The sequence below is a fragment of the Coenobita brevimanus genome, chromosome 103 (assembly GCF_032717465.1).
Source record: "Coenobita brevimanus isolate Jiangsu-jjx chromosome 103, ASM3271746v2, whole genome shotgun sequence".
Taxonomy (NCBI): domain Eukaryota; kingdom Metazoa; phylum Arthropoda; class Malacostraca; order Decapoda; family Coenobitidae; genus Coenobita; species Coenobita brevimanus.
Window position 1 is genome coordinate 2,693,643 of NC_137056.1, and position 64,611 is coordinate 2,758,253.

The 64,611-nt window shown below is 42.7% G+C and overlaps 1 protein-coding gene across 1 annotated transcript; it reads right to left on the bottom strand.

Moving 5' to 3' along the window:
- Positions 1-34,613: 34,613 nt before the first annotated feature.
- On the bottom strand, positions 34,614-56,809 carry LOC145415563 (discoidin domain-containing receptor 2-like). The gene is made up of 8 exons (XM_080284785.1): positions 56,782-56,809; positions 50,999-51,101; positions 47,250-47,481; positions 41,826-41,973; positions 41,189-41,368; positions 37,392-37,522; positions 36,693-36,909; positions 34,614-36,295 (listed from the first exon to the last, which is right to left on the bottom strand). Exons 1-8 carry the CDS (start codon positions 56,807-56,809, stop codon positions 34,614-34,616), a joined length of 2,721 nt encoding a protein of 906 aa, XP_080140911.1.
- Between the last annotated feature and the right edge of the window lie 7,802 nt (positions 56,810-64,611).

Sequence of the window (64,611 nt, forward strand, 5' to 3'; positions counted from 1 at the left end):
TTAAAGTAGAATAAAGCGTAGATAAGGAAGTTGTGAATCAAGCAGCGTATCTTTCAACTACAGATAAGACTCAGGATATGGACGAGTCAATCATAGAAACATTTAGATAAGGAGGTCACGAAACAGGATCAATAAAGAACGCCCTGTCTTCATGCCTTCCCTTTTACGTCGGGCACATGACAGCACCCTTCAAATCGCACCCTCACCCCATTTCTGTTCATCTTTCTGATACAAATGGTACCCGGTATTGCCAATCCCCCCTGCACACAACCGGTCGACTCTGGGACTGTCTTGCTCCATTTACAGTACCTTTCTTCTATATACCATCTCTGTTTCTAATGCAATGTGTCTAGGAATGTGGAAATTAATGGAATTTGATTTTGGTTTTTCGTTTGAGTTGACTCAAAGGAACAATTACTCCTTGGTTTTGGCATTTTGTATTGATGTAATTGTGTGTGTGTGTGTGTGTGTGTGTGTGTGTGTGTGTGTGTGTGTGTGTGTGTGTGTGTGTGTGTGTGTGTGTTTATTCCTAGTCCCAAAAGCACAAGAAAACTAACTATAGGTAAAGAGTCTAGGAAGTTTGGCTGCAGTATTAAGAAAAGAGCAACTCGTTGATCAGAGTTAGTTTGCATGGATAGGTTGTTACGTGTCCACTGTACGCACGAGTGGCTCTGGCGGGAGGGGGTACTAGTAAAATAAAATATCATCCCAGCACACTGATGTAAGGCGAGGTGGTGGGGAAGGCGTCTGTCATACCGTCCTTTGGTGCATATTGACAACACTGGCCTCTGAAACTCATCCCAGGCAGAAAATAAAGCGTGAAAATGATAACTAACAAACACAGATTGCCTGCGTTCTGAAGGAAGTGCAAAATGGCCCCCACACACTTGTTTTACGCTGATATACTTCGGTGTAAATTACCATGATGAGCAGTCAGTAACGAGAACATAAGATCCAATATTTGTGTGCTTGGGTGACTAAAATTTTACCTCGTGAATCCCCCTAACAGGCCTATATATATAAGAAAAAAAAAAAAGGAAAGAAAAAAGTAATTCGCCGTTAGTTGTGTGAAGTTTCAACCAAATACGCGAAGAAAGGAGTGGCGCCAAACTGTTAAGAAAAAAAGTGTTTGGAAGAAGTAAAGTAGAAGCAGAAAGAAGCAGAGGAAATGCAGTAGGTCGTTATAGTATGATGTGGAGGCTTAATGATGTACCTACTGATATAGCCAATAATATACCGTAAACTGAAGAAGTAGGCTATAGTTGGGGAGGACTTGGGTAGGCGAAGGGGAGGAGGGTAGCGACGGGCAAATGGTAGCCAACGTGTCATTATGTGGTCAGTTGCCGAGAGAGAGAGAGAGGTTTTGTGTGTGTGTGTGTGTGTGTGTGTGTGTGTGTGTGTGTGTGTAGCCTAGCCTTGCCCTCCTACACCCCTCAGGCTACCACTCCCACTACCGTACCCACTACCGAGGCTACTGTTCCTGGGCTACCTTTCCTGCTACTGCTACTGTTTCTTTAGGACTTTTCCTGTTACTTTTATCGTGAATTTCGACGTCTGTTTCTCGAGTTCCTTCTTTCTACTGTTGTTGTTTCTTACTTTTCTGCTACTGTTTCCTACCGTTATTCCGTTCCTTTGTCGCTACTGCTCCTGCTACTACTGTTTATTCTCTTGTCATCACTCTCTCTGCTGTTACTGCTACTTTTTTCTGGTCTTCTACTGCTACTTTGACTGATTCTTTAATTCTTTCCTGCTATGTTTTCTTCAGTACCTTCATGTTAGTTTTGTTTTTAGCCTCATGCTGCTACTGCTACTGTTCCTTAAGCCTGTTCCTTCTACTGCTACTGTTCCTTAAGCCTGTTCCCGCTGCTGCTACTGTTCCTTAAGCCTGTTCCTGCTGTTCTTGATTTTCTTTAGCATTTCCTTGGCTAGTTTCTCATACTTTTTATTTTAGTTTATTTTATTTTTGGGTGCGACTCTTACTGTTTGTTTTATCTGTTAACGGCTACTGTTTATATAGCTCCTGTTTGTTACTGTTTGCAGATGTGATAGGCTTAAACAGTAGGAGGAGGATAGTGATGGGGTAATAGTAGTGGGAGGGAGATATATGGTATGCAAGGATATATCGCAGTATTGATGATGATGATAAATACAAGTAGACATATCGATCAAGACAGATAGAGAGAAAGATAGATAGATAGATATACGGCACTTGACAGGTAGATAGAGCTTGTTTGTTTTGTTGTTTGACTTGGCGTTGCAAATATTTAAATAGATTGTTTATTATTGTTTCGTGGGGCTTGGACAAGTGTTTGTAAATAATTGCTTGAGTGTGTAAGTGATCTCTATTTTGCTCTTTGGTGTGTGTGTGTGTGTGTGTGTGTGTGTGTGTGTGTGTAGGTAGGTAGGTAGGTGATGTTCTCCTTTTTATTCAGTGTGTTTACATTTGCTTATGTGGGTTTACTGATATATTTTTCACTTCATTTTGCTTACGTCAGTGTGTAGATTTTGGCCCAGTTTTTTTTTTATCTGTGCTAGTGTATGTAAGATTTTTTTATTCGTGCTTCTAGTGATTTTTTTTTTTCTAATTTCTCCATGGATACTGGTTAACATGAGCTTGCGTGAGTGTGCAGAGAATATCAATTTTCGTATCTGATTTGTATGCTTGTAGTTGAATTTGCCTGCCATGTCATTAAGAGGGTGTTCGTATGCTTGAGTTAATTTCTATTTTCTATTCTTTTTGCACGTTCGCTCTCGCCTTTATCTGAAATTGCGTGCGTGTTTATCATATGTATTTGTTAATTGGGTTGAGTTTGGTTAGTTCTGAATATCTATTTTTTTTTTTTTATTATCCTTTTCTTGCTTCCTGGACCCAACCTCACTCCATTGTTTACGTTGGAAAAGAGGTGTGGATGATGATGATGATGAAGAGTTATAGAAAGAAAGGGTTTGGGTGATGAAAAAGTTGTTGCAGAAAGTGTTTGGGTGATGATGATGATTATGATGATTTTATTCAGGCGTGGCTGTGTTGATATGCTTGTGTGACCTTGCATGTTATTTTTTGCCAGCGTCTCAAAATGCCAGGCTAACGAAATCAGTGCTTGTTCTTGTTCTTATTATTGGAGAACAGATTGAAGTAACACTCAAATGGTTTATCCTACAGCATTCATTTTAACAGGATATGTTCTTATGGGGTGTAGAGGTTTATCAGAGAGGGATGTGTAGGTTGGGGAGAGGGTAGTTTGTTGGCAAAAGACAGGGTGACATGGAGTTGCATTGTTTGTTGTCACTCTATTCGGGATTAAGGCATCTGGCTTTAGCTATATAGATAGATTGATGGATGGATGGATGGACTGATAGATAGATAGAAGATAGATAGATAGATAGATAGATAGACAGCCCCACCTACAGTTCCACTTTATTCCACCTTCATTTTCTTTATCCCTGACGCTCATTTCTCATCCCCTCCAGGCATCATCATTCTTGAAGGGTATTTTGAAATAAACCTCAGCTGCAATCAAGCCACAAATCCCAGAGCTCTCATTTTCACAGGGTATACTTCCCTTTCGTAGCCTCACCGCCCACCAGCGTCCCCGCCCATCCCGCCCACTCCTTCCCTCCCCACGCCCCTTTCTCTACTCACCCCCTTCACAGTTTAATACCGCGACACAGCTCAGACAATCGACCAACTCACATCGCACAGTATTCACAGTGATTTTATGTAAATTTTTTTGTGTGAGATTATAATGTCTGTAAGCCTGAGCGAATTTGCATGTGGTATGTATGCGCGTTCACTTTCCTTTGTCTTTAATTATGCAAGCCTGGTTCATGAGCTGCGTCTTTGTATGATTGCATTAATGTGGACGAGATTGGAATTAGGGTTGATGTGATTATGGATGGTAATTATGCTTCCTTTGATTAGTTTGTGCATGCAGTTATGAAGATTTGTATGCTTATGTGTTTATTGTTTTGCTTTCGTATTGAGTGGACGAGTAGATGTTTACCTGGTAGTTCAGCTGACCATATTTTTTTTAAATTTATTTATTGCGTGAGTGTGATTTTTCTTGTTTTTTTTTTTTTAGGATTTTATGTTTGTCTTTATTTCTTTGTTTTACACACACACACACACACACACACACACACACACACACACACACACACACACACACACACACACACACACAGAGCGCAAGGGGGTTGTGTTTGGTTGTCTTGGTTTGTCTCTCTCTCTTAGCAAGATTATGGAAAACGATGAGGTAAATTGCAACAAATTTTGAAAGAGGGTTGAGGACGGTCAGAAGAACAAATGATAAAATAATGACCCCGCAAAAGGTCATAGGTCATAGAACAAAGGCACAGTTTATTCAGGTTTGCTTCGATTTACACCAAACCATCTGGAAGGAATAAAGGTCTAGAAAAGCTGAGGTGATGAAGTTTAAAGAATAGTCAAAGATAAAGGCTAGTGAGTAAGGTCAAAGATGTGGCCCTTTAACTCAAACTATTTTTATTCTATTTAGACGATACTTTATGGAGTTTTAGGTTAGAAAAGGATGAAGGTAATATTTTGAGAGCACATCGAGGACTAGGAGGATCAACTTAAACACTTGTGATTTGATTTGGATCAGACTTGGTGGAAGGGTTGAGGGTCAGGCAAAGATGAAGTAATTTGAGTTTGAGAACAGTCGGTCGGAAGTAAAGATCACAGGGCAGAGTCTAAGATGATGCTTCAGACATATTGCAGGACGAGGGTGTTGCACTCTCTGCTTGCATGTTTGGCTGTGTTTTCATTTTGCTTTCAGTGTGGCTATGCACATCTGAAAAAAGTTTTATGTATTGTGTGTGTGTGTGTGTGTGTGTGTGTGCGTGTGTGTGTGTGCGTGTGTGTGTGTGTGTGTGTGTGTGTGTGTGTGTGTGTGTGTGTGTGTGTGTGGTCTCGTTTGTATTTGCATGGCAATTTGTTTGATTCTTCGTCCTGTGAGTGTGCTTGTTTGTTGTCTGTGTGTTGGTGAGAGTGTGTATGTCTGCTTTGTCACTGTATGTCTGTGTGCATGTCTGTGTGTTTGTTTTGTTTGTGTATGTGTCTGTGTGCATGTCTGTGTGGCTGCTTTGTGTTTTTGTGTATGTCTATGTCTGTGTCTGTTTTCTTTGTGTATGTGTGTGTGCATGTCCGTGCGTTTGTGTGCATGCCTGTTGTCTCCGTGGGTCGTGTATGCATGGCTGGTTCGTGCGTTCGTGCTGTGAGTGTGCTTGTCGAGGTTGTTAATGAGTAATGAATAGCCCTTTAAAATTCGTATGATATTGTTGACTTCTAATTTTTGAGCTTGTGGACATGATTTGCCTGGAGAGAGAGAGAGAGAGAGAGAGAGAGAGAGAGAGAGAGAGAGAGAGAGAGAGAGAGAGAGAGACTGTATGTCAGATGAGAGGTTTGTTTCGCTGTGTGTTATTGTAGGTGCTTAAGTGTGTGTGTGTGTGTGTATGTGTGTGTGTGTGTGTGTGTGTGTGTATGTGTGTCTTCATAAGAGGTTAAGCACGTGTGGGAAATGTCCTTCAAAACACACACACACACACACACACACACACACACACACACACACACACACACACACACACACACACACACACACACACACACACACACACACACACACACACACACACACACACACACACCTAAATAAAGTCGTGAGGAGATAGGAACATTATATAAAAAAAAGGACATGATTGGTAAAGGCGTAATATTGGCGTGGATTCCCTTTAATATATATATATTTCTTGACGCAAATCGAATCGTAGAAGTGAGGTCTGTAAGGTCTGTGTAACCTGCCTTTAATTATACAGTATATATATTTTTTCAGCTCAGTGAATCTTTGCTTGGATCATTTTTTTTTTTTTTTGGTTTATTTTGGTATGTTTTGGCCGTCAGTTTTTTTTTTTTTTTAATCGAGAAGCGGGACTTAACCTCTGTTTTTCTTTTCTTGTTTTGGTAGATGGTTTACTAAGCTGAAGGAAAAACACGGGTCTTCTGAGGGGTTGAAAGCTGTCTTGATATGTTTTGTTATGTAGCCTTAAACCGTAATGATTTTGACTGTCACAAAATTATGGATACAGACAGATAGACAGGTAGATAGACAAATAAACAGACAGATAGATAGATAGATAGATTGATAGATTTGCTCAAGTCGTAATGTTTTACCTAATGTCTGCCTGTGTTGGTGAGGGTCGGCTTGGTGGTGGTGGTAATGGTGGCGTTGGTTGTGGTGGCGGTGGTGGTGGTGGTGGCGATGGTGGTGGTGGTGGCGATGGTGGTGGTGGTAATTGTGGTGGTGGTGTGGTGGTGGTGTTGTGATGATGGTAATGGTGGTGGTTGTGGTATTGGTGGTGGTGGTTGTGGTGATGGTGATGGTGGTAGTACAAGGAGTCGTGTGGTGATAGTGCTGGTGCTGATAGTGGTGGTAGTGGAGCTGGAGTCGTGTAGTGGTAGTGCTGATGATGGTGGTGGAGTGTAGAGAGTCATGTAGTGGTGGTGGTAGTGGTGATGGAGAGAGTAAGGCTTCGTGTAGTGGTGGTGGTGGAGTGGTTAGAGCCTGCTGTGGTAGTGGTGGTGGTGGAGGTGGTAGTGGAGTGTAAGGAGTCGTGTGGTGGAGGCGGGGAGGGCAAGAGTCGTGAGCGTCCAGATTCATAGCTCAAAAATGGGTAATTCCCGCCGTCCGCCTCTCCATGGACAGGTTACCCCCTCTCCCTTCCCCCCATTCACGCCCCCTCACCCTCCTTCCCCCACTCACGCCCCCTCACCCTCCTTCCCCCACTCACGACCCCTGCCAGGCGCCATCACTCAGGCCAACCCCACTCATTTACCGCCAGGCATTAGTGCTCTCAACACCATTTTTTAAAGTACCCCCTACCTTCCTCCCCTCCTCCCGTTTTCTTTTTCAAGCGCGGAATCCCCAATGCCGATGCTGAGTCTTGAAACTACTCTCTCTCTCTCTCCCTCTCTCAAGCGCGGAACCGTCATTACAGATGCGGAGATAGAAATTAACCCCTGTATTTCTTAGCATTACTTATATCGTCCTTGAAGGTTTGTATCGTGAGGCACTAACTCAAAGCCAGTCCTGCTAAGTACCCCTCTCTCTCTCTCTCTCTCTCTCTCTCTCTCTCTGTCCACACGTAAGAAGCGAAATGAAGATACAGATGTTTTTCTTCAAGCCCTTGGTACTCGTCTTCACCAGCTCCTGAATCCCACTATTACTTACCTCTCTCGAGCTGAATAAAATCGTCTGACAGTGGCAAGAATGAAAGAAAAGCTGTCATAGTACTGAATGGGTTAAAGGTAGGAAAGCAAGTCGAAGAGGGTCACGCAAAACGCGTTCATCTTTCCTTCAAGCGTGTCTGCATGGACCTGTTATGCTTTTTAATTTTTTTATTATTATTTTTATTTTTTGTACTCTAACTTGATATGGAATTGCCCTCCCCTCAGGTTAAATGCAGAGCTGTAAAAGTAGACCAGGGTTAGAATATGATGCTAGTCACGAAGAGGTGCCATGGAAAGAATGTAGAACCACAGCATTGTTATATTTTTCCACTAAACTTTTTTTTTTTTTAATGCAAGGAAGAAGGAACCAAAGGCAACGTGAAAGAAGCTGCAAAAAGACGAAAATCTTGGCCAAGTTGGAGTGGAAAGGGTATAGTTGTCTTTGAGGAGCTGAAAAGATGATACATAGACGTTCTTGTCCATACGTCTAGATTCAAGATGGAGATTTTTTTTTTTTTTTTTTTTTTTTTTTTTTTGACCCTGGTGTTGCTGTCACTTCTTAAGGTTAATTTGTTCATGGTACTAAATGAGGAGATCGGGTGGGTCTCCTGTACAATATATTCAGGGTGGGAGATCGACCTGGCCTCCTCAGTCGTCACAGGGATATTGTAATGGTTTATTTTGGAGATGGGGGGGCCTGATGGCGAAGGGCAGGATGACGTGGAGGCGATTTTTTTGTGGGCACCCCTTCCTGAGTTAAGGCGTATGGCTCCAGATAGATAGGTAGAGATGGGCAATAGATAGATGGGTAGATGGAGGTATAAATATTCAGACATAGATATAGATGGATAGATAGATGGATAAATATGGATAGATAGATATATTGGATAGATAGATGGATATATCAATAGATAGGTAGATAGGTCGATAGATAAAGATAGATAGATAGGCAGACAGACAGGCAAACAGATAGATAGATAGACAGGTAGATAGATAAATAGATAGATATAAATTTTAGGCACACCACTTCCCAATTAAAGACACAAAACATCGTCCGTTCTTCACCTGTCGACAGTTTAATTAGACCACCTGTTGTTCACCTGTTGGCACTATTCTTGAACCATACTGTAAGTGCAAGGAAGCGATTTTGTCCCATACAGTTCATTATTGGGTGGGACGTACGTGCAGCGTCCCTTTACTTTATGTGTCCGTTGTCTTGTTTGCATGGGAGTTTTAGTGAATGTGTCTTGGCGATATTAATGTTTGTTATTTTTATATTTATATATTAATTTATTTATGTTAGAGTTTAGCCATATGTTTCTTCTTTTCATATTTTCCAATCGATTCTCTTCCCTTCCCATCCTTTCCTCCTCCTCCTGCTCCTCCTCCTCCTCCTCCTCCTCTTTTCTCTCTTCCTTTTTCTTCTCTCACCACAAAGCCAACCACTATTTACACTACTATATTTTTCGCCCCCCTCTCTGTCTCTCCTCCCTCTCTCTATTTTTCCCTCCTCTCTCTCTCTCTCTCTCTCTCTCTCTCTCTCTCTCAGATCTGCATGTCTCCAAAATCAGTGTCTGTCTGTGTGTCTCTGTCTGTCTGTGTGTCTCTGGTTGTCTGTCTGTGTGTCTCTGTCTGTCTGTCTGTGTGTCTCTGTCTGTCTGTCTGTGTGTCTCTGTCTGTCTGTCTGTCTGTCTGTCTGTCTGTCTCTCTCTCTCTCTCTCTCTCTCTCTCTCTCTCTCCCCCCTCCCCTTCCCTCCCCTTGGTATTTATCTGGCGTCTTCGGTACCAAGATATTGTTCGGGGCATTTTTCGTACCCAGGCCGAGATGTGGGGTGGGTAGGTGGGTAAGTAGGTACGTGGGTAGGTGGGTAGGTTGGTAAGTACTGTGGGTGTTTGAGGTAGGTATGTTCGTATTAATTGCACAGGTGTTATGTATATTGATATGTAAGCGGGTAGGAGGTGGGTAGGTATGAGGTCAGTTGGTGGGTAGGTAGGTAGGTAGGTGAGAGGGTAAGTAGGAGGGTAGGTGGATAGGTAAGTGGGTAGGTGGAGGGGATGATAAAAAGGTGGGACTGAGGTGGGCATATCCTCGTTAGATGGCAAGGTAGAAATGTTAAGATGGAGGAAGGTAGGTGGGCACGTAGATATTAGACAGGTAAGTGGGTAGGTGGCTTGCTGGGTAGATTGGTAGGTGAGGGTAGGTGCGCATATGGCTTGTTAGGTAGGTAATTGGATGGACAGATAGTTAGGTAGATGGGTAGTTGGGTTTTGCGTAGACTGTAGGTGAATATTAATTAAGGGGTTAGGTAGGTAGGTATGTAGGTAGGTAGGTAGGAAAGTAGGTAGGTAGATGTTAATTAGTTGAATATTAAGTGATGTTCAGTAGATGGCCCCTTATTCACGTAGGGTAAGGAGGCTCCTTAACACCTCTTCCTTAGCGATTTATTTTTGTACATTGTTTATCCATAGTACGGTGATGTTTGAAAAATTAATGTAACACAGGATAGCACAGTAAAGTGTACTAAGCAGAGTATATCGCTTAGGAAAAGGTGTTAGGGGAGTAGGTGGATAATTAGGTGAATATTAAGATAGGTGATATTAAGGGAAATATTTTAGGATAACACGGCAGGTAATTGGAGGTAAGGACAGGTGAGCAAGGAAGTGGAGGAACAGGAGAGCGAGCGATAAAGGAAGAGAGTATTATAGAAGTGAATATAGATGAAGAATATTTGGAAGAAGCGAATATTAAGTAGGAAATTAGTGAATATTTGGTCATCTTTGGGATCGCGAATGTTGGAGTACCTTATTTGATTAATTTTTTTTTTTTCTTAGTGTTTTCTTCGTTGTCTTTCTTCCTTTTCTTTCTTTCGTCCTTTCTTTTTGGTCCAGACCTCATGATTTCACGTCTAACCTACCCCCCCCTCACACACACACACACACACACACACACACACACACACACACACACACACACACACACACACACACACACACACACACACACACACACACACACACACACACACACACACACACACACACACACACATTTTTTGCACGACACCTGATTCTGTCGCTAGATGCTATCACAAACACATGCAACTTGATAGTCGAGTATGAGATTGGTAGAGATATATGACGGAGAGAGAGAGAGAGAGAGAGAGAGAGAGAGAGAGAGAGAGAGAGAGGCAAGTATGAAAATAATTAAAACTTAGGCAGATTTGAGATTCGTTTTTGGCGTACGGAAAACACGTGTAATGATAAGCAGACTTACACACAAAATTATTAGTAAATCGAAAAAAAAAAAAAGAGGAAAATATAATGATAGACTTAAGCAGATTTGAGATGCATTTCGTAGTAAAGAAAAACGCCCTTATAACGACGGACAAACTTAGGAAGATTTAGAAGATATTTTAGTAAAGAAAAAAGTATGTGTATTGATAGACGTGTACAACTTTTCAGACATTGTGGAATAGATATGGAAAAAAGTATATTGGTGAGCAGACGTACGCAGATTTTGGATATATATGAAGATCTGTAAAAGGGAAAATGGAGATGAAGGAAGAGGAGGGGGAAAGAATGGAGGAAAACTATGCAGTATAAGATGAGTGAAGAATGAGAGAGCTGAGAGGAAGGGCGGGAGGGGAGAAATAGGAAGCCAGGAGGAAGAAATGAAAGAGGAACAGGAAGCAGTTGAAGAAGGAGTGAAGAGAGGAAGACGACAGAGGAAGAGAGAAGCGGAGAAGAAAGGAAACAGAGGAATGAAAGAAATGGAAAAAGGAAAGTGGAAGAACAGAGCACAGAAAGGGAAGAAGAGGAGGAAGACAGGAGAAGGATGGGAGATTGAAGAAGAGGAAGGAAGGAAGGAAGGAAGGTTAAACGAGACCATTTTTAACCAAGTTTGCGGTGCGTTTACTCATAAAATCGTTTCGTCAGCCTGAATATAATGCAAGATTTGTACTTCGCCAGCAGAGGTTTACGCGTCATACCTCTCTCTCACTCTCGGTCTCCCTCTCCCCATTCATCAGCGTGACTAAGAGTGCTTCATTCTAGTTAAAACCCAGACGATTTTAGTGAGCTGAGTGTGAGTCGTGGCGAGCATGAGAGAATGAATGAGCGTGAGAGAATGAAATGTGTGACCGTCTGTATTTTTCCTGTCAACCCTTCCTTCGTGTCACTCCAGCTTTCGCCTCCCGCAGACCCCAGACGGTTTTATTCAGCTGAGTGAGTCAAAGGAGCCTGAGTGTGTTAATACCTTCTCGTGCAGTCAGTAGGTAGAAGTTTAAACCCTTATTTCTCCCTCGTTCTGGGTCTTCTTCTCCTCATTGATCAGGGTGGAAGGAGATAGTCTGGGCAACCTGACGGAGCCCGGGGGAATAAAATGTTAGTGGGTCAGGGGAGAGAGAGAGAGAGAGAGAGAGAGAGAGAGAGAGAGAGAGAGAGAGAGAGAGAGAGAGAGAAACTTTATCATGAGACAGCACTGAGAAAATGTGAGAGCTAAAAAAACGTGTTCAGTACAAGAGAGGAGTGGAGGAGGAGGAGGAGGAGGAGGAAGACTGAGGAGAAATGGAGGTGCAGAGTTGAGTGAATTTAATAGATAGACGGATAGATAAATAGACTTACTGAGACGTAGACGTATTTATTTATATATATGGGTAGAGAGAGGCTGCTGAGCTGATACTGGGACGACACATCACAAAAAAAATGTTGTGAACGAATGGAAAAGCAGATAGATAAATAGATAGATAGAGAGATGTAGATAGATAGATAGATATAGATAGACTGTCAGATTAATACTTAGATACATTAACAGAGAAAAAAAAATCGACAGAGGAATGGAGGACTGGTTGGGCACAGACAGATGGGCATAGAAGCAAAAAAAGACATAGTATTAACGTGAAGGAATGACTGGGAGAGGGACAAAGACAGTGTGCCCTACCCTGCGGCAAAGAGAGAGAGAGACAGCCCTTGCATTCTCGGGGAGCTGGGAGTCTCCTTTGCACCTTTCCCGTGGCGATTTAGGCGTGCCCATGTCACCTTGATATTCGCCTGGATTTTCCTCGAAGCTTTTGTTATCGATGTGCGTAAATGTTGTTGTTGTTGTTGTGGTTGTTTGTGGTGGTGGTGATTGTGGTGGTTGTGGTTGTAGTGGTGGTGGTGGTGGTGGTGGCTTATCTCAAGAACCCAGTGGACCTCAGGAAATCGTCGTCCTCGTGTGGTCGCTCCCAGTTGTCTTTTGTTGAGCTTATGGTAAAGGAGTGTCGTGTTGTGATAGTGTAAATGTAACAGTGCGTATCAGGTCCACGGCAGGATTGGATATAGTAGAAACCAGACTTAACTTTTCATGCTGGCGAGGTACGAATGTTGAATGGGTGTCTGTAGGGAAAGTGACGCATGTGAAAGTCGATTTATAGTGTGTGTGTGTGTGTGTGTGTGTGTGTGTGTGTGTGTGTGTGTGTGTGTGTGTGTGTGTGCTTGCTCTAATATTTTCTGCCTTTCTCCTCCTGTTTCTCATCCCACCCCCATATTCTTTTACCTCTTACACTTCTCCTCTTCTCTCCCTCCCTTCTCTTCTCCCCTTCTCTTATCTTCTCTCTTCCCCAATCCTCTCCACCTGACCTCTTCTCTCCACTTTTCATCCTCTTTTTTCCCCCCACTTCCTTATTCTCCTATCCCCTCCACCTCACTTCATCTCTCCTCTCCACCTCACTTCATCTCTCCCCTTCTTCTCTTTCGCCCCCACTCCCTTCCACCTCACCTCTTCTCTCCCCCCTCTCTCCTCCTCCTCCTCTCTCCTCAACTCCCCTATTCCCCTCTCCTCTCCCCTCCCCCTCCCTTCCGTGAGAGCACCTTCAGTCCGTGCGTAACCAAGCGCTAATATGACACCCATGACAGAACGTGTGTGTGTGTGTGTGTGTGTGTGTGTGTGTGTTGTGTGTGTGTGTGTGTGAGAGAGAGAGAGAGAGAGAGAGAGAGAGAGAGAGAGAGTGCGTATTTATGCCTGAAGGAGATTTTCGTGTGGGCTTTGCAGGCTCCCTCGCTACCGTCTCTCCCCCCCAAAAAAAAATCCTGAATAAAATTAATGAAAAATGGAAAGAGAGAGAGAGAGAGAGAGAGAGAGAGAGAGAGAGAGTCCTAAAATATCATAAGTAGCAGGAACAGAAGGAATGTCTTAAAGAAAAAATTAAAAACAACATTAATTTTCTTGAGACATGCGGTGAAAAACAAAAAAAAATCTGTAGAAAGACATAAAATATTGGAGGGAAATCGTAATTAAAGAGAAATTATTAGAAAAGAGAGAGAAAAGAGAGAAAATTAGAGAGCATTTTTCTTTTACGGTGCTGTGACAAAGTGAACAAGGCCTGGAACCTAGAGAGAGAGAGAGAGAGAGAGAGAGAGAGAAGATATCTTTCGTTTTCATGATAAGATTTCAGTGATAACCAACATTCTCCTAAAAAGAGAGGAAAAGAAGAATCGTGCTTAAAGGGAAATAGCTTTAAAAGGAAGCGAAACCATTGTTAAAGAGAGCATTTTTTTGTTCGAGAGAGAGAGAGAGAGAGAGAGAGAGAGAGAGAGAATCGGTTCATTAATTTAAGACTAAAACACGAAAAGAGAGAAAAAAAAAAGCCTATAAGGAAAGGCAAAAAAACTAATGATCTTTATAAAATGTAAATAAATGAAGGAAGAATAGGGAATACGAATAAAAATAAGACGCGAGAGAGAACAGTAATAAAGGAAAGGAACAGAAGAGAGCGAAGAAAATCCTTGTTAACTAGTTCTAGAAAAAACAAGAAGAGAAAAAGAAAAGAAAGACGTGGATTCATGGGCAGGTGAATTTTTGTTTTAGTTAGCATTAAAAACAAGTTCATTTTCCTGACATGTATTGTGCTGATGTTTTTATTCATATCACTTGCTGTTTTTGTATTATTATTATTATTATTATTGACATGTATTGTACTGATGTTTTTATTCATATCACCTGTTGTTTTTGTATTATTATTATTATTATTATTATTATCATTATCATTATCATTATTGTTATTATTATTATTATTATTGTAAGTGGGAGTAGTAGTTGTACTGTCGTTATTATTATTATTATTATTATTATTATTATTATTAGTTAGTAGTAGTAGCCCTAGGTCCATCATAAACGTGAACCCAGTGGACTGCAGGCTTAAGTTGTCTTTCTCCCATGCTCCTTTTGGGGGATAGGGAGTTGATGGACATATATACAACCAGGCAGTGGATCCGCCGTATTATATCCATGCCACCACGTGAAGGCGCCCTGGCAACACAGTGAAGGGTAACTGTTGTGTTTAATGTACCGGCTTACAACACGAAACGACCTGGGGGGGAAGGGAATAGGGGGTAGGAATGGGGGAGATGGGGAGGGGAGGTGGGGAAGAGTGGAGAGGAAAGAGGGGGAGGTGTGGGAGAGGAACAGAAGTATGGGAGAGAATGAAGGGATTTGGAAGATGAGGAAGATGTGGAGAGGTGGAGGAAGAATAGTAGGGAGAGTAGAGGCAGGGGAGGGAAAGAAGAGGCAGGGGAGGAGGGAGAGGCTGGGAGGGGGAGAGGAGAGGGAGAGGAAAGAGGAAGATAGGTAGAACACCTTTAGATTGAGGATGAACAAGGAGAGGGAGAGAGAAGTGAAGGGGAGAGAAGGAAAGGGAGAGAAGAGGTGGAGGAAGGTGATAGAGGGAGGAATAGGACAGAGAGAGAGAGAGAGAGAGAGAGAGAGACGGGAGGGGAGGTAAAAGCTGTTGAGGGAGGCAGAGAAGAGAGGAGTAAGTGGAGGGAGGAGGGAGAAAAGAAATAGGAGAGGGAGGGAAATAAAGACGGATGAAGGGAAAAAAATAAAGACGTTTGGTGTATTGAAGGTTCTTTCCACCCGACTAGTCACCATTGGACAGGTTCGACATCTTGGTTCCACTTTTATGAGCGATTGTCCACGATTCACAGGAGTAACTGGGATTTTTTTGAGTCAGTGGGATTAGTGGGATTATTTTGTGAGTCAGTGGGATTAGTGGGATTATTTTGTGATTGGGATTAATGGGATTATTTTGTGAGTCATGGATTAGTGGGATTATTTTGAGTCGGATTAGTGGGATTATTTTGTCAGTAGGATTAGTGGGATTATTTTGTCAGTAGGATTAGTGGGATTATTTTGTCAGTAGGATTAGTGGGATTATTTTGTGAGTCTGGGATTAGAGGGATTATAATGAGTCGGTGGGATTAGTGGGATTATTTTCAGTCAGGGGGATTAGTGGGATTATTTTGTCAGGGGGATTAGTGGGATTATTTGTGAGTCAGTGGGATTATTTTGTGAGTAACGGATTTTTTTTGAGTAACTGGGATTAGTGGGATTATTTGTGAGTAACTGGGATTTCATGAATGTGGATGTGTATTCGTTTGTGGGATTATTTTTGAGTCGTGCTAAATGTTTGGGCAAGTAGCTGGCTTTGTGTGTGTGTGTGTGTGTGTGTGTGTGACTGAGTTAACGTGAGCTTTATCTACAGAGAGAGAGAAAGATGTGCAAGAGAGTCACCTACGAGAATAGCGAAAAGAGAGAGAGAGAGAGAGAGAGAGAGAGAGAGAGAGAGAGAGAGAGAGAGAGACTGTTTTCCTTACAAAGTATAATTTTTCCCTCCGACCAAAGGAAGAGTGAAATGTTTTAGGAGTGTCTGTGGACCAGCCGGGTGGAAAGACCCCCTTGGTATGGGGCATGGCGGCCATTTTGGATACAAGTGGGGTATCTGATATTTCCCCTGTCCATTATTCAGTATTGTGTCAGTTCCTTCCTGGTCTGTTTGTCTGTTTGTTTTCCTTGTGTTTGTGTGTGTCTGTGTTTCTGTTTTTGTCTGTCTGTCTGTCTGTCTGTCTGTCTGTCTCTCTCTCTCTCTCTCTCTCTCTCTCTCTCTCTCTCTCTCTCTCTCTCTCTCTCTCTCTCTCACCACGCTTCAGTGCCCTCAGAAAGGTCATCTCACTGTCTGCCCGTGAGTCCCATGAAGAGCGGTGAATGGAGTGAAGGAGGGAGAGAGAGAGAGAGAGAGAGAGAGAGAGAGAATAATGATGATGATGATGATGAAGTGGGGAAAAAAGAGAAGAGTAGAAGTGGGCAAGACCTGGAAAGTGGTGATGAACTGAGAGAGAGAGAGAGAGAGAGAGAGAGAGAGAGAGAGAGAGGTAAGTGGAATAAAGGAGAAAGTTGAATGGAAAGAGAGAGAGAGAGAGAGAAAGAGAGAGGTAAGTTTAATAAAGGAGAAAGTTGAATGGAAAGAGAGAGAGATAGTGAGAGGAGTGACTGGGATGAGCAAAAAGAGAGTTATAAATGAATAGAGGTGGTATGACTGCATGAATATAACAATGGTAGTGAATGAATACATGAAGCAGAAATGGGTGGATGAATGGTGAGGGGCGGGGGTGATGAATGCATGAATGAAGGGGAGAGAGAGTGAATAAAGAAGGGAGTGGATGAAGAATTGGGGATGATGAATGAGGGAGGATGCGAGAATGAACGAGAGGAAGAGATAGTGAATGGATGTTGATGAATGTGGATGATGGATGAATGAAAAGAAAAGAGTAATTGAATGGGGGATGATGATGAAGAATGAGAGAGGTCGTGAGATTCAATGAGATGAAGAGGAGAGTGAATGTTATAGGAAGAGATGAGTAAATGAAAAAGACTGACTGAATGAATGATTGAGGGGAAAGAGGGAAGGTGAATGAATGTTGAAGGATAGAGGTGAATGAATGGTGAATTATGAGAGAGAGAGAGAGAGAGAGAGAGAGAGAGAGAGAGAGAGAGAGAGAGAGAGAAATAAGAAGGGCGTAAGCGATAAAAAAGATAATAAACTGTAAGAGACATAAAAAAAAGAATGAAAGAAGAGCGAAAATGCAAAAAAAAAAAAAAAAAAAAAAAATCCAGAAATAGAAAATTGGATCGAGAAAGAAAACGATGGGACGCTGAGAATGGGAGAGAGAGAGAGAGAGAGAGAGAGAGAGAGAGAGAGGGAGGGAGGTTGTAAACTGAAGTTCTTTCACCTTAACTTGGCCCAAATTTTCGTCATTTTGTTGCTGATTCCACCTTGCTCGGTAGAAGAAGACACTGTTTCGGTTCCTTATTCTTTTCATAGCACTTCTTCGTGACTAGTATCATATTCTAGCGTTGATTTATTCCTGCAAATCGGTATTCAAAGTGGCGAGATGGCAATTTTAGGCCAAGTTAGAGTAAAAAGACTATACCCTCGAATTAATATCTCTTTGTCTTTAATTCTGTCTTTATTGGGTCAAAAGGGGGAGAGAGAGTGTATCCAAGGAAATAAAGATGCATTCGCCTTTATTTCATTATTTTTTTCTGAAATAAAAGAATCATGCCACCATCGCTCGGGTCACTGACTTACGAGGGCAGTTGCAAAGGCGTGGAGGGGTATGGAGGGGAAGGAGGGGGCTAATGAGGGAGAGGGGAGTGTGTAATGGAGCTGGGAGGGGGTAGGGGGAAGAGGAGGAGAGGCGGTGCATAGAGAGTGGGGGTGGGGAACAGATGGTGGGGTGAGGGTAGGGGTGGACGGGAGAGGAAGTGCGAGAGCGAACAGAGAGGATGGGAGAGGGAACAGAAGGGGATAGGAGGAGGGGACTGGGAGTTGAGGGCTGGGGATAGGAGGTGATTAGTTGAAGGTGGGGGTGAGAGGAGGGGGTAGAGTAGGGTGAGAGGAGGAGAGGTTGGCTGGGGGCATGGGAGAGAGAGAGAGAGAGAGAGAGAGAGAGAGAGAGAGAGAGATTGTGTGGGTAGTAGATAATTGCAGGGAGACAGAACGGGCCAGGGTGGGCATGGAAATTCTGGGAGGAGAAAAAGAGTTGAGAAAATGATGAGAGGGGGGCGGCTGGCAGAGGAAGAATGGGGGAAATGAGAGGGGTTATGGAGGGGTAGGGGGGAGCGGATGTGGATGTAGAAGGGGGAAATAGGAAGGAGATGAGAAGGGGGAAGCAATGGGAAGAAGGGGGAGCTTACAGGGGAGGAGATGGAACTTAGATGGATTTGGGGGGAGTAATAGGAGGGGGGAGGGGAATAGCAGGGGTTTGTTGAGGGGGCAGTGGAAAGAGGAGAGATGGGAATGGATGAAAGGGAAAAAATGGATTGAGTAGAGGGGGAAGGGTCTAAGGGAAGGAGGGGCGGAGGGAGGGGTAGGGGGAGCTAGGAGGGGTTGTGGGGGAGAGATAAGGCAGAGGGGGAGGAGGATGGGATAGAAGAGGAGGGATAGGGAGAGTGGATGTGTAAGAGATGGCAAGGAAAAATAGGATGAGGGGTGGGAGGGGGTGAAGTGGGGAGGAGGAAGGCAAGGAGGGGTAGGGGAAGGAAGAGGGGGAACAGGGGGAGGGGGGTCGAGGAAGAAAGGGGGGGGGATCCTTAAAGACTGTGGCCGGACTGTTACTTCCTGGACTGTGCCTCAGGGAGTGTGTGACATTTCCCTTAACCACCATTTTTCCTTTTTCCGTCTTTTTCCCGTCTTTTTCCTCGTCTTTTCCCGTCTTTTTTCCGCCTTTTCCCCGTCTTTTTCCTCGTCTTTCCCCGTCTTTTTTTCCCTCTTTTTCCGCCTTTTTCCCGTCTTTTTTTGTTTTTCCTTCTTTTCCGTCATTTTTCCGTCTTTTTTTTTTTTCATTCTTCCCGTCCTTCGTCTTTTTCCTGTCTTTTTTGTCTTTTTTCTGTCTTCTATTTTCCTTAATATAAATCGTGCATTTTCCGTGATTGTTTTTTTGTCTTGAACACTTTTTTTTTTAAGTATTGCTGTATTTCTTACCCTTTTCTTAACTTTTTGCTTTCTGTACAACTTTTTTCTTCTCTTGTAATTTTTTTTTTAATACTCTATAACACTCCTAATATTTTGTCTTAAACTGCATTTCTTTTCTGGTCTTACTATTTTGCGTTATTATTATTATTATTATTATTATTATTATTATATGTTTTTCAGTAGTGTAGGAGGGAGTGATAGTTTCCTTTACGATTATTTTAAGTTTTTCATATTTCTTGTCTTTCATATTTTTTCCTAATCATCAGTACATTTAGCACACATTCCCTTTTGCATGTTTTCTGTTTTTTCTTATTCTTTTTTTTTATCATCATGGATATATATTTTTCCTTAACTATGTCTATTTTCTACTATATAAATATTTTCTCTCCTCTGAGCTTTTATCAGGATAATTTCCAAAGTTTATATCTTTTTTTTTTTTAATCTTCTATAATGGTACTGGATGGAAGTTAGGACATTTCTTTCCATCAAGTTTTTCCCTCTCTCTCTCTCTCTCTCTCTCTCTCTCTCTCTCTCTCTCTCTCTCTCTCTCTCTCTCTCTCTCTCTCTCTCTCTCTCTCTCTCTCTCTCTCTCTCTCTCTCTCTCTCTCTCTCTCATCTATCCCCTATTTTCAGTATTTTCTTCATTATCATTCATTCACAGAAGGCAGTCTTAAACCCAGTCCTTTTCCTTCATTCATGCCTCTTCATTTATCACTGTTCATCGTCACTTTTCACTTATTAACCTCTTTCTTCACGTAAAACAGCAACTAATTAGTCTTCAAGTTTTTTTTTTTTTTTTTTTGGATGTGATAAAGGCTTAACATTTCACGTAATAAATGATCAAAAATTTTCTTTCCATTTTTTTTTTATGAGAGGAAGTTCAAGTACTTCCTGTGACCCAAATTCTGCATTTCTCTGCCCTTTCTCTGCTTCCTGTGCTCTCTCTCTCTCTCTCTCTCACACACACACACACACACACACACACACACACACACACACACACACACACACACACACACACACACACACACACACACACACACACACACACACACACACACACACACACACACACACACACACACACACACACAGTATTCTTGTTTTAATTTCTGTTCGAATGTCAGGATTTCCTGTTAAGAAAGATTTTTGATTTGGCCAGAGGATTTTATTTATTATTATTTTTTTTACATTATTTTCGTCTGTAATTTATCTTCTTCTTTTTTTTTCGTCTTTCATTTTTCTCTGGTGGTCATTTTTCCCAGTCATTGTTGGCACATTTTAAAACTCGAATTTTTTCATATATATAGTGTAGTCCCAGCTTTCCTTGAAATTAATTTACCTTTTTTTTCCACTGCCATATTTATCGCTATCAATATTTTTTTTTTATTAGTGTTAGTTTAATTGGCTGTATGTTTTTATTCTTAATTTTGGCCCTTCTGTGTATTCAGTCTCTCTCTCTCTCTCTCTCTCTCTCTCTCTCTCTCTCTCTCTCTCTCTCTCGGTCTACCCTAAATATATTACCAACTGATTTTTTTTTTTCTTTATAGCCGGCTGCGTTAACCCGTCTGATGATTTACTCGTCATTTTTTCATATATATTTATTACCTCTATTTTTGCTTTTACTAAGTTTATTCTCATTTACTTTAGTCCTTTTTTTTTAATGTATGTTTATCTTTTTTAAAACATAATAATCATCGTAACATTTTTTTTTATTAAGCTTTTTACTTCTTTAAATTTGCTATTATCTCAAATTTTCAAGTAGTAGATAGCAAACTCATCAGTACGAGGATTTTCCATGGGTAGATAAAATCGTGAGAGTCACAGAATAAACAGGATAGATTTTTTTTTTTCCAATCCATTCGCTACTAAAGAACTCACCCAGGAAATAAAAAAATAAAAATAATGATAAGAGCAAACATTAATGCAGCGACATCTGATTGGATTAGTTAACATTCATTATATCTTTATTTTATTATTTTCTCTTTGAGGTGTTTTATGTATTATATTGGCATGTCCCTTTTTCGGGATTTCGATCGTGTTTAAAGTGAATCTGTTTTTCCGTTTTGTCAGAAGAGGGTCGGTTGTGTGTGTGTGTGTGTGTGTGTGTGTGTGTGTGTGTGAGAGAGAGAGAGAGAGAGAGAGAGAGAGAGAGAGAGAGAGAGAGAGAGAATAATGAGTGTTTTTTTATCCTACGCTAGAATTGTTTCCATCATATGCACGGGTGTTTTTCCTGTCGTGTCAAATTTATGTGAAAGGTGTGTGTGTGTGTGTGTGTGTGTGTGTGTGTGTGTGTGTGTGTGTGTGTGTGTGTGTGTGTGTGGTCATATTTTAGATCAGTTGCCTATACCTTTTTAATGCCATAAAGAAGGGAATTGGTGTGTGTGTGTGTGTGTGTGTGTGTGTGTGTGTGTGTGTGTGTGTGTGTGCGCGATAAATCATTTCACCTTACTATCATCTTAAGTTTTGTTTTCATATTTTTCTGGCCCTCAAGCTCGTAAAACTCCAGTCTTATTGGGACTCGATTGGTTCCAGTGTCTTCCCCTCAGTATCTACGTTCTCTCTCTCTCTCTCTCTCTCTCTCTCTCTCTCTCTCATAATATCCACAGGCGAGTTAATTCAGTTTTGGAGAGACTTTTGGCCTAGAGAAATTATATATAGTCATCAGTATCTCTCTCTCTCTCTCTCTCTCTCTCTCTCTCTCTCATGGCTATCTACAGTTAAATCACCTCGTTTTTCTCTCTAATCTTACTATCTTTAAATACCCTAATTAAGGTCTTTTAATTGCCTATATTTTTCCCATTGTGTTTTTTTTTTATAATTAGGGAAGCGTGTTTTTTTGTTTTTTTTAATGGATCGTATCATGTAATAGAATTTTCTTTTGTTTATCGCATAACAGAAGAGAGATTGGTGATGGTTGGGAATACTGTGTTAGAGAGAGAGAGAGAGAGAGAGAGAGGGAGAGGGGGGGGGTGTTTCTTTAGACGTTACGTGTATTCATTTTTATTTTCTTTAAGTATTTTTTTTCCTTTTGTCTGCTCTTCTAGGACGGTTGGATTCTCATTACCTGTACAATTGTTAATCTCTCTCTCTCTCTCTCTCTCTCTCTCTCTCTCTCTCTCTCTCTCTCTCTCTCTCTCTCACACACACACACACACACACACACACACACACACACACACACACACACACACACACACACACACACACACACACACACACACACACACACACACACACACACACACACACACACACACACACACACACACACACACACAATTAAGACGGGGTGATAAGGTTACAGAAATAATACATCCAGTGAAAGCACAATGCTCTCTCGCTCTTTTTTTTTTTTTTAATTCATTTTTTCTTTCACTTTAGCCTTTTGAAAAATACTTGTAAGATAATTAAAAGGGGGTTGGACCCATAAGTGAAGAATGGTTTGGCGTTGATAAGAGATTGTTTAATTATCTTCGTCATCATCATCATCATCATCATCATCATTACCCAGATTCCCACGTAAATTCCAATCATTACTTAGAACCCTGTCGAACTGTCTTTTGCGGAGGTCGTAGTCAGGGGGAAAAGCAGACTGAATATAGTAATTATATCCATTTGACTTGTGAAAGGAGAGGGGAATGAGAATTGTACTTGCGTCTCAGGAATGAAAGTATATGAAAGCAGCGTGTGTGTGTGTGTGTGTGTGTGTGTGTGTGTGTGTGTGTGTGTGTGTGTGTGTGTCTAGCCTGTCAAACACACTCCTCTCCATTCCTTCTTTATCCCACTCTTCTTGGAGAAAAGTTTGACTGTTACCCACCGCCGATAACATGCTACCCACAGTGACCATTTTAACAGGGTATACTTAACCTCCCTGCCGTGCCATTGCCTCAGCCCGTCCTGAACACTCTCCACCCAGCTCATCATTTTTTTTTTTCCTCCATCTTCTTCATGGAGAAAACTCTGATTGAAATAATTTATGCGACCAAAATTGTTCAACAAACGATGCCCTTATTTTTTCATTTATGTGTATTTATCTATTTATTTATTTATTTACTTTATTTTTCAGACCTTACTGCCATCTTCCTCCCGATTTACTGTACCGCCCAGCCCATCCCGCCCACTCCCCTGCGTCCAGCCAACCCCCCTGCGACGCAGGTGGGTGGTCAGAATACGCCTTTTTGATTTTTTTTTTTTTTTGTAAATAAACTCTCTCTCTCTCTCTCTCTCTCTCTCTCTCTCTCTCTCTCTCTCTCTCTCCCCCACGGGCCCCACAGGTTGTCACTGAGTAGGAACGCCTTCTTAACCACTGCGTTGAGAAAGAAGGAGGAAAAGTTCGAGAAGGAGAAACAATTAGATAATGGTTGTGTGTGTGTGTGTGTGTGTGTGTGTGTGTGTGTGTGTGTGTGTGTGTGAGAGAGAGAGAGAGAGAGAGAGAGAGAGAGAGAGACAGAGAGAGAGAGAGAGAGAGAGAGATACTATAGACAGGAGAGACGAATGACAAATGAAAATCAGATCATAAAACCACAAAAGCGAATCAAGCAAAAAAAAAAAAAAAAAGTGAGCAAGAAAGAAAGAACGAAAAAGAGAGAGAAAAGCTGCAAGCAAGAAGGAACCACACTGATAAGAGATAAGACTGTCCATTCCTCAGACTCCACCCACGGATTCCTTATCAGTAGGCTATCTTTATCAGGCCTTTATATCTTTGCCAGAAATATAAGAGTGGGTAAAATAGATAGGAAACTCGTATCTGGGAATTCCTTTCTCCTTTGACTCATGTCCCGAATGAGATTAGAGAGATATTGTCTTTACAGTATGGTTATTCTGGATGGGCCTCCACCCTGCATTGTTGTTTTGATATTCAGATAAAGTAGATGGATAGACAGATAGATAGAATGATGGATGATGGAATGGATGGATGGATAATAGATAGGTTGATAGATTGATAAATAGATGAACAGATACATAATTGTAGTTGGTAAATTACCTGCTATAGTCAGTGATAGGTGTTTTTTTACACAATATATCTATCTGTCTATCTATCTATATATATATTTGTGTGTGTGTGTGTGTGTGTGTGTGTGTGTGTGTGTGTGTGTGTGTGTGTGTGTGTGTGTATGCATATAGGTAGGTAGGAATATATATGTACAGTATGTGTTTCAAGAGTGCAGATAAGGGAAGACAGAAAAATTACTAGATCGACAAATAAATATATCGTCGGTAGATATAGATAGATAGATGGATAGATAGATAAACATAATGCAAGTATTTATGTAAGCCTTCAGTCGTAAACTCGTCAGGTCATTCTCCCTCCCTTCCTAATATCGATTCACGTCCTTCACGCCTCACTCTTTTCCACTCTCCTCTCTTTTCCTGCCAACTCTTTACCCATCTCTCCAATAACACTCGTGGCTCTTCCAGTCAGGTTAGAAATTAAATATCAGATGCGAGGACTTGGGTTAAAGAGAGGGATGAATTAGGGTGGGATTGCGGGTTACACTTCCCCTCTTCAAAACAGTGACTTTTTTTTAAATATAATTTTTGATAGACCATTTTATACAGAGGGAAATTATTAATGCTAGAAGTGAAAGATTATATTTATCGCTTTGTCTGGCCAGTTTTTTTCTTTTTTCCTCTCATTTTGGAAGTTAAAATCTATTGCAGTACTTTGAAATGAATAATATAGGTGTAAGAAATTTGAGGAATTGTTAATTGGTGTGTGTTAATCGTCGGTCTGTCAGCAGTTTCCCAATTCGGAATAAGATGGGCGTTAACGAGAATAAATAGCTTGTTAACAGAGCCAATTTTACCATTTCCTTCCTCCCCCATTAACCTGCCACCTTGTCCATCCTTCTTAATTTCTTTTCTAAACTCTTCTCTATTCCTCAGACCCATCTCTCCTTCTTTCCCATCTCTTCCTTACTCCTGTTCCCCCTTTCACTTCAACTTCTCTTCTCACCTTTACCCACTATTCCAACATTCATTCCCCCTCTCCTCCTCTCAGCACCTCTGCCTTTCCCTCCTCCTCTCATCCACTTTTCTTCCCGACCTCTCCCTTTTCATCCTCTCTCCCCATTCTCCTCTCCCCTTCCAGTCCCATCCCCTTTTCCTTCCTTCCTCCCCCCCCCCCTCTCTGCGCCTCTGTTTATCTCCCCATGTCAGTCCCTTACCTTCTCTACTCCTCCCCTTCCATCTTTCTCCCCCATCCTTTCCACTTCCTCATCCTTCCCTCTCCCCGTTCCTTCCCTCTCCCTCCAATCCCACTCCTCCCTTCTCCATTCCCTACCCTTCTCTTCGCTCCCATACCTATACCTCCCTTGCTCTTCCTCTTCCCTCCCCTCCCCTCCCCTCCCATCCCCTCCCCTCCCCTCCCCTCCCCTCCATCTCCCCCTCCTGCCCCCAGCTGAGCCGCACAATACCCTCGCTCTAATTTGTATTTTCATGGTGGGTCCCCCGAGTTGGCAGTGTGAGAAAAGTTCCTATTGAGCACCCGATTTATGGCAGTTACCCCTATTTTTCGCTTCTTTCTTTTTTCTCTTTCTTTTTCACTCGTCTACTGTCCTTTCCCTCCTCTGCTCTGCTTACTTTGCTCAGCTCTGCTCTGCTATCCTCTCCTCTCCTCTCTGCTCTGCTCTGCTCTGCTCTGCTCTCCTCCCCTCTCCTCTCCTCTCCTCTCCATTCTCTCCTCTCCTTTCCTCTCCTCTCCTCTCTCTCTCTCTCTCTCTCTCTCTCTCTCTCTCTCTCTCTCTCTCTCTCTCTCTCTCTCTCTCCATTCCTTCTCTTCCGTCTCCATACCTAACCTTTTATTTTCCTTACATACCACTCACTTTTTTTTTGTTGCCTTCTCTTCTCTTCTCTTCATTTCTTTCCTCTTCTTCTCTTTTTCTCTCTTCATTTCTTCTTTCCTCCCTTCATCTCTCCTATTCCCTCCATTTCACTAACCTCCCTTTCATTCCCCTTTCTTATTTCTTCCTTTCCCTTTCCTAGTTCTCACATCTTCATTTCCCTCCCATCCCCTACGCATCCCTTCCCTTCGTCCCCTCCCTCCCCCCTTCCCCATTCACCCCCTGCCAGCTTGCCCCTCCCTTTTATCAACCCATTTGGCCTCCTAATGGGCACCCAGGCTTTCATCTCACCCCTTAGTTCACCCATTAATCTTGTTATAGTACCATTTTCCGGTTCTCCCCTTATCGCTTCCTCATTATTTACATTTCAAGCACTGACTAAGTCTCCCCTCCTCCTCCTCCTCCTCTTCCGTTTTCGTTTTCTTTATCGTTTTTCTTTAATCATTTCTGTTTCTTTTTCTTGCTTTACTTTTTTGTGCCCTTGTTTTGTTTTTATGTTTTCTGTTCCTGATGTATTTCGATATTTTCTGGTTTTCATCATTTCATCATTCATTCATTTCTCTCTCTCTCTCTCTCTCTCTCTCTCTCTCTCTCTCTCTCTCTCTCTCTCTCTCTCTCTCTCTCTCTCTCATTTCAGTCACTTCATTTTCCTTCTAACCAGGATCAGTGCAATATGTTTTTCTCTGTCACATCCTTCTCTGAAATAATATCCATGTTTGCAATACCACTCTGCAATGATATATCCTTTGCAATACCACTCTGCAGTGGTATATCCTTTGCAATACCACTCTGCAATGATATATCCTTTGCAATACCACTCTGCAATGATGTATCCTTTGCAATACGACTCTGCAATGATATATCCTTTGCAATACCACGCTGCAATGATATATCCTTTGCAATACCACTCTGCAATGCTATATCATTTGCAATACCACGCTGCAATGATATATCCTTTGCAGTACCACCCTGCAATGATGTATCCTTTGCAGTACCACTCTGCAATGATGTATCCTTTGCAATACCACGCTGCAATGATAGCCTATATCCTTTGCAATACCACGCTGCAATGATAGCCTATATCCTTTGCAATACCACGCTGCAATGATATATCCTTTGCAATACCACGCTGCAATGATATATCCTTTGCAATATCTCTGCATAAATCGCTCAGCAGCATGCCTCAGGGTACAGTGCTTTTCCCTATCAATGAATCTCGCCTTGCAATATACCCTCTTTGCAGTCAGATCACTTTGCAGTAAATCCCTGAAATTTGATCACTTTGCAATCTCCCACTTTGCAATCATCTCTCTGTCTTTGCAGTCATCTCTCTCTTTGCAGTCATGTCTCTCTCTTTGCAGTCATGTATCTCTCTTTGCAATCATCTCTCTGTCTTTGCAGTCATCTCTCTCTTTGCAGTCGTCTCTCTCTCTTTGCAGTCATGTCTCTCTCTTTGCAATCATCTCTCTCTCATTGCAGTCATCTCTCTCTCATTGCAGTCATCTCTCTCTCTTTGCAGTCATGTCTCTCTCTTTGCAATCATCTCTCTGTCTTTGCAATCATGTCTCTCTCTTTGCAATAAATCCCTCTAATGGACAGGCGTGAACTGCTGGTATTTTGCTAATGGGTTTTGGGATGTGCCTTTTTTTGATTAATGGCATAACTTGAATAATGGGGTTAATTAAAAAGGTGATTATAGACATTAATTACGCGGTCCTATTGTTTCTCTCGCTGGCTGTCAGGGTTTGAAGACTGGCTCACTCTGTGTGTGTGTGTGTGTGTGTGTGTGTGTGTGTGTGTGTGTGTGTGTGTGTGTGTGTGTGTGTGTGTGTGTGAGACCCTGATAGCAGCCAACATCACGCTTACATCAGGGTTATATAGTGTAGGGTATATAATGAAGGCTTTTAATGAGTTGTATTAAAAAATAGAGTTATGGGGCTTTGTTTTGCTCTCTCTCTATCTCTCTCTCACACACACACACACACACACACACACACACACACACACACACACACACACACACACACACACACACACACACACACACACACACACACACACACACACACACACACACACACACACACACACACACACACACACACACACACACACACACACACACACACACACACACACACACACACACACACACACACACACACACACACACACACACACACACACACACACACACCACAATAATATGAAAAACTTGAACGAAAACAACGAAGAAAATCAAGAATGCTTATCAGAGGAGGCATCAGTTTACGCAAAATATAAATCCACAATATTCATGGCATTCTCTCTCTCTCTCTCTCTCTCTCTCTCTCTCTCTCTCTCTCTCTCTCTCTCTCTCTCTCTCTCTCTCTTCCTCGTTTGAGAGAGCCGCCAAGACAGAAGATCAAAGTCGACGTAAAGAAATGCTTTGAATTAAACCTAACTCCAGGGTACTTTGAGTCTGACTGCTTATCTTGGCTGGGAATGGAGAGGGGAGCTTAGAAATGCAGATTAGAGAGAGAGAGAGAGAGAGAGAGAGAGAGAGAGAGAGAGAGAGAGAGAGAGAGAGATCGGATGCTACATAAAAGATGGTCGTATTGTAGGCTGAAAAAAAAGTAATTTTTTTTTTTTTTTTTTTTTTTTTTTTTTTTGGTCATGAAAAAGTCGATGTGAAAAATGAAAAAATATAGAATCTCACAATTTTTTTTTTTTTTCATAACTTCGGGAGGTTATACGATGGTTAATTATGGGTCAGAAGTGTTATATTAATTTGGGTCTAGTTCTCAACCGCAACGGAGCTACGATTACCGATGACCTCATGGGGGAAATTGGTCTCCCTCATAATTAACCCAGTAGGCCATCATTAACCCTAACTCCTTAATGATTGACAACTAGCCTAGACCATTTTTTTGCTGTCTCTCCATTGTGCTTGAAAACTGGACGTAGGTTGATATAGATTTTTTTAAACTCAAAATTTTTACCTCTAACTTATCGAAGCACCCCCCCCCCCCGGAAAAAAAAAAAATCACCAGACCCCCTGTATATTATTTCCTTTTGACGTTTGATATAGCATTTTTTTTAGCCAAATTTTTGCCCTATACCCTGTTGAAGCCTCAAAAAAATATCTATGGACTCCCAGTTTAATTATTCCGTAGAGATGTCAGGGAGTCTTCCAGGTCCACGAGCATAGGGCTGAAGTGGGCGAAGGTGGAGTGGGTTGGTCGATGGTAGGAGTGTTGGTCTGTTGTTTGGAGTGGCCTTTGTTAGTGTTGCAGTGTTGAGTGAGTGGGTGTTGCAGTGTGTTTGGAGTGGGTGTGAAGGGCCTCTCTCCCCCACTGTATCGCATTTGGCCACCCCTTTTGCAATCGTTAGTTCTGTCTGCAACTTTCATTTCCTTTCAGTAATGAGTTCTTGCTGTGATGGTGGTTAGCTTTCTATTCGTTGCCATTTCACGCCTTGCAGTCATTATTTTTGTCACTTCACTCCATGCAGTGCTGAAGCTTTTGCCTGCAACTTTAGCCTCGTCGCAGTAATTTTCTTGTACAGAGAAATTGGAGGTAGATTCGTGTTTTCTTTTCTTCACATATTATTGTTTATTTAATGGAGCTGTGTAGGTGTTGCATGGTTTTTGTGATGGTTATAAATGCCCCTCGGAACTGTTTCTCATTTAGCCACCTTTTTATTCATTAATTTTGAGTGCAACTTCCGCTTCTGCGCAATAATGATGGTGGTAGTTGAGTTAGATTCTCTCTCTCTCTCTCTCTCTTTCTCTCTCTCATGTACTTTTTTGCAATAATGATTCCCTTTTATGATGAAACGACTTGTATTCCTTTATTGCAGTGTTTGTATTTTGTGATTATTGTTTTGGTGCTTCATTCAGTGTGTGTGTCTGTTTTTTGTTTTTTTTTTTTGCTTGTTTCTGATACTGCGCACCTCATCGATGTGTGAGAAGTGGATTTAGGATTATAACTGTGGGCATTGGAGTTATGTCTATCTGTATGTGTGTCTGTCTGTCTGTTCTGTCTGTGTATCCATCTGTGTCTGTCTGCCTGTCTTTGTCTGTCCATCTTTCTGTATATGTAGATGTGTAGGTAGGTAGGTAGGTAGGTAGGTAGGTAGGTAGATAGGTAGGAAGTATGTGAGTAGGTCCTTCAGTCCGCCTTTATTTACCTACCTACATACTTCCTACCTACCTACCTGTCGACCAATCTACTTATAATTAGAATCTCCTGTAGTGCATACCTTCCCTCCTTCACATTCTTTAGGTACAAATTCTTCATGTTTCTCTCCCTGTCACTTTCTCTGCTACATTTCTTATTATCTTGTCTGACAGTTTTATCATCTCTCCCCTGACACTCTTGTGATTATATTCTTATCTCTAGACGATTTTATTCAGCTGAGAGGAAGCTGGGATTTAATTGGATAAGAAGGAAGGATTTATTCAGCTGAGAGAAAGCTGGGATTTAATTGGATAAGAAGGAAGGATTTTTTAAGTTGAGAGGAAGTAGGGATTTATTCAGCTAAGAGGAAGCAGGGATTTATTCAGCTAAGAGGAAATAGGGATTTATTTAGCTAAGAGGAAGCAGGGATTTAGTCAGCTATGAGGAAGCAGGGATTTATTCAGCTGAGAGGAAACAGGGATTTATTCAGCTGAGGGGAAGTAGGGATTTATTCAGCTAAGAGGAAGCAGGGATTTATTCAGCTAAGAGGAAGCTTTTAAACTGTTAGGGTAAGATGTAGCTTTAATTAATCCAGTCACTACTAGGGATTTTTCTGAATTAAAATAAAAGGTTTCATTTTGGGTTATCTAAATTAAATGAGAAACGTAATCTTATCGAAGGAGTTAAAGTAGAATTTGTCATAAGTTTTCGTCTCCTCATATATTGGGATTTAAGTAAAGATTATCCTAAAGGTTTTCTTGTCAGTTGTTTTAGTTCCCTTTTCTCTATCTTTTAATCGGTTTTCATTATCACAAACATGGTCGTCGCAAAATCGTCGTCGTCGTCGCCAAAATCGTCGTCGTCGTCGCCAAAATCGTCGTCGTCGTCGTCGTCAAAATCGTCGGTGTCGTCGTCGTCGTCGTCGTCTTAGGAAATCCCCAAATTTCCAGGATTCGAAAAAAAAAAAAAAAGTGGATAATATTTAGAAACAGAGAAAACACAACTCAGTGCCAGGTGAAAATAGGCCACACTTTCTTGTCACTCATCATTCAGGCTTCCAAATTCTCGGATCACAATATTTCAGGCTAGAAATATTTGAAGGTTTCTCTGTCGCTTTCTTTGGTTCCTGTGTGTAGTTCCTTTGCCTCCTTCAGCGTCGTACTTACCTTTGCAGTCAGACGAGATAAACTTGATTTTTGAAATGTAGACATTTTATGCACACACACACACACACACACACACAATATATATATATATATATATATATATATATATATATATATATATATTGTGTGTGTGTGTGTGTGTGTGTGTGTGTGTGTGTGTGTGTATACCGGTTTATTAAATAAACTATACTTGCGGCTACGGATTTCACTGTCTTGACAAACACTGCAGAATATGCTTTATCCTTTTACTCTTCTGCCGCAGTCACTCAGACTAAGATATTGGAAGTTCTATACACTTTAGGTGAGTGTAGGTTAGAGGTGTAAGGGTGTAGGTGAGTGTAAGCTTGTGTGATTATATGTGTGCAGGTATTCCACGATCATAGGACAGGGGGCGTGAACTGTTTGTGGAAATTCAGTGTAAACTGTTTATATTTTGTCTTGAAGTTAATGGTTGATTTCTTTCAAGTGCGAAACGTCTTATAGGTGATAGGATATTTATTTTTTATCTGTATTTTTTTCGCTTAAACTCCTTGTAACCTCTTCTTGTCCTGCCATAACCCCTTCCACCTTCAGACTCATTCACATATATACCCATTTCATCACCCTGTCTATACCCATTCTCACCCTAGGACCATACCTTCTTTGACCTTACAATAAGAAGAAAAAAAAACTCTCCACACATATTTATTGTGCGAGAAAAAACAAAGAGGAAATATGATGTCTAAAATATTGGTGTTTTGTGGTGGCTAGAAAGTGATATACAGCATCCAGTGTTCTTGGAAAAATTGGTATATTGTGTTTAGGTTTTGTTGGCATTAAATTATGTTGACCTTTATCCTGGGATGTGGATAAAGGTGAAATTTGCTTTTGGCTGTTAACTCGTAAATGTTGAGAGGAGAGAGAGAGAGAGAGAGAGAGAGAGAGAGAGAGAGAGAGAGAGAGAGATGAGAGAGAGAGAATAAATGTTGGTTTTATGTATTACTTTGTGTGTGTGTGTGTGTGTGTGTGTGTGTGTGTGTGTGTGTGTGTGTGTGTGTGTGTGTGTGTGTAAGTAAACGTATCATATTAACACGTTTGCTTGTTTTTATGTTTTTCTATCTGTTTATAGATCAGAAGGCAGTTTAACCAGGAGGGGAAGGGGAGTTGGGAGTCATCGTACCATTCTCTTTTTTTATATATATATATTTCCGAAAGCATATGATTTATAAACCCTCAGCCGCCTCTGTGAGACTTAAACCTGTGCGTAGGACATAAGAATCACCCCATCTGACGCCCGTAGACCACTGGACCACCGGGCGACATGTGAAGATAGATATATAATGATAGATAAATGAGTAAGGAATAGAAGGAAGTAGTGAGTAATAAAGCCACACACAATTACCACTTCTTTAACAGTAACTCCATATAGATAATTAAAGGAAATGAATAAGGAAGACACATTGATTAATACCGTGTCATTTAATAGTAATCCTTGGTACAAAAGACAGATCTACGTTACAAAATCCACCTCACTACTGTATTCCGCTACTGTAGCCGATAAATAAGGGAATCACCATACAAACCAATAAATATGGGCGCGCTAAGTGAATGCTAAATGGGGAAACGATGACCCTTCAGTATGAGGATTTTTTTTTATTTTCGTTGCCACCAGACGATTTTATTAGAGAGAGAGAGAGAGAGAGAGAGAGAGAGAGAGAGAGAGAGAGAAATGGAAAGATTAGGTGTAGACTTCACTGCTATTGGAATATTATGTAAATTAAATCAGTAGCAAGAATGAAACATATAAAGGGTTGGATCTTGCTTTTTAATTCACCTTGCTGTAATATATATGCTTTTAATCAGCTAAGGAAATACCCCACGGTAATGGTGAAAAGGTCAGTGGAATACAGTGACCCATTTAATTCAACAACCTTTCCTTAGCAGAATAAAGTCCTCTGGTGGTAACTAGAATAAAATAAAAATCGTCATCAGGCTGAAGGGGTTAACTAAATTGAAATAAAGATAAATAAAAAGAAAAAGGCCTAGAAATGCTCTTGAATATGTACATTTACCTCTCAAAACAAAAGTAAAGGAAAAAAGGTTCTATGAATGCTTTAACCAAACTGGACAATAAACCAAATAAAACAAAGAAAATCACTACGATGGTAAAAAAAAAGAAAAAAAAAAAGAAAATTCATTCGAAAGTAATATATACAATTACTTCTAAAAATATGAAGAAAACTGAAAATTAAAGATAAAGAACTACAGTTAGAGATCGCTTTATACACCGAGAGGCAACAAATGCTAAAAAAAAGAGAAAACTAATAATTTCTTTGCTAAAAAAAAAAGCTAATAATAAAACATGAAGCAATAAAAACAAAATCCTTAATAATGTGTCTGTGGGATTTAATTTTTATACAGAGGAAAACTAATAAGCGGAAACAGTGATGAAAAGTGAAGAAAAGAATGAAAAAGTTGAAGTATCCCCGAACTTAAAGAAAACGAGATCCCCGAGAGCAGAAAGAAAATGAGAAAGTCCGCCAAGAGCAGTAATTTCAAGTTGCATCATAAATTCTCTTATAATTAGACAGAAGCTGCTAATACTTCAAGAGATTCTGCTGACTAGAAGGAGACTTAAGTATATATCAGTTACATTAGAAAAAAAAAAGTATACCTAAAAATCATCAGGCCCTTTTCTTATGTACTTTTTTTTTTTAATGAAATCGTGCAATATTCTTGTCAATGCGAATATATTTGGCTTTACTTTTTGGTCATTTATAGAAAGTGAGAACAATCGCATGCAAATTCAGAAATAAAACAATGTCTATATAAACGTTGCGTTCCTGATAATCATCCGGAAGCATTGGTATTTTTCTTATCCAGAAGCACTGGAGTTCATTGTGCGATAAGAGGAAGACTGCGGGGATGTCTCGTGTTTCAGTATTAATATTGTTAAAGGTTTTTTTTTTTCCAAGTGAGACATCAGGTGAGAATCATTCAAATCTGTCCACTTTTCACGGAACTTGCAAAGAATTTGTCTTGTCATTGCGTTATTTCTCTCCACGATGACCAACAGAATATTCACAGGTTATTATCATACTCATATATATCACAGAAAATTCACAGCTCCACTGTTTAGTGGTGAAGACACCTTGCCCAGTGCAAGAGGGAGACCTGAATATCACTGAATTGTTACGTACATCACACATCAACAAGATTTGCCTGTTAACGTCATCATTTCCATCTTAATACTATATCTCACAAATATTATGAAGATACCTTTTGTAAATGCATTGCTTTGTGTGGCACTTAATGGTTTCGTTTATTGGCACAAGGATGTGGGAGCAGAGGTTCCAGGCTGAATATCTTTGTGGATCTCCTCACTTCCCAAGAGTTAGTTCAGTGTTTATGTTAATGATGCCTTACTATGGGTAGTCAAGGGTGTACCCGAGATGTTTGCGCTGAAGGAACATGAGGACCTGCCAGAAGGGGGGGCGTTGGCGGTCATTAGGCCTCCAGCATGCGGTGATGAGGTCGTACATCTCACGGGAGCAGAGTGATGGTTGTGGCAGCTGTGACATGCCACCACCATGGGCCACATTCTCCAGGACACCATCATCACTCAGTTCGGCGTAGGGCTGTTGCCGCGCCAGGGTCAGGATCTCCCACAGGGTCACCCCGAAGGCCCACACATCACTCCTGCTGGAAAACCGGCCCTCCATGATGGCCTCCCAGGACATCCACCTGATGGGCAGCAGGGTGTTCTCCTCCCCCAGCCGACAGTAGTCCCGTGCATACATTGCCCGGCTCATCGCAATATCGGATATTTTTACATTAAGGCAACGATCCACCAGACAGTTCCGGGCAGCCAGGTCTCTGTGTACTAAATTAATGCTTTCCAGGTGCCTCATACCTGATGCTACCTGAACTGCAATGTGAATAAGGCCACCGTAACTTATAAGAGGGCGCTCAGACCCAATATATCCATCATCCGCATCCTGACAGTTATGCCTCCTGAGGAACTGGTGTAGGTCTCCGCAAGTCATGTATTCCAGCAGCATGCAGAGTGGCTCAGAGCGGGTAACAATGCCCACCAGACGTGCTACACTTGGGTCATCGATGCGACTCAGTGTCTGAACCTCCCGATGGAATTCCTTTTTGGTGACCTCTTTGGCTCCGGAATGCAGCTGCTTCATCAACACCAGTCTGGAGTTACCTGTGCCCTCCTCCTCAACCCTACACAGGCGAACCAAGCCAAAAGCCCCGTCTCCCAGGATTTCAAGGGGGTGGAGGCGATGGCGTGGCATTTCTGGCACGGGCCTTTCGTAGTTGGCATCAGATCCTTCAGCTTCACCATAGACAACGGTGCCTGTCACTCCTTGGATCCCACATACCTGACGGAACTCTGAAGCTGTGAAGTACTGCTCCTCTGGCGGGGGTGGGATGGAGGCTATAGGAGGCACGGGAGGGTACAGCGGAGAGTCGTGGAGTGAGGTCATCTCGTCTGGAGCCCCATCAAGTGGCGCTGGGATGGGCGGAGGTTTGTACACGTCCGAGAATGGAGGAGGGGGCGTCATATTCATATCCGGTACCGCATAATCCACCGAGTCAGCCAGGTCATGTGGCAGGGAGTTCTTTACCATTGTGTCGCTGTATTCGTTCGACCGGCTAAGACTGTGCTGGCTGGAGCCCATTTGAGTTTTATAAGGCTCCTGGTATAGCGACGAACCAGCCTCATCATCCACGGCAACATGACCATACAGCTTACCATTGGCTCGGGAGTAGCCGTTGGCGACCGATGCCAGGCTTAGGTTTATGTGCAAGTCCTTCATCTTCATCGACACTTTCCGGTCCTTGGGGGAAGTGGAAGAAGACTGGCTCTTTTCGCTGCCGAGGGTGAGCTTGTTGCGGTAATAGAGGAGGAAGAGGACGACTGGCACCACCCCGAACACCACCCCGAGCGTCACCAGGCCACCGATGAGCAGGCCCGAAGGGAAGGAGGAGTCGGAGGGCTTGACGGAAGAGCGGGATTCGAACACGTGACCCTCCATGATAGTGCTAGTGACGTTTGGCTTTTCCTCTACCGTGGCATTACAGCGACAGGGCACTGGAAAACAAGTGGTGGTATTGTGTTACTTTTCTGTTTCAAGCACGGAAAATGTATGTTTCTGCAAGACGATCTTCCAGCAGTACAGATGCAATAGGAAGTTAGTATTAAAGCCTTATTCTATGGTGTTTTATGTGCTTTAGAAGTTTAGGATGCATGTAAGACCGCTAACCGAAACACTGCGTAGTTATCCTTCTGAAAGCTGAAAAAACCGCCTAGCGTTAGGTATGTAAAGCAGCTGGATGAAGAGTCTGTTATGGTGTTGCCTGTAAAACTCTGTATATTTTGTTGCATCAGTATTGCAGTTGTTTTCCCATCACCACATCAGCACTCGGTAATCGTTCAGACACCAAAATAATAACCCATTGCACGGTATCGAATCCTCCTTAGTACTTACCTGAATCAAAGGTGACCTCCGAGATGAGTATCCACCGCAGTGTGAAGTACAACGTGATCCTGATGTACTTAGCGGGAGCGGCGTTGGCGTGGAGGCGGATGCTCACGTTGCGGGCGTGGTCAAAGATGCGATCAGCCTGTGGGCGTACCTCCACGGGCGTGTGGGCGTGGTAGTACTGCCCGCCCACACTGAACTCCACCACCGCGCGGGAGAACACCTGCAGGGGATACACAAATATAGGGGTAATGACTCACCTGGGAAACTTTATAAGAGTGACGGTACAGAGCATCGTCTATGTCACTTTACCTCCCGAGATTAACTTTTGACATACACTGATGGGATGGTGGAAAGAATGCTATCCGCATGTGGTAGATAGTTCTGGAAATTACTTTTGGTTCCGCGTTTACCATCTGTCGAGGAATAGCATTTACTGATCCAAGCGCTTTGTTGTCAGATAAGTTAATCATTGGTAGGAAGTGATAGTTCGAAATACAAAGATAGACAGAAAGAAGGATGGACTGAGACAGGGAGACAAACAGCGTATTATTTCTACCCACCTGCTCGTCCTTGGTGAAGAAGTTGTTGGTGTAGATGTGTGTGGAAGAGAAGATCAAGACGACAGATAGATAGATAAAGACAGATAGACAGGCAAATAGATACATAGACATATATAGACAGATAAATCCTCCTCGTGCTCACCTGCGTGTCCTTGGTGAAGAAGTTGTTGGTGTAGATGTGTATGGCAGAGAAGTTCCTGACGGTGTCGAACTGGAAGATGATCACGATGGGCCCGCTGTGTTCCTCCCGACGCCACCCCACCCACTCGTACCCTGGGGGGGAGGGGGAAGGAAGGGCGTCGTCATCATCATCATCATCATCATCATCATCAATCACTTATACATGCAAGAAACACAAGTAAACAAAACAGCCCTATTCATTCGTATGCCCTTGGAGGGTGACACACACACACACACACACACACACACACACACACACACACACACACACACACACACACACACACACACACACACACACACACACACACACACACACACACACACACACACACACACACACACACACACACACACACACACACACACACACACACACACACACACACACACACACACACACACACACACACACACACACACACACACACACACACACACACACACACACACACACACACACACACACACACACACACACACACACACACACACACACACACACACACACACACACACACACACACACACACTGACGAAAATAAAACACTAAGAAAACAAGAAAAGCTAAGCAGTCAACCAGGTGGGTTATCTCCATCAGTCGCTAACAGGTAAAAAAAGAAAGCAAAATGAAGCAAAACATTCTCTCTCTCTCTCTCTCTCTCTCTCTCTCTCTCTCTCTCTCTCTCTCACACACACACACACACACACACACACACACACACACACACACACACACACACACACACACACACACACACACACACACACACACACACACACACACACACACACACACACACGTCAATAATGCTCAATAAATAACATGCATTTATATTAACTGAATTATTTGATAACATAGGCGTGGGAATCATTTATCGTGTCGTGCAATTATCGCCTCAAGGTTATATTTCATGAAGGCCCAGTTATCAGATAAATGGAGTGTATGATTTCGTGAGTGGGTTTTTTTATTATTATTTTGTTATTATTATTATTATTATTATTATTATTATTATAATTATTTTTTTTATAACACTAACACTCCAGTATTTCCTAACTTATCCGTACATAATCACCATATATGATGATGATGATGATGATGATTCTCTTACTCTACACTTTCCTTTTCCCTTTTCTGGATCCTTCTCACATCGTTTCATAGTGAGAAGTACGATGATGATGATGATGATGATGATGATGATGGCGATATAATGGTGTTGTCCGATACATTATACTTTAATTCCTTATATTTTGGGGTGTGGTTGTAACAGATGGGAAAATTATGTTAATATACAATAATAATGGCGTGTTTTTATTATGCTGCTCCACCCAGAGAGAGAGAGAGAGAGAGAGAGGGAGAGAGAGACTTGCACCCGGATTTTGGACAAGTCGGCCATTTTGGTTCAAGTTTACCTCATGATTACATGTGTGAATTTTAAACCCTCGAGTCATATTACTTTATATTTATCTTTTTCATTATTTTATTATTTATATTTTAGGATATTTTTGTTAACAGATAATTTTGATAATAGAAAATTTTTACCCAACGGAATAAAAAAAAAAAAAAAAGTCCCCATTACCCCTTCAAAACTCGAACTTTCTTTCCCAAACTTTCTTTCCTTAAGCTGAATAAAATCGTCTGAAGGCAGCAAGGTTGATGTGAAAAATACGTCTCCGGTCTGAAGGGGTTGGGTCAGAAATTGAATGATGTCTGGATAAAATGATGAATTAGCCAAGCAGTGTATTTATTCATTTATTTATTTCATCTACTTATTTATTTTATCTATTGACTGATTTATGTCTATTTTGCATTCACGTCTATTTTATACTCGTCCACGTTTGGAACTGATGTAAATACTCCGTTGGATTCTTGCATATTTTGGATTCATGCATATTATGAATACGGTTGAATCCAAAATATGTACGAATCCAATACGGTATTTACATCAGCTCAAAATGTGCACGAATAAAAAATATGCATGAATCCAAAATATGATTGAATCCAAAATATGCATGAATCCAAAATTGCATGAATCCAAAATATGCATGAATCCAAAATATGCATGAATCCAAAATATGATTGAATCCAAAATATGCATGAATCCAAAATATGATTGAATCCAAAATTACTCTTGAATCCAAAATTACTTGAATTCAAAATTTCTTGAATCCAAAATATGCTTGAATCCAAAATGTACGTGAAATGGCTGAGTTGGCCTCTTGTATCACTAGGTTTTGCACTCCACCCTGGCGTCTGCTGTGAATGGGAAGGAGTGCTCTTTGAGATAGATAGATAGATAGATAGATAGATAGATAGAGAGAGAGAGAGAGAAAGAGAGAGAGAGAGAGAGAGAGAGAGAGAGAGAGAGAGAGAGAGAGAGAGCAAGACCAAAACTCAAACCCCTTGGCTACAAATCTATCATCAGTTATTTGCACGCACGAGAGATATAATCATTCACTTATTATATTCGCCCTGTTTATCTAATCTCCCTTATCAGTTGACACTCGTAAATGGCAAGGACTCGAATTATCTGTGTTATCAGGAGCGTAATAATACTTCTAATCTTTTATCTGTGATGTGGGACCTTGGGGGTAATTGATTTAGTTGGGTAAGATTGCAGGAAGTGTCTGGTGTCTGAGAGAGAGAGAGAGAGAGAGAGAGAGGTGGTCAGAAAAGAGGAGAGCAGAGGAAGAGATAAAAAGAAGGAAGAGAGGAGGAGCGGAGAGGAGAGTAACAGGAAGAAGGAAAGGGAAGGGAAGGAATGAAAAAGAGAGGAGAGGAAGAGTAAAAGGGAGGAAGGGTAAGAAAGGAAAGAGAAAGAGAGAGAGAAAAAGAGAAGAGAAGAGAGAGGAGAGAGAGAAACTGCGAAAATTATCTGAGAAAATTCTGCACCTAAATATTCCCATGTCCCTATAATTGGCATGCAGGTGAGCCAATGATAGTGGTCAGGTAAGATAATTGTTACCTTTATATGCAGGTAAAGCCAAATACTCCACGTTTTATAGACCACGAAAACTGATCCTTTTTTATCATGTTTTTTTGCACTTTCTTTTATTCTTCTGGAGATTTACGTTTTGTCTTTTTTAAACCTTTTCCTTATATTTGGGATGATTGTATGTGTGTGTTTTTTTTCTCATTTTCTCCGTCCTTGCTTTTGTCCGTGCGTGTCTTTGTGTCTTTGGCAACGTAGATCCTTCACTCTGTTTCATCCTCTTTATTTCTTTGTCTGTCTCTTTCTGTCTGCTTCACTCCGTCTCTGTCTCTCCCTGTTCCTGTCTTCTGAGTGTGTGGTCCTCTGTCTTCGCCTCTGTCTACCACTCCTCCTCTGCCTGTGTGTGTGTGTGTGTCACCGTCTCTACCTGTGTCTCTGTCTGTCTTTGCATCCGTCTATCTCTGTCTCCATCCACGTCATTGTCTCTGCCTCTGTGCCTGTCTGTCTTATCTCACCCTTTTTTGTCTCCCTGTCTGTTTGTTTACGCATGTGAGTTTTTGTGTGTAAGGGAAGATGTGCGTAGTGAGGCGTGGGACAGGTGTGTTCAAGCGTGGGGGTGCCTAATTAGGGGAAAGTACAGGTGCAAGGGTGTGCTTAAGCGTACCTACCTGGGTATTAGCAGCCGTGAAAGCATTGACAAGGGACCGATTGCCGTCAAGATAAGAACGACCCACGTAAATTCACTTCCGGTTTCAGTGTCTCAGGTTTCTGTGTGTGTGTGTGTGTGTGTGTGTTTTTTGTATACCTGGGTCCCTTTCTCTCTTACCTCTGTCTTGCCCCAGCGCGTCCACCCTGAAGTTAGTGTGCCCCGTCTCCCCATCGTTTAGCTGACCCAGGCCCCCGGATATCCACCCCCCTCTGCGCCACCCGTCGTAGCTAAGGTCACGCAGGTTGTGGTCGCCGCCCCTCTCGTCTCCGTCAGGCATGGAGTACGATAAGAGGCCGTCTGCGGGAGGGAAGGGAAGGAATAGGGAGGTTAACTTTCAATCCGCTGACCTGACTTTTTTGTGACGTGTTCTTGTTGCCTCCAGACGGTTTTGTGCAACACTGGAGAGGCTTTTTGTATGTAGAGGTTAAATGTAGCCTTAATATACCTCTTTACTTCAGATTGGGTTAGATTTGTTAGACTGGGTTAGGTCAGGTTAGGTTTGGTTAGGCTAGATTAGGGCAAGATGGATAACATTAGGCAGCGATCACTTCAGTTAGGTGATTGTGGATTATGGTAGGCTAGGCTAGATTATGCTAGGCTATGCAAGACTAGGTTGGGCAAAGGAAGGCAGCACTAGGTTAGGGTGGGCTAGGTTAGGTTAGGTTAGGTTTGTTTAGACGACATTTGGTTAGGTTGGCTTGGATTTGGTTAGGTTAGATAAAATTGATATATAAACGAGATCCTGTAGTTGTACCTGTATATCTGCAGCCATACAGCTCGACCCTCATACACACGGTCCTGGGGTGGTCGCTGTAGGGCACGAACCTCACCCTGGCGGCGATGATGGGCGGCCGCAGCGTGGTGGTCTGCGCCAGGTAGGTGTTGCTGTTGCCCTCCAGGAGCTGCGGGAGAGACGGAGGGAGTGAAGGGAGGGAAGTAGAGGAGGGAGGAAAGGTAGAGAGAAGGGGGAGGGAGGAAGAGGGAGATGAGGGGACGCAGGGAGTTATTGCCCTCCAGTAGCTAGGGGTAGAGAGGGAAGTGACAGAAAAAGGCAACGAGAGGGAGGGAGAGGGAGAAGGGATGTAGTGAGATAGAGGTGTAGAGGGAGGGAAAGGAGATCAAGATAGAGAAAGGAAGGAAAGGAAGTATAGAGAGAGGGAGGGGAGGGTGGAGGGGGAGATGGAGAAGGGAGAGGGAAAAAAAGGGACTGATAAAAGACGTTTGAGGGATGGAAAGAACGAAGGATTTGGGAGGGGGGGGAGGGAGGAAGGGAGGGAGGGGTGAAGAAAGGAAAGGCAAGACTAGGGAGGGGGAGCAACAAAGGGAGGGAGGGGGCAGAGTGGGAGGGGTGATGGAAGGAGTACAAAGGAAGGAAACAACAGAACTATAGATCCATTCGAGGCCGGGTTTTTTATGGGGTAAGATATGATGCAATCCAGTATAGTGTGTACTGTAAATGGATGAAGGATAGGGGAGTACTAGGCAAGAATTATACCCCACCAGAAAGTTGCTGCTTCCGACACTGCCAGAAAAAAATAAGAATGACCACCAAGTACAATGGACAACGGCCCTAAAACTTTACAGGAAAGGATGAATAGATAATGAACGCGCCACTATCTTCTTATCCTCTTCCACGACTGTATCTTCTAATCTTCTTCCATACTATCTTCTTCTGTCGCCACGTGTTACAAATGTGTAGCATGGACGAGATGGTTTCGAGTTCAGCTTAGAGTATGAGATCAGTAGGGCATGTGTGCGGGAGGGTGAATGATTTGATGTATGGGTGGCTTTGTTTCAGTGGTGTATGTGTTGTCTTCGTGGCTGCTCATTTATGTATTTTTATTACTTATTTACTTGTTTTTCGGATGTGTTGGTGAGGTGGATGTTAGGGTAGCGGGAAGAGGGACAGGTGTAAGTGCAAGGAGAGGTGGAGAAGAGGATGCGAACCACCTGCTTTGGCTCAAGACATAGAGGATAAGATTTAGGAACCAGTGTATGAGGTCGTGCGAATTTGTGAGAGGAGGAAACAGAATTAAATTGAAAAATAGATATAAAAAGCAATGTTGAGAGACACCAGGAAAACATAGCACATAGAATACAACGATATAGGAGTCAAAATAACCAGATACTATTTGAAGGATGAAGAATGAATAAGGCACGTTGAGGTGGATATATATTAACAGATATTACCCAGGGACCAAAGATAAGCCATAGAGTAGAAGGGAAGATAATATGTGGGGTGTTAAGGGGCTTGTGAAAGGGGGGATCTGTGTTTTGGCGAAGATAGGTGTTTGTAAAGGCGTAGTGGTGCAGAGTGAGGTGTGTGGACGGAAGGTGTGGGGAGGGAAACGAGTGGAAGTGTGGGAAATAGTGTGTGTGTGTGTGTGTGTGTGTGTGTGTGTGTGTGTGTGTGTGTGTGTGTGTGAGAGAGAGAGAGAGAGAGAGGCAGATAGGAATGTGTAGAAAGATGGACAGAAACATATACTGTAGATAGATAGATAGATAGATAGATAGACAGAGAGAGAGAGAGAGAGAGAGAGAGAGAGAGGCTGCTTTCTCCTGCACCATCCCCTCTCAAATGGGTAATAGCGAACAATGCAAAGAAAATTGAGTCTGCAAATATAATTAATGATGATTGCATGTCATTGTTGCACTGTGGTTGCATTGTCCCTAGTCTGCATGAGAAAGAAAAAACAATTATCATTTTTATATTAATTTGGCCTAAAGATGTTAAGCTGGGAATTATTTTTAACATAAATTTGTCCATGGAATTAATAAAGGTTTGTACCATTTTGATTTGTTCCCTATTGCTGAGAAATTTGTTCCATAAAGAAGTTGAATAATTCGTGGGTGGGTGATAGCTTCCATATTATTACTTGAGAGAGAGAGAGAGAGAGAGAGAGAGAGAGTTGATGATGGAAGAAGAGAGAAAATTTTAGAGAAAGCGGGAGAAAGTGAGGGATGAAGAATTTCAGGTTTAATGGGAAGGAGTTAGGAGGAACGGGGCTAATTTGTTCCAGGAGAGAGAGAGAGAGAGAGAGAGAGAAGGATGGAGGAGAGGGGGGACTGAACTGAAGATTTTACGGTGAAGCTAATGCATGTAGAAAACGAACCCACAGCAGGTACAACTGAGAAATATGCAGCGTCAACCATTCCACACATAACTCAGGTGAAAATGGTGCAGGAGGCGGAGAGAGGAAGTAGATTTTGTGCTTAGAAATTGCAAGACGGCCATTAACCCTTCATTCTGAGGTCTTATACTCTCTCTCTCTCTCCAGACGATTTTTTTTAGTCACCTCAGCCTCGAAAAATCCATCTTAGAATGAAATCGTTAGGAGATGACAAGAATTTATAAAATAAGTACGTCATAGGAAGGGATTAAGCCACAACACAATTTCCTCATTCTCAGGCCATCTAAAACACAACCAGGAGCAGTTGATGTTACAGCTAGGTCCCTATAAATTGTGCTTCTTGATGGACAGGGGCGGGGGAAAGTGTCCAAAAGCTCAGTTGGGCTGAAAAATTAACTCGGGTTCTTCTGATTGTGAGGTGGAGGACCTAACCACGAGTCTCGGGTTTTTCAGTAGTAGGGAAATGGGGAAATAACTGGAAATTCGGCCGTAAAACTAAACGTGGAAGCTAGGAAACGCACTCCCCAGTTCATTGACCAACGCACTCCCCAACACACTCCTCGGTTTTACTCCCCAACCCGCTCCCCAAAGCTACGGCCACTACAACGCTACTCTTAATAGTTCCAGAGAGAGAGAGAGAGAGAAAGCAAATAACTGAACACCTGTGGGTAAAAACAAAAAGCACACGAAACCAGCAGCTCCAGCATTACCATCCCGAATACCCGGCGAGAGATCCGAATGCCTTAGAAACCTTTAGCTTAGCATCCGATCCTGTTGCTCCTCCTATAAGGGCATGTCTCCCCCGCGTCCCGGCTTTTATGGCGAAGGGGAAACTCTGTCAGAGCTAATGGGATCGGCGTGGTGGTATTCAGTCCTACCCCGGGGCCGTTTGGATGTGACGGGGTAGGAGGAGGTGGAGGAAGAAGAGGTAGAAGGAGGAGGAGGAGGAGGTGGAGGAAGAAGAGGTAGAAGGAGGAGGAAGAGGAGGTGCTGGAGGAGGGAGAGGAAATTGATGTTACGGAGTGGAGGTGGAAGAAGGAGAAGATGGAGGGAGAGGAAATATTTTGTGATGTTTACGGGGTGGAGGAGGAGGAGGGAGAGGATATATTTTTATATGTTTTTTTCTCATCTTTGAACGAATTATATTTTCTGGAGTATATACATTTTTGCTTAGTACGTTTTAACAAATTATGTTTTATACTTTGGACGGCAGGTGGTTTCTCTCTGGTCAGGAAAAGCGGCTGTTGTTAAAATCTGTCATTATTATTATTATTATTATTATTATTATTATTGAACCTTTGCCTGACGGGAGATTTTCCAGTGGCGAGTAAAGTGTTTTGGCATTTGAGTATATTTTAACCAACGATTAACAATTTGAAAAGGGAAAAAAAGCATTATATCGAATGGCCTGTAATTGCTGTAGCCAAGAAAAGCCGTCTGTGGGTTCATGGTCGACTATGCAGCCTGTGGAGTGTGGACAAGGCAGAATGACGTCCAATAATTTCTGTCCCTACTCGGAAATGACCACCTCACTTCAGCACGACTCAGCGCCCACCCACTTACACTCCTCAGCCTTTTCCCTTCACTGAACAAGGCCACTCTCATTCAAGCTTAGAATCAGCCGACAAATAAGTGAAGAGAAAAAGGTTTGGGAGTCGGCCATCCTTCTTTCAGGGGAGTGAGGAGTTGAGGGACGTTTGTATAGCCAGGGTGTGGAGCTGCTCCGCTATATCGATATGTTTGGAGCTGTTCCGGTATATCGAGATGGTATGTTGCAGTGACCCCGTTCAGTCAGAGAGAGAGAGAGAGAGAGAGAGAGAGCAGTTCTTGACAGTCTTTTGTTCCCTGTTCCCAATTCACCAGGTAGTTTGGAAGAGCCATATACAGGGTGTTGTAAAAGTTTCTCTGCCGTGGGAAGGTGTTTGGAGATGTGGCAGTGTGAGGTGTGTCAGTGTGGAAAGTGTGGCAGTGTGTGTGGTGCGGTGTGGCGAGTTTTTGCAGTGTGTAATGTGGTAGTGTGAGGTGTAGCAGTTTTAGGTGTCATTGAGGTGTGGGAATCTGTGTGTGGGGTGTGGCTATGAGGTGTCTGTATGTGTGCGTGAAGTGTGGCAGTGTGAGGTGTGACCCAGGTAAGTGTGCAAAAACAAGTGATTAGGAACTCGGAGAATCTTATGTATATCTCCTGATTGTATGAAAAAAAAAAAGAGAAAAAGAAAAAAGAAAGAAGATGTTTACGTTCAGAATAAAAAGATATGTATTCATGTGTCTTGAGAGTGTATTGAGAGTGGGGTCAGTTCTTGATCTTTATATTCAACAACAAAAAATTAAATAATTATCTTTTAAGTCGCCAGAAGCAGAAGAACAAAATACAATTTAGCCTAGACAACGAGAGCGAAATAGAGTTCATATCCTGACGATCGATGAACAAGAAGGTGGTACAGCTTTTATCCTTATTAAGAATGCAGGTGATGAGTTTTTCAGGTAGTGACAAAGGTGAATAATTAAAGCATCTACAATTTTAGTGTATGCAGTTCGTCCATTTACATAATCACGAAACTAAAAAAATAATAAAAATAAATGATATGTCAAACGTTTTTATAAGGTAGACACTCATTAAACGTTCTCTGTTTGGCTCCGTGCATATTTTTTAAACGTTTTCTTTAGGTTCACACCCCTTCTTTGTTGCCATACACACCCACTCGTTGACATGTACACTTGGCATATACCCACCTGTTGCCATGTACACTTGCCATAAACACCCACCTGTTGCTATACACACCCACCTGTTGCCATACACACCCACCTGTTGCATATACACCCACCTGTTGCCATGTACACTTGTTATACACACCCACTTGTTGCCATACATACCCACCTGTCGCCATACATACCCACCTGTCGCCATACATACCCACCTGTCGCCATACATACCCACCTGTTGCCATACACACCCACCAGTTGCCATGTACTCTTGCCATACACAGTTGCCATACACACCCACCTCTTGCCATATACTCTTGCCATACCCAGTTGCCATAGAGACCCACCTGGTTGCCTGTGCCATCAGTGTAGGTCACCCAGTGGTCCATGCCGGGCCTCCAGTACTGTAACTTGTATTTCTCGGCATACTCTCGTCCCTGCCCGTTGCCGAACCGCCCTTGGACTTCAACCCTGGTGACTACGTGCAGGTGCGCCAGGTAGACCTCCAGGTGCTCCTCCCCCTCCCGCTGCACCACCTGCCGGGGACACCACGCACCCCCACCCGCCTCTACACCAGCCCTGGGGAGAGAGAAGGAGGCAGGATTAATGCCTATCCCCTGGTCAGTGGTGAGAAGAGGAGGAAGAAAAGGTGATGAAAATGAAGAAGAGGAAGAAGAAGAAAGAAGAGAGGAGTTACTGAATGCACTAGTTATAAAGGCAGACAGTAAATGTTGGCCGGTTCTGAAGAAAAGAAAAGATGATGAAGTTGAAGACGAAGAAGAGGACGAATAAGAGGAGGAAGTAGAAAGAAGAGAAGCTTTATTGAATGTACTAGTTATTAAGGCTGACAGTAAAGGTTTGCCGATTCTGATTTTTCCACGCAAACCACTCTCCTTTTGCCCCTCACACGCCCTGAGAAAATAAGGCTTAGAGTTGATGCCTCTGAACTGCAGGAGGACAGACAATAGATTCTTTATTTTAGTTTTCCTCTGCAATACCACAACCGCCACCCATCTCACCACAGCCCGGGCCAAAGACAAGGAAAATTATATGGCTTCGAGAGTTTGGCCAGTTAAGCGACATTTGTATGTTTTTTTTAATTACTTTCTCTTATGCTGTATAGAGATAATTCCAGACTGCAGCCTTTTATTTTGTCTTTTTTTTCTTTATATATATATATATATATAATCTGCATGGAATCTAGTTGGTTCTTTAGAGGTCTTTGTCATGTTTTAAGGAGTCTAGTAATTGTATCATTTTTATTGACGGTTTTAATTGTGTGTGTGTGTGTGTGTGTGTGTGTGTGTGTGTGTGTGTGCGTGTGTGTGTGTGTGTGTGTGTGTGTGTGTGTGTGTTTCGCGACATTTTCCACGTTTTAACCCTAATTTCGTGACAGCTGTGAAGTGGGTTTGGCAGCTCTTTGTGTATATGTTTTTCAGGCTGAGTAGCATTTTCCAATTTTTGTGGGCTGGGATTCTCAAACGAATTTACGATCAATATGCTTTCATTTCTTCACAGCGCAAATTCCAACCAACCTATAATGAATCTTCACGGGGTGTATTCATGCTTCACCCTTTCTTTACCACCTTCTGCCATTTTAAATATTGTCGTCTCCGCTCAACAGGGTAGATTCAAAAGGATACTAATGTTCTTGACTCAAACTCCATCTACTTCACCTCTCACCGCCGCAGTGTTGCCTCATCCACCCTTCCTGTGCCCTAATGTAGCAGCAACAAGCCATAAATTACCCCTTTAAGTGTGCCGAGAGCAGGAACAGGGTCGTTGGTGTTTGGATTCCTTTGTACTCCTTAAAGTGTTTGTATTTCTTTGTACTCCTCCATGTAGCACCCCCGCCGTGAAGGAGTGAGCTATGTTGTGGGCGGCTGTTTACTGTCACTGGGTACTTGGAGGAGGAGGGGGAGGGGGAAGGAAGAAAGAAGTGGAGGATGGAGGAGGACAAAGAAGAGAAAGGAGGAGAGGAGAGGAGAGGGGAAAGGAGAGGATGGGTGTGATGGGGAGGGGGATAGAGGGGAAGAAGGGGAAGTGAGAAGGAATTGGAGGATGAGGGAGGACAAGGGAGAGAAGGAGAAGAGAAAGAAGAGGATGGGAGATGAAGTGAGGAAGATGGGAGTAAGAGGGAGAAGGGAAGAGGGGCGGGGGAGGGGAAAGGGGAGCTTGAGGGTAGAGAGAGAGAGCAGGGGAGGGAGAAGGGGAAGGGGGAGAGGAATTGAGGGATTTTTAGGTAAGGGGAAGGAAGGGGAGAAAGGAGGGAAGAGTGTTAGTTGAGGAAGGAAAGAAAAAGTAAGGCTGATTAATGGAGTACTTTCTGTTCTTTTAAGTAATTTCTTTGTACATTTTAAAGTACTTGTTTTGCTTTGTACTTCGTCATGTACTACCCCGCTGTAGAGGAGGAAGGTGTGGTGGTGGGGGTTTGGTTAGTCACTGAGTACTTAGAGAGAGAGAGAGAGAGAGAGAGAGAGAGAGAGAGAGAGACGGGAGTTAAGTACAGAGAAGTGCAGGTTACAAGCAGGACTAGAAAATGCACTTTCCTCTTTACTGTACTCTCTCAGGTATTTCTCCTCCTCTGTACTGTACTCTGATTTGCTTTCTTTCGTACTCTTCCATGTACTTCCTCAAATTGTGTACCAGTAAGGCGGGTTGGGAGGGTTTGAGTACTGTACTGCGAGGCCTGAGGGGGTCTGGGGAGGGGGGGGAGAGAGAGGGGGAGGGGAAGGGGAGAGGAGGAGAAAAAGAGAGGGAGGACGAAGGAGGAAAGGTGGAGGAAGATTGGAGGAAGAGGATGGGGAAGGTAAAGGAGGAAAGAGAAGAGGAGGAGGTGCGAGGAAGAGGGAGACGGGAAGGTGAGATGAAGAGAAAAGAGGAGGAGGAGGAGGTAAGGAAGAGGAATGGAGGGAAAAGGGGAGGAGAGAGGGGAGTGGTGGATGGATGGGTGTAGGAAAAGGGGAAGGGAAGGAGGGTGGGGAAGAAGCGATAGAAGGGAGAATGGGGGAAGAGGAGTGAGTGGGGTGGGGAGGGGAAATGAATGATGGGGAGGGAAGAGAGAAGGAGAGAACTAAATGGAGGAGAGAGAAGGAAAGGGAGGTAAATGAGAGAGAGAGAAGAGGAGACGAAGGAGGTGAGGCGGGGAGAAGGGGAGGAGATGAGAGAGACTGAGTGGGGAGGAAAAGATGGAGTTAAATAGTGGGAGGGAGGGAGGGATGCGTATGGGGAGAGAGAGAGAGAGAGAGAGAGAGAGAGAGAGAGTAATGTAGTGCAGATCCTTTCCTCCAGTGAGTCAGATGGGAGGGGAGGGGGGAGAATGGCTTTGGGGAGATGGGAAGACAGTCCAGCGGGGAGAAAGGGAGGGAATCGATAGAGAGAGAGAGAGAGAGAGAGAGAGAGAATGAGAATGAGCTAATTAGAGAGTTCAAGAGTAGTATTGCGAAACGAATCCAGATTTAACGATTAAAAAAATGTTGAGCCTAAAGAATTACAGAAATATAAATGCCCTAAATAAATAAATAAACTCCATGTGCACGAAATGTACGAGGAAGGTGTAATAAAAGTAGTGTTGTTGGAGGGGGGGGTTGGAGGGAGGGGGGTGTGATGTAGAGAGCAGTGCTGGTGGACCCTCCGGAGCAGTAATGACACAGCCGGTCATTAGTCACCTGTCTGGAGGAAAGGCCCCAACGCTATATTACTCTGACCTCACTCCTCCCTCACCCCCTTCACCGTACCCCTCTCCCTCTACCGCTCCCCCTCCCCCTCCCTGCAATCAGCCCCAACTCCCTTCCTCCCCTCTCTCTCTCTCTATTATCGGTATCATTAATATGTACATATATATATAGTTTACAATTGTCTGCCTGTTTATCTGAATGTCTGCATTTTTTCAGTGTGTTTGTCTGTCTATGTAGTTTTCTACTAATCTCATTTAATTATCTACCCATCCATCTGTCTTTCATTTTAACACTCACACGCCATACTTTCCTAGCTGTGAAGTAGGATGATGCTTCGATGTGCTCGTCTGGGATGGCACCTGTCTGTCTGTCTGTCTATCTATCAGTCTATCAGTCAATATGTCTATCTGTCTGCTCACCTGCCATACACAGCGTTGACAGCAGCGTCGAAGTATGATGACGCAGAGATGTGTTTGTCTGGGATGGCGCCTGACTGCATGCCCAGCGCTGCGTCACAGTGGTCTGGAGGGGAGAGAGGGAGAGGTTGAGTCAGTCGTTGGTTGGTGACAAGAAAATGATGATGGTCGTGATGATGGTGATGGTGATGGTGGTGGTGGTGGTGTGATGGTGGTGGTGGTGGTGGTGGAGGTCGTGATGATGACGATGGTGGTGGTAATAATAATAATAATAATAATAATAATAATGATAATAATAATAAAATTCGCCAGTAAAACCATAGCATTTCGGGAACCACCTCACAAACATTACCATTTGTGCATAATTTCTTTTGTTTATAGATGCTTCTTAATATACAGCAGTGGGATTGAGCCTTTACATGGATTAGCATTTTTTTTTTTTTAAGGTGGCAAATCTAATTATGTGTATCTACATCCATAATTCATCTCTCAATTTTGATCCCTTGTCAGTTCCATAGCTTTTTCAACTTCGACATCTCCATTTCTCACACACACACACACACACACACACACACACACACACACACACACACACACACACACACACACACACACACACACACACACACACACACACACACACACACACACACACACACACACACACACACACACACACACACACACACACACACACACACACACACACACACACACACACACACACACACACACACACACACACACACACACACACACACACACACACACACACACACACACACACACACACACACACACACACACACACACACACACACACACACACACACACACACACACACACACACACACACACACACACACACACACACACACACACACACACACACACACACACACACACACACACACACACACACACACACACACACACACACACACACACACACACACACACACACACACACACATTTACCAAAGCCATTCATCTTCCTCATGACTCTCCACGCCTCCCGCCACCGTCCACCTCACTCACATATTAGGCTCTTTCTGTTTCCCATGTATAAAAATCTTCCCCATACTCATGCCTCTCTGGGGTGGTTCGTCATTTTCGCCTTGTATTCGTGGGTAGATATATTTTTCGCACTGTTTACGGTTATGAGGAGAGGATCGCGACAATTCTCTGCCAGCATTGCTTCGCCCCTTCGTTATTTCACATTCCTCCCCAGTCGACACAGTATCCTTCCCTCCCATACCCTCCTGCTGTATTTTTCACGTTACACTCACGTAAATACTTCAACGTAACACTCTCCATTGGGTCAACTGGCAGAGAAGTATCGGGATGGCTGTACCACAACTCTTACGCACTCTTTACCCTCCCGCAGCCTCTCACCTGCCTTCCCATAATTAAGGTACACAGGTAGCTACTTGAAGGGAAAGGTGATCCATCTTAACGTAATGCCCCCTTGTCCCCACACCTGTTGTACACGATGCTTGAGTTATGGGTCTTTGTTAGGGAATTATTAACCACTTTTACACCTAAATTCATCACCTTCCCTCTGCCGCACACCTGCCTTCCCCTAGCTCAGGTATGCAAGTAATTTAAGTGAAGGTCAAGGTGAATCATCGAAAACAATACATCTTCTGAAGTATGTCGTTTACTGCACCTGAACTCTCTATCCTCCCTCTACCTGTAACCTGCCTTCCCCTAACGCAAGTACACAGGTAACTCAGGTGAAGGGTAAGGTGATCCAGGTAGCTCAGGTGAAATTTAAGGTGATCCATCGACCCTAATGGCCCCTTGTCCCCACACCTGTTGTACACGATGCTTGAGATATGGGGTGGTGAGGGTGGGGTCGGCGTGTTGTTTTCACAGGGACGTGCTGACGGGGTTTATGGAGAGAGAGAGAGAGAGAGAGAGAGAGAGAGAGAGAGAGAGAGAGAGAGAGAAACAGCATGAGAGGCACCAAGTTTTTCCACTCTGACCTAAGCCTTGTCCCTCGAATCCTAGCGAATCTGCGAACTTCCCCGCTCCCTCTTGATTTCTGTCTGTCTCATCCTCTCACTCCATCTCAGGGTTGCCTCTCACTCTTGTTGTCCATCTGTTATCAGGTCGAGGGAAAGACGTGACCTGCCAGTATCCATTTTCCTTTTTAATTGTAATGCTTATGCCCAACTTTCATCTCTTCCTTGTGTTTGTATGTAAATTCCCTAAGCCTTTCTTTCCTCTCAAGCCTGTCTCATAATTATCATGTGTATTTTTCAGCTTATTTTTATTATTTTCCTTGGTGTCTGTTTCTTCTTCTTCATTCCTTCAAGATGTGACGTCCTCTCTATTTTATTTTAGGGCTCCAGGTTATTATTGTTAGTGGTATTATTATTATTATTATTATTATTATTATTATTATTATTATTAGATAGATAATTGGATAAACGTAAGTAGATACCAGGTATGTTAGGGTGTGTATGATCCTATTTATCATCATCATCATCATCATCATTGTTATTATTATTGATGTTGTTGTGGTAGTGGTGGTTGTAGTGGTGGTTACTAGACTATTTCCATCAACCCTTTCCTTACGAGAGATCTTTCCTAAGCTAAAAATCGTCTGAGAAGAGCAAGAATGAATGAAGAAAGGCATCATGGTTCTGAAGGGGTAAGAAAATGAACACATACTTATTCGACGTCTCTTCACATTTTAATTCTTTGGTGTTTCCTGACTTGGCTGCATAAATTTGAGTCCCCCCCAAAAAAATTCCTGTGGTTCTATAATTATCGCTCACTCAGTCTCCCCCAAAACTGTATTCTCTGTGTTTTTATAATCCCATCATCCATTTTCTTTATGCATGATTTTTGTTTTGATGCATAATATTTAGGTGTGTTTCATTATGTTTTGTTTTGTTTGCGGGAAGTTTGTAATATTTTCGTGTATAATCTTGTGTCAAATTATCTTTCATTGTTTGCCTTATTCCTGTTTTCTCATTTGGTTTCGCTCAGCCACTCCTGTCTCATATTTACATTTAGATATTAGCATTTTTATTTTCTTTATGATTCATCCTGCTTGCTTAAATTCAGGTTTGCCAAGCTTGTTTTTCCTCTCTCTCTCTCTCTCTCTCTCTCTCTCTCTCTCTCTCTCTCTCTCTCTCTCTCTCTCTCTCCTTTCCTTCTCTTCCCTTCCCTTCACTTCATTTCCTTTTTTCTCTTCTTTCTCTTCTCTTCCATTTCCCTTCCCTTCCCTTCCTTTCCTTTCCCTTCCCTTCCCTTCTCTTCTCTTCGTTTCTTTCTGTCTTCCCTTGCTTTCTCTCCTCTTCCCTTCCCTTCCGTCCTCTTCCCTTCCCTTCCGTCCTCTCCACCTTATCACCACCAAACCTCACCAATGTAACCTCAACCCACCTACCCTACCCTACCATGTCCCCATCTCTCTTTCTCTCTCTTTACACACACACACACACACACACACACACACACACACACACACACACACACACACACACACACACACACACCACAAATCAATTAAGTCGTCCTTGTATCCACTGTAGGGTAGAAAAGGGTCGTTAAGGGCGGAAATAACCCCTTCGTTGTGTTGCGGAGTCGTAACACAAGACGCTCAGGTGTGTTGCCCACTCGGGGGGGAAAGGGTTTAAGGCTGAGAGGAGATTGGTCTGTCTCTTGTATTTCCATTTGTGTTGCGTCGCGTGTTGTGCATATGCATCATTGCAGATAGATTGTGTTGTTTTATGTTGTTGTTGTTTTATCTATTGTGTTGTTTATCCATTGTACTATTTCATCTATTGTGTTTTACCAGAATCTTGTTTTATCTATTTTATTTCATCTGTTGTGTTTTATCTATTGTGTTGTTTTATCTCGTGTGTTTTTTTTTTTCTACCACTGAATGGGGAGGACCTCAAAATCGTATGGCGTTAGGTAAAAAACAGTTTTATCTCCATTTATCCATCACTCTTTTGAAATTACTAATAAACGCCCTTTAATATTTATTCACACTCTGACATAAAGATTTTGTTGTAATGTGAAAAGAAACGACTGACAATTTCTGGGTCCTGGAAGGGAGAAAAAGACTTGAGTTGTTTCTTCAGTAATGTCTGAGGGCTTTGCTTTAAATCCCTTGCCGTTGTTTTAAATCCCCTGACGTAGCTTTAAATCCCTTGTCAGTTTAAATCCCTTGCTGTAGCTTTAAATCCCTCACCGTAGCATCAAATCCCATGCTGTAGCTTTAAATCCCTTGCCATAGCTTTAAATCCCTTGTCATAATTTTAAATCCTTTGTCGTAGCTTTAAATCCCTTACCACTGTTTTAAATCCCCTGCCATAGCTTTAAGTCCTCTGTCGTAGCTTTAAATCCCTTGCCATAGTTTCAAATCTCATGCCAGTAATATCAGCATTCATGGCTTAAATTCCTTCAGAAGAGGTCACTACATCTATAGCTACTGAAAGTGAAGCAGTCTAGCTGTTTATTTTTATTCGTGAGTCATAGTTTCAGAATAATAGTTGTTTCATCTCCGTCGTGAATGCATCCGTGTAATGGCCCAGTCTCTTCAGTAATATCAGTACTCATAGCATTAATTTCGTGAGAGCAGATCAGTACCTTTGCAGTTTTTGAAAAGTGGAGTGACTGTTCATTTACTGTTTATCTCTGGGTCGTAAGTTTCAGCCTGTTTGTTGTTTAATCTCGATCGTGAATGCACCCCGTATAATTTGCCCCGTAACTTTATATGCATACCTGAGAGAGAGAGAGAGAGAGAGAGAGAGAGAGAGAGAGAGAGAGCTATGCAGTAGTCATAAGATCCAGGAGAGCAGACAAGAAGGAGGCACTGTGAGAATGTGATTGCTGACTGGCGAGAGAGAGAGAGAGAGAGAGAGAGAGAGAGGTTGGGTCAGACAGGGTGGTGCAGTGAGGAAGATAAATTGGTTATAGGTAAGGTCAGTTCATCATCGTCATCATCATCATCATCATCATCATCATCAACTACCCAGTCATCAAACAAATGGAAAGTGTGTAAGATTTAAGCCAGATGATTCTCTCTCTCTCTCTCTCTCTCTCTCTCTCTCTCTCTCTCTCTCTCTCTCAGTACCACAAGTACCTGATAGCCAGTCACTAATTAATATGCATAGGTATCTAAACAACACAGACCCATAACTGAAGCGCCGTAAATGTCGTGGCGAGACCAATAAAATTCTGGGCTAGGGAGGAAAAGTTTAATCAGTGACTATTTTTCTCTCTCGTGAATCGGTTCGTAATTGTACTATGACATTTCACAGTAAAGCGTTTAATAAAGAGAGGTAAATTAACTCCTTTAATAAGTGAGGTTTCTCCTTACCTAAATAAAATCGTTTGGCCTTTTCTTTATTACTTCCGGCATTTAAAAGTACATTATAATATTGAATTGGTTCATGGAGATTGATTTTATTCTGTTTCTACAATAACTTGGCCGAAAATTGCCATCTGTTTATCTCTAATCCTGTAGTTGTAGCAGTAGATTAACACTAGAATGATGCTAGTCACAAAGAAGTGCTGTGGAAAGGATGTGGAGTTGTAGCATTATCATTTCTGCCACTGAGCTGCAAAAGGACTAAATTCTGAGTCAAGTTAAGGTGAAAGAACCGCAAAATCATCTGTAATCAGGAAATAAGAACAGGTAAATTTATAGGTAAGAAAATGAATACCTGCTCACTCGTATTCAAGCATCACCAGGTACTTTTACTAGGGCCCAGGTTACCAAAATCACCAGGTAATAATAATAATAATAATAATAATGACTCACCTGTATTCAAGCACCACCCAGGTACCATTACAAGGGCCCAGGTGAGCAGGATCACTAGGCACCTCGTGGTCACCATCCTGTCGCTCATCATCATCATCATCATCATTTCCTCCTCCCCTCTCACCACCACACTCGCGTCACCACCATCCCTGCCATGCTCATCACCATCTCGAAATTCTGAGCATCATTCTCGTTGTGTCTGTCGGGGAGAAAAAAGGAATATGATGAGTGATGAGTAGAAGAGTGACTGAGAATGACTGAGAATATGATTATTTTTGTGACTTTGATATGTGATGAGGAACAGAAGAATGAGACTGACTTATAATAATTTTGTGCATTTGATTAGTGATGAGCAAGAAGAAGAATGACTGAGAATAAGATTTTTTTTTTTTTTTTTTTTTTTTGTCATTCCCAGGCTCATCTGAACGTAAACCCGGTAGACTACAGGCTAATATTTCTCCTCTTCATTTTAATATCTACTTTCTGGACATTGGTAGTGTGAGAGAGAGAGAGAGAGAGAGAGAGAATTAAGAGCGACTGGGAATAACGCTAGTCAATGCTGAGAATTAAGGGGAATGAATAGGAATGAATTACGTAATGACTGTGTAAGAAAAAAAATTATATGGTGACCAATTTAACCCATCTAGAAAAAAAAAGAAAAAAAAACTGCAATTCATGTGGTCATTGAATATCTTAAGGGTGGGGAACAATAGAGAGTGGTTCAGCAGATCTCTCTCTCTCACACACACACACACACACACACACACACACACACACACACACACACACACACACACACACACACACACACACACACACACACACACACATTTTTCTTTTTTATCTCACATACAGTATACACATATGTACACCAGCTCGGCTGCTCACTCGCTCAGTTCCTTATGATAGATAGACAGATAGATATAAGTAGAGGTCAGTAATGCTATAGTTTGTATATGGTGCTACTTTGTCATCATCACCATCATCATCATTATCACCACCATCAGTCACATTCCTTCAGTCACAGTCCTCCTACCAACCACCGCAAAACAAAAGCCCTCATCCAGCTTTCTCCACTCAGACCTATCCCGCTCTCTCACAAATCCACAGTTAGGCCTACAAACTCTATTTAATTCACTCTTTTCACGTCCCAAAATTGAATCACGCAGCCGGACAGATTACAAGCTCCGACCCTTCACGTCCGCAAAGCACTGGGCCAGAAGTGGGAGGGGAAAAAAAAGAAGAGCCAGAGAAAAAGAATGATGTCAGGGCCTGATAGTGTCACTCTTATAATCTGAAAGGAGAACTGATAATAGAGTCTTTTCTGGTGAAGTTAGGAGCTGTGTAGCCTGACTCGATTACTGTTCTTTTTATGCCTCTGACAATTTAATTATCTCGTGTGTCAGTAGTTTAAATTCTCGTGTGTTATTTCCCACTTGCGATTTGGTCAAGCGGTAGTAAAAATAATGAGGTTTGTTATAGGAGAAAAAAAGCCTAAATCTTGTATTTAAAAATTCTTTGAGGAAATTGAAGGAAAAAATCAACATCCTTTCACTTAAAGATACCTGGATATATTGCGTTTAAAAGGCTAGAGAGAGAGAGAGAGAGAGAGAGAGAGAGAGAGAGAGAGAGAGAGTACTGCAGGTTATATCCGGTGTATTTCTTGCATCAGAGAACTGGATGGAAATGGGTGAGTGTACGTAGCCAGACGGGTGCTGCATTCCTACCGTGACATTTCAGAAGTGCAGTAGGCCAATGTGAGTGACGGCGGTAGAAGAAAAAGTAAGAGGTGAAACATTGCAGCCGTGAGAGAGGAACGGTGTCAGTGAGAAGGTGGGAGCAGGTGAAACGAAAGGACTTTAACCTCCCCCTTGTTTTGGACTTCGGTTAAACCCCTAGAGGTGAATGTATTGTTTAAAGTAGCGAGTCGGTACAGCACACCTAACCTTTGCGAAGCTGATATTACGAGAGAAGTACTGTAATATTATCAAAAATACATGGATTTGTTTGTGAGGTGGAACGGGAATTCGGATGCTTGAATGATGAATGTCTGGATGTGTAGCCCATTTCACTGTAGCTGTTTGTTTTGCTTCGTTGTTCATCGTTTCCCTTTTAAGGATCCTTTGTACCCTATTTTATACGGGGAAATACGGTTATGAGGAGGGTATACGGTTGATGATGATAATGAAATACCATGCATGAGGACGTAATGTGAAAAATGGGTAGCTGATTTATTGTAGTAATGAAAACGATGATATTGTGTGCTTGAGAAAATTTAATTAATGAGTTCAGCACAAAACAAATCGCTGGCAAAGAGCTACCAGGCACTCCATGAACCCCACAGTCACACACACACACACACACACACACACACACACACACACACACACACACACACACACACACACACACACACACACACACAAACACACACACACATACACGACATACACGCACAAGGACGATTTTGGCCTGATAGCGTCCGTCTCACGTTCAGAAGATGAGTGATAATGTCCAGCTTCCCTCGCCCTAACTCACGCTCATCTCAGGCGCTGTTTGTCCCGCCCAGGCCTGAGTGGCGGTCGGCAGGGAGGAGAAAAAAGGAAGTCGGCAGGCGATCGTAATCACGGTGAAAGAGTTGGCTTGGGTGACACGGGTAGCTCCATTTGGTTTTGTTAGTGGGAGAGACCGGAGCCCTTGACCTCCTCGCTACCAGACGTCACACCGCAGTTGAATTTAATCGTCTACCAGTAACCATAGTATCGCTGCAACCATATTCACTCGAAAAAGCGTCGAGGAAATAGGACGGCGATCGTAACCAGGGTGCGAGTTGGTTGGGGTGACACTGATGGCTTCCAGTTGGGTTTGGAGTGCCTGGAACCCTTAACCCCTTCACTACTGGAGGTCTTCCATGTCCCTACGCCGAATTTAATCGTCAGGCAGTAACGTCAGAGGAAGTCAGGAACTATCGTAATCTTAGTGGAAGAGTTGGCTGGGTGACGGGGGTGGTGCCAGTTGGTTTTGCTAGTGGGAGAGACTGGAGCCCTTAACCCCTTAGCTCCTGTAGGTCCAAATTGAATACGGTCTTTTGGTGACTGGAAAAGACGTCTCCTCACTAAGTAGGTTCTTAGAGATTATTAAGGAAGATTGCATCCAGCTCCTTAATTATCGAAAGCTCTCTCCTAATCTGAATTAATATGTCTGTCTACTGCCAAGCTTCATGTAGGAATAGTTAAATATATATTACAAGATTTTTTCCCCTCCAGTAATATAAAAGGGGGGTTGAAATGGTCAGAAATATTTTTACGTTCGGTATGAATAGTTATGCAAGACAACATTATGCTGGGCAAATTTCTTCCATGGTGTGATCAGATGAGAAATGGTTTTAACATCACAAAACAAATAGCAGTTATAACAGCGCCTTTTTTGTTCATTCAGGGATGGGTATTTGGAGCACATTTGAGTACTCCACCGTTTGAGTCATCCACCATTTGAGTCATCCACCGTTTGAGTCACCCACAATTTGAGTCATCCACCGTTTGAGTCATCCACTGTTTGAGTCATCCTCTGTTTGAGTCATCCAACATTTGAGTCGTCCACAATTTGAGTCATCCACCGTTTGAGTCATCCACCGTTTGAGTCATCCACAATTTGAGTCATCCAACGTTTGAGTCATCCTCTGTTAGAGTCATCCACCATTTGAGTCATCCACCGTTTGAGTCGTCCACCGTTTGAGTCATCCACCGTTTGAGTCATCCACCGTTTGAGTCATCCACCATTTGAGTCATCCACCATTTGAGTCATCCACCATTCACTCACTGACGGATGACGAGTGAAACAAAAAGATCAGCAAAAAATGGGGCTGAATTCACCTTTTCCACGAACAATAGTGAGTAAATTACATGATTATCGCTGAACAAGAAATCCAATCATTGTTTTGCTGACCAGAAAAAAAAAAAAAAAGATTCTGTTAATGTGTTCTTTAATCAGCATAATTCGGTTCAAATGATAAGTAGGTGTTACAGAGAAGAGAAGGTTGGTTGTTGCTTCTGAATATTGACACACACACACGCACACACACACACACACACACACACACACACACACACACACACACACAATGAAGTTATATAAAGTCAACCAATATGAAATAGAGAATGAGGACATCCAAGTGAGTAGGATGATCTCTTGTGTGTGTGTGTGTGTGTGTATGTGTGTGTGTGTGTGTGTGTGTGTGTGTGTGTGTGTGTGTGTGTGTGTGTGTGTGTGTGTGTGTGTGTGTGTGTGTGTGTGTGTGTGTGTGTGTGTGTTGCTCCAGGTGATAATTTTTAGCTTCGAGGAGACCAGTTATGAGAAGACTGGGAATTATTTATATTAATCTCGTAAGTATTATGTCTTTCGTTATTATTTTTGTTTTTTCTACGATTTTTTTGAAGCTTGGGGGTGACGTCACAAGGTATATAGCTAGAGAAAGGTAGCATATAGAGTAATTAATATTTAGACCTCTATTTTTGTGGATAGAAGACGAGTAGATAGATTGATAGATAGATAGACAGCAGTATATTTTGATGGGTAGATTGATTATTTAGACAGATAGTCAGAATCATTCACTCGTACGATCTATCACGCCTTCCGCTGAGAGATACAGTTGCAGCCTCAGAAAATAATATTCATAATTCTTGGTTGAACGTAAAATTGTGGGAAGTGCATTTTTTTTGTCTCTGTCTGTCTGTCTTCTTGCATTATTGTCTGGCTTTTTTTGTCAGTCTGTCTCATTTTTTTTTCTTGTCTGATTCTGCTCTCTTCGTCACTGCTTGTCCTCTCTCTCTCTCTCTCTCTCACACACACACACACACACACACACACACACACACACACACACACACACACACACACACACACACACACACACATATCACGAGCAAATACATCCTCATCTAAGTCCTCTACCTGACGTTTCCCCCAAGACATACTTCCCCAACCCGGCGGAAATCTCAGTCTTCCCCTCCTCCTCCCCCTCCCACTCTTCCCCAGCTGACTTTAATCCTCCCTCCCTTTCTTCCCCCCCCCTCCCCTTTCCTCACTCTCACTACCCCATTCCCATCCCATCCCCATTTCGTTCCCATCCCTTTTTCACTTTCCCCAGTCTTTCCTCAACTCCTGTCCCCTGTCTCATTCCCTCCTGACTCCCTCCCCATCCCATCGTCATCTCTTCCCCATCCTTTCCCCATATCTTCAACAGTAAATATTCTTCCCCATTCTTTAGTCATGCCCTCCCCACCCCATTCTAGCCTTTTTCTGTCATTTGTTCCTCTCCCCAGTGCTATCACTTCCTCAGTATACGTTCCTCCTGCCTCGTCACTTCCCCTCCTCCTCAACAGACATCCCTCCCCTCTTTTTTCATCCCCATCCTGTTCCCTCATCCCCTCCCTATCCCTCCCCCTCCCCACTGGATATTCTTCTCATGTCCTCCCCCCCTTACCAGTAATCCCTCCCCTACTCCCCACCCTCTAAATAATCCTAGTTTTCCCCGTTTACTCCCCGTTGAGTGTAGGGTGAAGGTTGATAAGAGGTTCTGTACAAAACTCTTAATATTTTCATGGCACCTTTTTTTTGTACTCTGGTGGTGTGTGTGTGTGTGTGTGTGTGTGTGTGTGTGTGTGTGTGTGTGTGTGTGTGTGTTTTCCCTTGCAAATAATCCTCCTCTTCTCACCCCCTTACCCTTCCCAGAAATCTGTCTTGAACCCACATTAATTCTTTCTTCCTTCCTCAGTCTCCCCATTTTCCCCCCACTTCGTTTGCAACCCACTTCCCCACCCTTCACCATTCCCTCCCACATCCTCCCCCGCCATTCCCTTTCCCCACATTCTCCCCACTATTCCCTTCCGCCCTCCTCCCCACGGCGGCCCTCTAGGACTTAAGGTGAAGGCGAGAGTCGTAAAGAGGGCGGGAGGCGCCTTACGTGGACGGGTGCTAGAGTCAGAGCAGCCTTACTGGGGAAATAAGAGGTTGAGGGGTGTATCTATTTATCTATCTGTCTGTGTGTCTGTCTGTCTGTCTGTTTATCTGTCTGGCTGCTTTCCTCTGTTTGTATTTGTCTGTCCGTCTGTATCTGTCTGTTGAGCCCAGTCTGTCTGTATATGACCACACACACACACACACACACACACACACACACACACACACACACACACACACACACACGTATCCGACCTCCTAACACTATGAAAATAAATATCGTGGTGTATGTAAATAAGTATCTTGGTGTGTGTGTGTGTGTGTGTGTGTGTGTGTGTGTGTGTGCTTTTTATCTATCAGTCGGTATCTATCTGCGTGTGTGGGAGGAGCCTGCCTGGACGGGGGGTGGACCTAGAGGCACGACTCTTGAGAAATAAGAAGTCGTGTGGTCGTAATGTCACGCTGAGAACACCACGTACGACTACACGCACACGACTACACACACACACAGTTGCACGCACAGGACTAGGTATTACACACGTACACACGGACACGCACACACACACACGACACGAATCCACGTACATATAAAGAGACACACGTACATAGAGTCGTATGGGCTTGTTGTCATGTTGGGAGATGCTAGGACGACTACACACACACACACACACACACACACACACACACACACACACACACACACACACACACACACTAACTGAAAATCCCACAAAATATCACTCACAAAAAAAAACGATGATAATAAAAACGAAGTGACTTAAAGAGCGATGAATTTTGACACGCATGACGAAAGTGTGTAATGGCAGTGTTCGTTGTGAAATTATTCGTAGGTGGAGGTCACGACTCTCTCTCTCTCTCTCTCTCTCTCTCTCTCTCTCTCTCTCTCTCTCTCTTATTTTTTACCCTTCCGTCCATTGCCATCCTTCCCCTCCCTCTCCTCTCTCCTTCCCTCCTTTGTCATCTTTTCATTGTTCTTTTCTCTCCTCTCCTCTCCTCTTAATGTGTCGTCTCGTTCATTTCACTTCATTCCCTTTTCCTCATAGGATGTTGACTCACTTCCTTTTTTATTCTCTCCTCCATATGTCTCCCCTCCTCTTCTCTCTCCCCCTCTCCTTATCCTTCTTTCCCCATTAACCCATTCGTGACCACCTCAGCCCAGCCCAGGGCGTTCACGGCATCTCCCTGACACTAATTACACCCCATTATTGTTTTTAGACCTGTAATTATCACGCCTCAAATGGGGGTTATTAAGCCTTCAGGTGTTGGGCCAATTAAGTGTGGGGGAAGGGCAGGTAAGGGGCGATAATGAGACCAGGTATTTGGGAATGGTGGGCAAGGGGTGAGGTTAGAGTTGCTACCTCCAGACGGTTTTGTGTAGCTTAGGAGGGGTTGTGAGAATGGTTGTGTTTGTGAATTGCTTTATCATCGTCGTCACCCTCACTGTCATCGTCATCATCATCATCATCATCACTATGTCAACGTCGTCATCGTCACCATCACTGTCATCTTCATCGCCGTCACCATCACTGTCATCATCGTCACCATCACAGTCATCGTCATCGTCGTCACCATCACTGTCATCGTCATCATCGTCACCATCACTGTCATCGTCATCATCGTCACCATCACCGTCACTTATTACTGTGTCATCACCATCAGCGTTTACACTCATCACAATCATCACCATTACCGTCATTATCCTTCACCCTCATCATCACAATATCACCACGAAGTATCATTGTGGTAACAGGTAATTCCACATCATCCTATTTAGAGGTAGGGTCCCGGGGCTAGGCAGTAATAGTCTGCAACATTGATGGGTACAAGACCGGCCCACACCCTGGCGATAAT

Bases quoted from the DNA above. Each gene is read 5' to 3' on its own strand.
- LOC145415563 (XM_080284785.1), bottom strand. From the start codon at position 56,809: ATGGTACCTGGGTGGTGCTTGAATACAG. The intron at 47,482-50,998 runs GTGAGCAGACAG...CTCTCTCCCCAG, and splicing joins GTCAACGCTGTGTATGGCAG to GGCTGGTGTAGAGGCGGGTG. The intron at 41,369-41,825 runs GTACAACTACAG...TCCCTCCCGCAG, and splicing joins GTATGGCTGCAGATATACAG to ACGGCCTCTTATCGTACTCC.